The sequence below is a fragment of the Gobio gobio genome, assembly GCF_949357685.1.
Source record: "Gobio gobio genome assembly, chromosome: 1".
NCBI classification, from domain to species: Eukaryota; Metazoa; Chordata; class Actinopteri; order Cypriniformes; family Gobionidae; genus Gobio; species Gobio gobio.
The window spans coordinates 22,304,734-22,376,822 of NC_137097.1; the positions used below are offsets into that span (position 1 = coordinate 22,304,734).

At 38.8% G+C, this 72,089-nt stretch overlaps 3 protein-coding genes across 3 annotated transcripts in view; all 3 read left to right on the forward strand.

Annotated features, from left to right (window-relative positions):
• Positions 1–33,414: 33,414 nt before the first annotated feature.
• On the forward strand, positions 33,415–37,413 carry LOC307135523 (uncharacterized protein). Its single transcript, XM_079832046.1, has 2 exons — positions 33,415–33,622; positions 34,860–37,413. Exons 1-2 carry the CDS (start codon positions 33,463–33,465, stop codon positions 35,858–35,860), a joined length of 1,161 nt encoding a protein of 386 aa, XP_079688172.1. The 5' UTR covers positions 33,415–33,462; the 3' UTR covers positions 35,861–37,413.
• Positions 37,414–46,028: 8,615 nt separating this feature from the next.
• Positions 46,029–57,719, forward strand: LOC307138052 (uncharacterized protein). The gene is made up of 3 exons (XM_079836166.1): positions 46,029–46,104; positions 47,570–47,713; positions 56,422–57,719. The coding sequence occupies exons 2-3, from the start codon at positions 47,629–47,631 to the stop codon at positions 57,429–57,431; spliced, it is 1,095 nt and encodes a 364-aa protein (XP_079692292.1). The 5' UTR covers positions 46,029–46,104; positions 47,570–47,628; the 3' UTR covers positions 57,432–57,719.
• Positions 57,720–71,725: 14,006 nt separating this feature from the next.
• The window catches only part of LOC307126801 (paraneoplastic antigen Ma1 homolog), a 2,488-nt gene continuing 2,124 nt past the window's right edge, over positions 71,726–72,089 (forward strand). Inside the window, exon 1 of the mRNA XM_079817512.1 lies at positions 71,726–71,879. The gene's annotated coding sequence lies outside the window, so the exon portion shown is untranslated. The remainder of the gene's footprint in view (positions 71,880–72,089) is intronic.

Consider the following 72,089-nt stretch of genomic DNA (forward strand, 5'->3'; position numbering starts at 1 on the left):
ATTACATGTGTGATATACAAAATATGGTTTATCAATAATGTACAATTATCAATTCGACTCCCGTGCGTGTCAGTGACCTTTTTTGGGGTTACAGTATGCAGTGGAGGGATATATTCAAAATATAAAAATACGCAATGAAGGAGACACGACTAATATCGAGGCTAATGCTCACCGCTTCACCATCTTGCTTGGAGTCAGTAGGTGCGTTTACATGGAGCACTGTAATGGGTTTAAAATTACTGTGCTCCATATAAACACCTCAATCGGAATAAAAATGCCCAAACCGAATGAAATTGTAATCGGTTTGAGAGGGGTGGAATAAACCTTTTCATGAACTGATCAAATGAAAAATTCCACCATATAAACGACCTGATCCGATTACTGTGAGTGCACGTCTTTCTGTGACTGATATACAGCGCTCGCCTACACCACTGAAGAGTGTGTGCCGCGCTCACACCAGGCTAATGTTGACAAGAGAGGAAAGTTAATTTTTCTGAGGTATTAAACTTTTTATTATTATGAACATATGATGTTATGAACATATGATGTTGGAATAATGACACAGACATAGCCTGGCTACAGCATCTCATCTTGACAGCGTTTGTCCTAGGCTTCAATTTCTGGGGTGATTCTTACACTTTACAACAAATAATAAATAGCTTTTATAAAACTGTGTAAGTCCTGGTGTCCGTTGAGAGGTGCCATTGCAACAGGGAACATTCAAGCTGCTGGAGAGGACGTGTCGATATTTCTCTGTTTCTTGTAAGTTATATAGCCTAACATTATATATATATATAAAAAAAGTTCGACAACTGCTTCAAATTGGTTAAGTAACATTACCCACAGTCTTTAATTACTTCTGTTAATATTTATACATCTGTGATTATGGCATCTTTCCTTAATCATCTGAAATATGTATGCGCTTAGCAGGCACGTGCAGAGGGAGGGGGCTTTGGGTGCTCGAGCCCCTGCCCTTTTTCAAAATGAATCAAAAGTGCCCCTCTCAGACAAATATCAATGACAGGGCCGTGCAGAGAGTTCTTCAGGGGCAGGGGCTCAAATGTAAAAAAGGGGCAATAAGTAAATATATATATATATATATATATATATATATATATATATATATATATATATATATATATATATATATATATATATATATATATATATATATATCCTTATGCTCATCAAGGCTCATCAATGGTTTTGTGCAGGGATTTGTTTGTTAAAATCCATTTTGTCAGTGATGCAATTTATAAAATGAGACAAACCGCAGGAAATCGTTCCACAAACGTTAGTTCGTCTGTCCGTGTCATTTTCAACCGATTTCTGAATAAGAACAGAAAAGTACCGCTCCGCTTCACATCGCCCAATGGAATTTGAACTTGCTTTGCCAGATCACGATTGGTTGGTGTATATACATGACAAACGGGCATTGGTGAATTGTGTAATACTTTAAAATATATAGCTAATATATAGCTTTGTAATTAAATCAACACATTAGCTCTGATTATGGATGAAAAAAAAATATTGGTTTACTTTTTTCCCGTAAGGCCACACACTCTCTGAAAGGACCATATTTGGCTCGAGAGCCGCTTCCGAACAGTGGAAAATCAGCTGTCAATCAAAACGCACGCGACCCATAGCAACGCGTTACGGCAACGCCTCAACAGAAATTGTCCGACTTTTGAGCCGTTCGTTACCATTGTTTACATTGTCATGTTATAATAATTACATTTATTTCGTTTTATTGACCACGATATTATCATTGATATTTGTCTGAGAGGGGCACTTTTGATTCATTTTGAAAAAGGGCAGGGGCTCGAGCACCCAAAGCCCCTCTGCACGTGCCTGATCGATGATAATATCGTGGTCAATAAAACTAAATAAATGTGATTATTATAACATGAAAATCCATACAATAGTAACGGACGGCTCAAAAGTCGGACAATTTCTGTTGAGGCGTTGCCGTAGCGCGTTGCTATGGGTCGCGTGCGTTTTGATTGACAGCTGATTTTCCACTGTTCGGAAGCGGCTCTCGAGCCAAATATGGTCCTTTCAGAGAGTGTGTGGCCTCGCGGGAAAAAAGTAAACCAATATTTTTTTTTCATCCATAATCAGAGCTAATGTGTTGATTTAATTACAAAGCTATATATTAGCTATATATTTTAAAGTATTACACAATTCACCAATGCCCGTTTGTCATGTATATACACCAACCAATCGTGATCTGGCAAAGCAAGTTCAAATTCCATTGGGCGATGTGAAGCGGTAATTTTCTGTTCTTATTCATAAATCGGTTGAAAATTACATGGACAGACAAACTAACGTTTGTGGAACAATTTCCTGCGGTTTGGCTCATTTTATAAATTACATCACTGACAAAATGGATTTTAACAGACAACAAACAAATTCCTGCACAAAACCACAGCATCAAAAGTCGCATTAATGGTAAGTAGTGTTAATTTCACTTGTATTTATGTAGCCTATATTGATACATAATTTACTATTTCATGAAACTATCAAAGTTAACAAAACCCAAGTGCCACCGGCACCTACAGGCCTATTAGGCTATGTGAAGTGTAGACTGGCGAAATGGTTACGTGAAAGGACTTTATTATACTATTTTTGAATATTATGCAGCATTATGAAATAAGTCTCTTATGTTCATCAAGCCTGCATTTATTTGATAAAAAACTGCAATATTGCGAAATATATTAAAATAATGGTTTTCTATTTTAAAATAATTTAAAATATAATTTATTCCTGTGATCACAGCGGGATTTTCAGCATCATTACTCCACTCTTCAGTGTCACATGATCTTTCAGAAATCATTCTAATATGAGGATTTAATGTCAATGATGGACACTGTGATACTATTTTCAAGATTCTTTTATTAATAAAAAGTTAAAAAGAACACAATGTAATAATATTTCACAATATTAGGCTACTGGTTTTTTTTCTGTATTTTTGATTAAATAAATGTAGGCTTGATGAGCATAAGGATATATAAACATATATATATATATATATATATATATATATATATATATATATATATATATATATATATATATATATATATATATATATATATATATATATATATATATATATATATATATATATATATATGTTATGTATAAATATTATTATATATTATATATATATAAATATTTACATATTTATATATATATTTACATATATATATATATATACACTCTAAGAAATAAATCCGTAAAATAACAGAAAAAGTACTGGCAGCTCATTACCCGGACTTTGTCCCGTAATTAAAAAACTGAAATTTTCTGTTAATTCACGGTGTGCCCACAGTTAATAAAACAGAAATCTTCTGTCATTTAATGGTGTATCTATAGTAAAAAAAACAGAACATTTTCTGTCATTTAATGGTATATCTATAGTAAAAAACAGGACACTTTCTGTCATTTAATGGTGTATCTATAGTAAAAAAAAGGACACTTTCTGTCATTTAATGGTGTATCTATAGTAAAACAAAATGTTGTTCTCTAAGCTGAAATAAATGCTCTTACATAAAATGGTAAATATTAATTCATTTTTTTATTATTCATTCATATCCAATATTTTGTCAAACCACTGTTGTATTAAACAGTAAAGTAGTGTAGATAAAACAACAACATTGGGACATCTCTAAAAAAAAATATATTTTTTAATCATTGTTTTAGATAGTCACTAGTTTGGGTCAAAATGACCAATTTCATAGTTAAACATAACTGAAACGCACATAAACATTTTCTTTTAAGAATGACACTTGTTGTCCAGAATAGCAATGAAACAAACCCAACCCAGTTCATGAACAGAGTGTCAATTAAGTGAGAAAAAGTGATACATGCAGCTACCGTGTGAAAAACAATCAATATGCTGCCAAAAAACATGTTTGTACAATAACAGTTTGTTTTATCACAGTAAATGGAATTAACTATTAAGAACAAAACATTATTTAATAATTCCAACGTTTTGAGTGCCTAGTTGGTGATGTGAGTACAATAGCATGCCTGTTGAGACTGAGACACACAAACACACCACAATCCTTTCTCTCTGTTCCAGATGCTACTTCTATGGCTGTAAAACAAAAACAAAATATTAATTAGCAAATGGATCTTGCTGAGGTGCTTCAAATAGCATTGAACATGTATCCCAAGAAATTAACTTGGAACATAAATGGCATTTCCTATCCTCTTTATCTTTGACTTTAGTGAAATTAAGCCAAGCCTTCCACTGCATCGCACATTCAGCCATCCTAGCAAACAACCAACTGACCAAATGAGAAATGAAGCAAGCAAGGGTGTAGGACAGCCTGCATGATAGAAGGAAAATCTGCGATGTGAAATAACATTGATATATTGAGATGACAATATGACTTGCCATAAATAAACAGACACTAAGGTGAGCATATTAGCTCCGTGGTTGTTTTTAAATTCAGAATAGGACTAGAATTTCATATTTTAATTATAACTTGCTAAAGCAGCAACAATAAAGTTTACAACAGCAAAGTCACTATACAAACTCAATATCTGACATCACAATACTGGGCAACATTTGCAAAAGAATGAAGACCTCGGGCATCAGTCCTTCCTCCTCCTCTCTCTCTGCTCTTATTTCCTGCCTGCAGGTAACGTTACCTGGTAGAGAGAAGTGGCCGGTTTGTCTCAGCCAGCAGCTGAGTTTACAGAGCTGTGCCAAAAGTTTTAAACAGAATAAGACAGTGTGAGTAACAAAGGAGTTTGTGTAATGATGACCTTTAAATCTTCCAAGGATTCTAGAAGTCACTCAGGTCCGACAGGAATCTAAGCAGTTTTGGTGGAATGTTGTACTGTTTTGTGCCTTTTTTTCTGCTTTAGACCCACGTTCTGGATTGATACCCAGCAGGCTCCTGTGTCAACACAAAAAATGTATCATGTCACTTTGGCATGGCATTGCAAAACTAAGAATACTATATAAAATGGACAAATAACTTAGTCAAAACATAGGCCTACCTCTGGATAAATTCCAGAGTCAGGGCTGCTCCCTTGGGGTACATGATGTTCCGCACGTAGAAGAGGCTGAACACATAGCTGACAGCGACCAGAGAACAGCTGATGATGTGGTTTACTGTGACTTCATCCACTGATATTTTGTATCTTCCTTCATCTGCAAAACATGTAAATAACGACAATACATTTTTTTAATCAATGAAACAAATATACAACATTTTAAAATATTTAAGAGCAGACATGGATATCCTTACCCACAACTATGATGCCCGGGTTGCATGGCAGTTCTGCTAAGGCATCCTGTGAGAGGTGAAGACACAGACATACATTGATGTTTTTTTATTATATATATTTGTTTGATTGTTTTTATACAAATAAATGTTACATTTCTATAAAAATGTCATTTGGAACAAACAAATAAGACAATGAATAAAAAAATAAAACTAAACAACAAACATTTATCAAAACTTTTTACAATCTAAACTATTTACAATTTTCACCTATTTACAACTTTTTCCCCTCTTGTTAACAACTATTTACAATCAGAGCTAAACTACAAGTTATGGACACCATGCCAGTAATTGAAGCAGTCTCGTGCTAAACCTATTTTGTTTTGCAATGATGTTTACAGCATAGGGGTAGGTAGATTATCTATGTGTACAATATTATTTTCTAAATATTATTGGCTAAATACTAGAATAAATGTTTCTTTTATGAACTTTGAGCATGAAAATCAAAGTTTGAATGATTAAAAGTGTGTTTTTTGTTACAAAGGTGAAAACTCCTGTAATAATAGTTTTTTTGATGCGCACTCTTGTCATATATTAATCCATTACTCTTCCAACATATATTTTTCTGCAAAATCATCAACAAATGTATTCTTGAGTCCTTAACCTTAAGGGATAATGTGTTCGAATTTTAAAGACATGTCTCTATGAGTGTACACACCATTCGGCGTCCGTCCGCGGCGCTCAGCAACGGCTCAGGACAATGTTTAGAGTCCTGCCGCGCCACAGAGCGCCATGTACATAGTTTTATATTAAATGTACACTTATTTGTGTCAAATAAATCGTCTTTAATGTATACTGACTTCACCCTGTGCTGGAATATACATTTAGTTTTACATTCATTTGCAGAAATCAGCTGCTTTAATTAAAATTGCTAAAGTTATAGGATTTTCAGGTGATATTCCAATTCATTCAGTTAACGGACGCTCTGATAGAGATAAGTTAATGTGTTCGAATTTTAAAGACGTGGCGATTACAATACCAAGAAAGCACTAACGTAACGTTACTTCTATGACATTTCAAACTTACCTTTTACACGCAAAGTGGAGCTGGAAATTAAGCTTTTGCTCGTTCACAGCCAGCTTGTTCACATACAGAGGAGACGCTGTGTTTTTTTTTTGTTTTTTTTAAAAACCGCAGTCAAAATCTCCCGCTCCAAATAAAAATACTGACAATTGTTCCGTAAATTAACAGACCAACTGTCACAAAGAATGGAGAAGCGGGACATGACCAAATAAATGATGATAATTTGCTCTGACCTATTACAAAAACAACTCGCACAAACCTGGTCATCATCTGAGAAAAAACCGCTCTTTAATCTCCCTAACCAAGCACTGGTTAATAACAGCAGCTCACAAACGTTAATAAGTTAGCTAACGTGAAAGTTAGCAATAGCCAACGGAAATTCAAAACGGTAACGTTACACACCATGAACCCAGACAATAGAACATCTGAAACTACTGCAAATAAAACAGTCACTTGAATAACGTACATTTTTTTCCAAAAATAAATTACTTACTGCTGAAAAGGCAGACCGTTGTTGCAAATTCTTTTTTGACGTTCTGCTTAAAATGTCCGTCTCTGGCCGCAGCAGTTGGCAGTTGCAGCAATGAAAGATCCCATAATGCAATTCGAAACGTAAATAAACAGAAATACACCCGTAAATGACGTTCTATGGACAATTTCTGTAAAAATATACAGTAATACAACTGTTAATAAACAGATATTTCTTAGAGTGTATATATATATTTACATATATATATATATATATATATATATATATATATATATATATATATATATATATATATATATATATATTTACATATTGCCCCTTTTTTACATTTGAGCCCCTGCCCCTGACGAACTCTCTGCACGGCCCTGGCGCTTAGTATGTAGCCTAATGTTAGTAATGATGCTGAGCAATGTTTGTCCGATCTGCTCACATAGTAACGGTTGCTATGATGTGTGATTGGACAGTGGCCGTTTCCAGCAAAAGGCTAATTGGGAGAGAGAGCATCCATGCACGGCAGATGTACTTCCTGTGGTCCCTGCACAGGAACTGAATGCTGAGCTCTTCATCAATGACCATGAGTCATCCAGCCCGTGGCCTGCCTCCATTCTCATACAGAACAGCTCCGGATGCCAAGAAGCCCATTCTGAAATATGACTCCCCGAAGAACCTACCGTTCTGTACGATTTAATGAAACTACACTGATTGTTTCTGCAGCATGACTGGGTGAAATTACAGCCCTGGTCACGAAATGTTCTTGGATATTTAAGGTCAGTAAAGCTTAGACTTTAAGTTCATCCAGTGCAATATTAATCTTTGAGAGAACCCATTTGGGATAATGTCTTGCTATTGGACAGTCACTCTGGAACACCAGGTGGTTCAAATCCTAAAAGACTGTCTTTACATTTCTACAGGGGCATGTTATCCCATTTGTATTTATTATTATCGGGAATCCATTTTTTAATCTCACTCCTTTAGGATGCTCACTGGGGAGTGATTACAGTATGACCAAGTAAAACTACATTGATGACTTCGAGATCACGATGTGATTATGGTGCTCTTGGATCAACATCAATTGCAGTGCCAGTGTTTCCCCTACAATGTATTCACAGCGGCGCTTCACATGATCAGTACATCACGACATTCACTCAAAGAGAGAGAGATTGACGATGGCCAGAGAACTAAACAAAAATGTAGTCTGCTTACACTTTAGGGCTGTGATATTAATCTTATTTTCGCTTCCAAGGATTATAAAAATAAGATATGAGGTAAAACTATTATAAACTATGCTCACGCATCGTCTAGCACAACTTCCTTCCCTTCGTCCCAACTAACAATTTTTGGTTCCCAGAGCGTTCGTTTCTGGTTCCCAGAACGTTCCCAGAACAAAGATTCTAACGTTCCCTATTGGTTCTCCAGGAAAGTTTTCTTTACGTAAATAGAACGTTCCCTTTAGGTTAGGGGAACGTTCCCGCAACGTTCCGAGAACGTTCTTAGAAGGTTCCCATAATGTCAGAACATTCTCCTAACCTATCAAGATATTCCATAGCCTACACAAGTAACAGAGTCTACAAAAAATAGTCTATTTTGTTTATTGCTCAAAAATAAAAGAATCGTACAAATATATTATTACAATTGCTCAAAAATAAACAAATCATACACTGTAAAATCCAATAAGTAAACCTTACTTAAAAAAAGCATGCAAACCGATTGCCTTGAAAAAACCAAGTAAAGTGAAATAGGCACTTGTTAGTTCTACATACTATTCCTGTCTAGTTTTGTACACTCACAAGAGAGTTCCAGTAACTTAATAATTTACTTTAGATGTACTTGTCTTAGTATAGACTACTCAGAATTACTATTTTTAACAACTAAAAAATTCCAAGTAAAATACACTTTGTGAGTATTCCTAACTCATTAATGCAAGTTGTGCTAAGGTGATGTTTTCTGCATACAACTTGGAATTACCTAGTTTACTTTACTTTAAAGACAATCCAGTTTACTTGTTAAAACCATGCAAACCAATTGCCTTGAAAAAACCAAGTAAGCTTTACTCAAGTAACTTAAGTGCTAACAATCATCTATTCTAAATCATTGAGAATAGGTACACAATTTTTCAAAGATAACATTTACATATGGACAAATAAATTTAAGGCAATGATACAGTTCAAAGGTAAATTTATTGTATTTGTTTTCTTAACAACTGACACAAGGATGGTATACACACAAGTTTGCACTGGGGTAAAACATTTTTAAAACAAAAACCTTTTACAGCACAATTTGATTACATCCTAACTCAACAGGAGATTTGTAGTTTCAGAAATTTTTGGTGGCAGTTTGTTCTGTCCCAAACCAAGAATCACTTTCTGAATGAAGTTAAAAGTGTTAATCATGCCTTTTGGGTATTTCAAATTTAAAGCATAAGACAGACCAAACAAGGCGCAAATTGCCTGAGGCAGATTCTGCATATTATCCAGTACTATACCTCCCTCCACAATGATTGGGTCAAGGTACAGTTTATTTGGCATGAGAGGTTTTTCTTCATCAATAACAGTCATCACCCCAACGGACACTTGTGGCCAGCCATCAACATCACATGCCTGAATAAAACCAAACAATACAAATATTACAACAGGGGAATGTGAAAATCCAGTTGTACCTCACATATTTTAGTGTGGTATTAAAAAGCAACTATTATGAAGCACATGTCCATTTATAGTGCAAATTTAAGATGTCTACATGAGTTCTGGGTAGGTCTACCATTATTGGGTAGTTTGGTCATGTGACCACATACATTTATTTCATTGTACTGCCATCTTAAAAGAACTTTGACGTCATTGTGTTAAGTTAATTTGCAAAAATCTATCTATCTATCTATCTATCTGTCTGTCTGTCTGTCTGTCTATCTATCTATCTATCTATCTATCTATCTATCTATCTATCTATCTGTCTATCTATCTGTCTGTCCATCTATCCATGTGTCTGTCTATCATATATCTATCTGTCTGTCTATCTCTCTGTCTGTCTGTCTGTCTGTCTGTCTGTCTGTCTGTCTGTCTGTCTGTCTGTCTGTCTGTCTGTCTATCTCTCTCTCTCTCTGTCTGTCTGTCTGTCTGTCCTTATGTATTTATTTACGTTTATTATGAAATTTATAATAATTACCTTCCATTTTCTTATAATTTATCATTTTGTTATAATTTTATTTAATTATTTGTGCTGTACTGCTGCATATAAATGCTATTTTGTCCTTTTTGAAACTGAGCCAGACAATGTTTACTTAATGGAATAAAACATTAACCACGCATTTTCGGCATTTAACACAAGCTGCGTCCCAATTCGTATTCTATCCGTACTAAATAGTATTTGAAAATAGAATTAGTATGTCCCAAATAGTAGTATGTTGAAAAGAGTAATCCAAAGATACCCGGATGGTCTACTATTTCTGCACACTCTAAAGGCTGATATTTCCCACAACCCATTGCAAGTTGGACGAGGTTTCGATTAGAACTACAAACGAGGATAAAAAGTGTTAAAAAACTACAAACATGACAGATGTGCGAGTCCAACGGTTAAGTAGAGAGGTTTAGATAAAGGGGTTTGAGTGATCAATTATCAGTATTTAACCTGACAAAGATATTTATTCAATGTTATCCACATTATATTTCACTTGCAGCAGCATTTAGAACTTCTGTACTGATATGTTTGGCCATTAACTCTTAAATGCATCATTATATTTAAACTGCAAACACAACTGGCAGATCAACGTGCAACTACATTTATCTCTGATACGGTAGGAAATTAAACTGAGTGTGGAGGATTTGAACTGTGACGATGATTGACAGGGCAGTTTAAACGGTGATGGGATGCACGTTACCAAGCGACAGAGTCCGTTAAAGATGATGAAGTAGTATGTCCCAAAACTGGCATACTCATTTTCTAAACACTAAAAAAAAGTACGGTATGTACTTTTTCCACACAAAAAGAGTACATACTTTTAGGTCGTAGTATAGTAGGTGAATTGGGACGCAGCAACAGTCTTTAAACTAATTGCTGGAGGTTTGTAATTTTGTAAATGCATTAACACCATAGACCTAGACTCCCTGTGTTCTACTACTGGTCACAATTGTGACCAGACATAAGACCCATTTTTTCATGGATTTTTCAATATTTTTCTTACTTAATTGACGTCGATTGTTTAATATCTTTACAATTACAATTCAAATTCATACATGTCATCTCTGGGATGAAATCGGTTAATTGTCAGTTATCTGCCCTGCATACACTGCCTTTTATCCATGTCCCATTAAGTATTTATCTTTTTTTATTTTTTTATCCCGACTCGTATACAAGGTATATTCATTAAATAGTATAATATCTGAACGGAACATCACAGTTTTCTCCAGAGCTGCTTTATAGCCAAATAAACCGTTTTCACAATTGATGATCTTTACGATTAAGTAATGAAGTCAACACTGAACAGATGAGTTGTAAAATTACATTATTTTCTTTGGAGAAAAGTTTACATCACTGAATAACTTTCAGTGGAGCACAGAAGTGCAATTGATGACAATTTACATTTTTTGGGAGACGTAACCCTTATATATTTTTTTTTACAATGAGAACTTACGTTGCAGGTGTTGTATACGTTACTGGCGTCATCACTAAGCAGGATAGGTAAGCCCCGGAGCGCAAGAGTGTGCATTGCTGTCACATCTGCTTGTTTCTGGAAGTAGATGGGGGAAAAAAAAGAGATCAAGTTCAAGATCATGAAACATTTAAGCTACAGTAAAAATAAGTTTGGTTATTTCAATTCTGTCACTAATTATATTAATTCTGTCACAGAATAATAAACAAAATTAAGGCTGCAGTAAACTCACCCCTGCTGCATAAGCGCATCCAATTTCTCTCCAACTCTTCCTTTCTTGGACTTGAACATTGTGACAAAGCGTGGTGTGTAGCGATCCACAGCACCACAAAACTTACTCTGCAGATCTGTGGTGACTATCCTGTTAAACCCCGCAAACACCTACAACACATGCAAAAAAAACAAAAACAACTTGGGACAGTGTGGACATTTGTTAATGCATGGTAAGGCTTACAGGCCAATTCTAAAGCCAAACCTAAACAGAATGCGGTTTCTCGTGGTGGAAAAAGGAATAAGTACTTACTTGTCTCTCTGTAAAAGTCCATCAATGTTTTCACTGGAGTTTCTGCATCCACAATCTCATGTCTTCACATTGAAAAGGTCTGGTCCATCTTTAATGCAATGAGTGCTCCACTAGGGTTCACTTTCCTCATTTCTTCAACCAGAAGCTGTCTCACAAAAATAATAGTATAATGCTACAGTGAAATCACAAATATTTTCAAAAATAATCACAAACTTAATCTCTATAAGCTGCAGGTTACATATAACTTTAAATGTGCGCCATTTCAACAGATGTGTAATGTTAATCATTTATAAACCAATGCCAACAGAGGAGAATGCATCAGGGAAAAAGGGTCAAATAGAAAACCATAATTTATATTATATTTGGGATAGTTAAAATAAGTTTTCAGACAATACAGGAACCGTTGTGACACCTGATAGTTTTATGTGCAAAAAATAGGTCAAACCATTTATGAATAATATCAAAATTATTTGATACACATTAAGAATATCAGCAAAAATTAGCGACAGACCGTAAAAAAAACATTCACACAAAAGTTGCACGCTTGATTACTTACCTTATTGTTAATCTTCTTCCAAAAACGCAACAAAGCTCTGGATAAAAACGTAGGCAGCCTGTCAACGTCTTTCCACATCTGCAAAATTCAAATTGGCGCAGAGATGGCCGAGATACGTACAGATTCTATTGCGCATGCTCTTACAAGTGCCACTTCTTCTTCTTCGTTTTTTCTGCACATTAGACACGCTTTAATGCACTGCTGCCCCTCACTGGTATAGTAACGTCATTGCATCCTTTGTTGGTACTTGCTTGTTTCAAGTAAGCGTCACTCAAACAATTGAGTAAACTGTTATTTTCTCCCTGCAATTGACTGTAACTCAACAAAAACTAGTAAGAAGTATGTATTCTATATTACTGAGTAAAGTTTACTAAGTATATGTGAGTCAGGAAAGCTATTAGATTTTACAGTGTACAAATATATTATTAAAATTGCTCAAAAATAAACAAATCATACAAATATATTATTACAATAAATTTAATTTACAGAAACAATCTATAAATAAGCCATATACATATTTTTTTAAACAACACATATTACATAATTCCATTGAAAACACATTAATAACCATGAACATGAAAAATCTAAAACTTTAAGAGATTTAATTTAATTAATGTAAACAGGTCATATATATCATTGCTAATTATTATCAAATATATCACGAGAAACTATAGTCATCACGTATTGTTCAGAAAACATAAGAATTGTAAATATGAATAGTAATATTATTAAAAGAAATATAACTTGTATTTACATAAACAATCTCTATAATCCATTTACATAAACCATGAACATATTTTAAACAACAAATACAAAATTTAACGTAATAATCATGAACATGAAAATTCTAAAACTTAGAGTTATAATAATTTAATAAATGTATGCTATATTATCGTATACTAATTATTATCAAATACATCATGGTAAACTAGCCACATGTTAATTTAAACAACATATTTACACATCATATAATGAAATATGAAAAAAATATTTCACTACACATCTTCAATTCCCCACCATCTGCAATTCAAAAACAAATAAACGACAAGGACATGAGTCAAATTATAAACATTTCATTGTGCTGTTGAGAAATGTGTCATTGCAGTTTTGCCGATGTCTTGTGGATGTTATGCGCTGATATTATGATATGCATTGCAAAAATACATCATTCAGGTAGTACTGATATACGATCATTTTACTACATAGGTAGGCTATTTTATTTTCCCTCACTCTACAACAAATCTTTAAAACATAATGTAGCATTCAGAACAGAACAAGAATGAAAAATCTAATATATCAACGTCAAGCCAAAATTAATTAATTAAAAAACAAAAGTAATTTTGGCCGTCTCCTTTTCCTTTGAGCTTCCAAAAATTAACCGAGATATAGTCTATTACTTGTCGTAGCTTTTTTCATTCAATTTTTTAATCTGTTAATCTTACTTGTTTAAGATTTATTATGTATGCGAATATTTAGAAATAGTCTAGTTTTTAGGTCATAAATCTACTCGATAGAATTGATGAGTCATGCCATAATATAAATTAAATGTCACATTCAGCCTACTGAGTAATAAAAAAAAGCCTATTAATGACAAAACAGGCTACCACCAATTCTTAGTCTTGACATAGCATTGATAATTGTTAATCTCAAAACAAAATTAGCATTATTGCTTACCATTTTAAATGCCTGTGTGGGGCAAATTTTAGCACCATTGAAATAAGGTCTTCCACGTCAGTTGCCTTTAAAGACTTAAAAAGCTTTTGCGTTGCTCCTAGAAGAAAGAATAACATAGAAGGTTGATTATGTGAAAATTGGTGTTAGATTTGAGATATGGTAGCTATCAGTACAATATTTATTTCATTTCAAAGTGCAAAATACAAAACAATGATTGATAGCAGTTGTGGGGAAAAACTTGCCTATAATTATAGTCAAGTCAACTTTATTTATATAGCGCTTTTAACAATGCAGATTGTTTCAAAGCAGCTTTACAGTGTTAAACAGGAAAATAATGCAGCATAATTTTATTAAGCCGTATAGCCATTTTGGATGTCATCCAAAATCTGGATGTCATCCAGATTTATTTGGATATTTAGTTGAAAAATTTAGTGTCCCCAACTGAGCAAGCCAAGCCAGAGGCAACAAGGAAACCTAAACCCCATCAGGTGACCTAATGGAGAAAAATAAACCTTGGGATATATCACAGATAATTAAGCCTTTGAAGGCTAGTTTGCCTTTCTTCTCTTTTAAACTGTAGGCACTCAATACATTGTTTGATGCAACCTTGCGCAACATTTTGCGCACGGCTGCCCCTGAATTTGTTCCTCCAAGTGATCGAAGGTAGTTCATCTGTTAGATAACAAACAACAACAACAAAAATCATAATTAATGTTATTTAGAATTTTGCCCTTACAGTTGAAAGAATGTTTTGTTTGTTTGAATGGAAACTGTAGAATCCATGGCCGATGTGTTGAAAGTTTTTAAATGAGGAAGAGAAAGAGAGACAGAAGCGTGTTCATCTCCATTGTTAAGATTTATTTACTTCGCAATAACACCTGTTCAAATATATTTTATTTTTAAATCTCTTTATCGTAATTATAGTTTTTAATTAATTGCTTTTAAACTTAACAAATAACTTCTGTTTGGGGTTGTAACTAAACAAATATACACATTTCATTTTAAAGCTTTCGCGCAACTTGTTTCCGTCACAACAAGGTAGACATGCACAGGTTTACTAAGAGCAAAAATGTCAAATCAATAAGATAACTGAGGAATTAGTCATCAGATGCCATGTCTATTATTTGCAACAAAAATACAGCAAAAATCTGGCATTAATTTAATCTCAAACAGATTAATTCAAATAAGTTATTTCACCACCTGCATTAACGAACGTTTGCATTCGTAGGCTACAATGTTAGTTAAGCTGGAGATCAGGGCCCGTATTTATCAAAGCTTCTCAAAGTGCCATTTTAGTCTTAAGTGCTGAGAATTCATGAAATGTACTCCTACTTTCAAACTTGAGTATAAAAGCAAGTTATCAAATTTCTTAAAGAATCACTCTTACTCTCCAAGTTAAAGCTACACTGTGTAACTTTTTTAGTCTATTCTTAGCTAAAAACACTTAGTTATTTCAAAATATATGTGCTCATTAATGTATATTTAGTTCTTTCAAGTAATAAAGTATTCTCGTAAGTTTATAATATGCCATTGAAAATACATAAGGTAATGGGATCTAACGGTCGTCGCCATGTTGCCCCTCCATCTTGAAAGTACATTAGCCAAAGAGGGACATACCCGTAAATTCAAGCTTCGCCTTTCGCGTTTTTAACCGGTTTTAACACTGTGCGCGTCAACTTGTTCAGACTTGTCTGGTGCATGCGCAGAGAGTTTTCATCTCAGCAGCTCCAGTAATAGAGTTATACGGAGTTTTCCTGGCTTGTTTATTCCTCAAAAGTCTGTTTTTCCTTGTGTGGTATTTCTGTGCGTTAATAACTCCGTAAGTAATAATAGTTATTGTCATTGTAGATGTGTTTCAGAGTGTGTCATCGCGTAATTCAGTTGATGTCACCTCAGAAGTATTTTTGTGTCAACATACAATAGCGTAATGCTCACCTATTTGAATAATCATTCAGTTATTAACAATGTTTATTCGTTTATAGAAAATATTTGCTTGTAATGTATGTTGATGGAAATATGTATCAGGTCTGATCGGCATATTAACACTTGTTATACAGAGCTAAACCTGCGCACACACTTTTGTAATCCGACACCGCTTGTTAGCAGCAGCAGCGGCAGCTCCAGCTCCTTTTAATGCAGCTGCATTTAGCGCCTATATATGGTACAATAAGCTCTGGTTTACAGTTACATTATGCAAATGTAACTTATAAGTATAGTTATACAGTTCTTAACTGTGTATATTCTGTCATGTCATTATCATGTATATTTACCATCCTAATTTGTTCTCTCACAGAAACCACATTTATGTACATATCCATGCAAACCTGTTTATGCCTTGCAATTGGATGACTGAATAAACATTACTATCATCAAAGTTCACTCTGGATTAGCTGCAGTTCTTTCTAGCCGAATAATTAGGCCAGTTGAGTTATATAGAGAGTTATATACACAGAATATCCCACAGGCACCGTGTCGAATGTGGACGAGGTCGAACTGGAAGCCATATTAATCTTGGACTAAATCGGCCACCGTAGGAGTTAAAACGAAATCGGAATTGAACAGAACAGAAACTATAATTCACTGGATGGTCATATACAAGTTCACCACTAGATGGGGGAAAATATCACACAGTGTAGCTTTAAGACAGCTCGAGAGGTCTCTCAAGTGGTTAGGAGTTGCCAGTAGGGGTTTGTAATGGCACTGAGGAGACAGAGACGTGCGCAAATCTTTCAGGAGAGGAAGGAAAATGTTTTTGAAATATTTGACGACGAGCGGTAAATCAAACGGTATCTGAGTATTGGACTGAGCATCTTTTTCAGTGCTGGTTAATGTTGCCATTTATTTAGAAGAAAAAAAATCCGCTGTTTGAATAATTCGCCAAGCAGTAGCGCTTCTTCCTCCCACCAATTCTGTATTCTTTTGGATTATATCATAAAATCTAGCCTATATATAGGCAGGTCAGTTAACAGCACACCGGTTTAAAATGTGTAATTTGTAAGACATGGTGGAAAAGTGTTTTATCTTTCATTTCCAATGTGAATATCATAATGTAGCCTATTCTCTTGAAAATTCTTTATTGTGTGTTGAATGCAAACTCCCCTTAATTCTACCATGCAATGTGAATTTATCTGAGAATATTCTTAAATAAGGAAATCTATTCAGTGATTGGTCCATGCCTATGTCATTATCCAAAAATCCCATTTGTGGCACAGCAAAATGTCTTAAATCATCTCTAAGACTGACACTTAAGATTTAGTCCTACGCTTCACTTGAGATGCTTGATAACTTTTATGCACAGCTTTGAGCCAAGATTTTTTTTACACTTAAGTCAAATCTTGTTATTGGCCCTCATTTATCAATCTTGCGTAGAAATGGGCGTATATGTTGGCAGGGCCGGCCCTGACCAATTTGCTGCCCTAGGCAAGATTTTACTTGTATCAAGGTTTAGCACTACATGTTTTCAGTCTAAGTTGCGGAAACACTGGTACTGTTTTATTTTTTTAATGCATTGATGTTTTTAAATTTTTATTGTTTTATATGATGTCCAGTCCATTCTACCCCGTCATTATGTTCATGATATTATTATTTTTTTTTTTAAAAGGCTGATGATAGTTAAACTATACAAAAATAGCACCTACGCCACATTACAGCCTAAACACAAATAACAAGCAATTGCATCAGCATTCATGCACAAACTATTGAGAACTAGCAAAAGTGTTTGTTTTCCAGTAGATGGCAGCAAACTTCCACTAATATGCACATTCATGTTTTCACCATGAATTAAACTGAGAAATTTAGATATTTAATGTGAAATTTACATAAAATGTTGCTATTTTAAATAAACCTGTATATAAATATCATTACTAATGTCGGTAAATACATTTTAAAATGTCCATATGTCCCTTTAAAACTGCACAACTGTAGAGTAAAAACATTAGGCTATTAAAAAAGTGATATTACATGAAAAAACAGATATGATTCTTTTTGACAAAATCCACTGTCTGTGGCCACTGGAGAACCCAGAACAGCTGCTTGCATATAGTTTAAGGTAAAACTGGAATTAATTAGCATACATTAGTATTTTACTACCATGCAATTAAAGAAACTGTTCATTCATTACACCACTTTACCTGTCTTTACACTGCAAAAATGCTCTTCTTATTAAGTAATTTTATCTTGTGTCCAGTCCAAACATCAAAAAATTCTTAAATCAAGATGTATTTACTAGTAAAATGACATTAGATAATTTTTTCCTTGTTTTCTGGGGGGAAAATCAAAATGAAGTGAGTTTTATCTTAAAACTAGCACAATTATCTGCCAAATGGGGTGAGAAAAATGATCTTATTTCTGTTTGGGACAGAAACAAGAAACAAGATTTCAAATCAGAAACAAGATTATTTCTCACCCCATTGGCAGATAATTTAGCTTGTTTTAAGCATAAACTCACTTAAGAAAAAATATAATTTTACTTATCTAGTAAATGCATCTTGGTTTGAGAATTTTTAGATATTTAGACTAGAAACAAGACAAAAATACTAAATAAGGAAGAGCATTTGTTGCAGTGTTTCCCTTATCTTGCCTGCATCAGAGGGCTTCTGTTTTTTATGACACTACAATTCGGCCATCCGTCATAAATTATCAGGAAACTTTCACCGTGTCTACACCTGGAGCGAGCGGCCAAGCACCCTAAAAAATGAAAGCAATCCTGTCTATATTAGATGCAGCGAGAGGTGACGCGACACAAATTCCCAACGCTAAACTGATCACACGTTATATTTCTGACGCACTTCAAGTAGAGCGGCGGGGGAGATTGATGAGGCGGACCGGGAAGATGCAGGGTTTTTTTGCGCTTTATTTGGTAATATTTCAAAATAATATGAATAAAATAGTATCAGTAATACATTTTGGTGCCCCTATGGATGAGTGGCGCCCCTAGCATTTGCCTATTCCGCCTATGCCACGGGCCGGCCCTGCATTTGTTGTTGTTCATTTAAGGTTGTATATACACCACCAGTCAAAAGTTTGAGAACGGTAAGATGTAGTACACTTTACTATATATATATTCACACAGAAAACAGTTATTTTACATTTTAATAATATTTCACAATATTACAGCTTTTTTGGTATTTTAATACCATAAATGCAGCCTTGTTGAGCAGAAGAGACTTCTTTAAAAACATAAAAAAAATCTTACCGTTCTCAAACTTTTGACTGGTATTGTGTGTGTGTGTGTGTGTGTGTGTGTGTGTGTGTGTGTGTGTGTGTGTGTGTGTGTGTGTGTGTGTGTGTGTGTGTATATGTGTATATATATATATATATATATATATATATATATATATATATATATATATATATATATATACAATTTTTTTTTTCTCCTATTTGACTTACTTCCGACTCTTTGATAGCAGCAAGCCCCCAGTTCCTGTGATAAGCATTCCCGTTCTAATTTCTGTTGAGTAATATAAATCCATTGTTACTTTAAAACCAATATAAATGGGTTAAATCAGTGTTATTCAACAACTACACTTGACAATAGTTTACACCCAACTTACTATGTCCAAACTTCTTATATTGGTCAACATTTGAAAAATTATTAAAAGTAAATATATTTATTAATTCTACATACTATATTATATACAATATACTATACTATAAAATATTTATAGTAGTGTAAGATACCTCTGCAGGTTTTTCATCATTGATGGTCATTGCAGGGGAGATTTCTTCCACCAAGGGCTTGTCAGCAAGCTGTCAAGTCATGTAAATACATGCAAGCTGTAAAATAGGATACAAGTATTAGTTGTATAAGGCGACAAGGCACCTTGGAACAAGTTGCCCATAGCTACAATTTGAGAAGAAATTAAATGAAAAACAGAAACATACTTAACATTAACACCTTTGAAATAGTACATGTAGACATTATACTCAATATTACATTGAACAGACATTGGTGTGCATTGTAGTAATCCTACTGATTATGGTTGGGTACTACCATTCTCTCTCTGTCATATTGTCATAGAGTTCAACGGAGGAGAAACAGAGTGTGGGTGAAACTGGCATAGAGCGATCTAGCAAGATGACATTTCATCCATCCTTTCCGCCCTTTTGCCGTCCTCTTTCCATAATCTTGTCATTTAAAACGTTGTATTATTTAATGTAAAGAAACAAAAATGTGATATTTCATCTCTGTTTAATGATATTTTTTTCATGTGTACATCATTCAATTTACCATCTAATCCAATTATAGATGGTCAGAAATAGTATGATTAATAAATTACATGTCAGATGTACTTCTTAGGTGATTTAACAGTTCTCCAGTTATAAAAACAAACAGATTTAGAATTCAGAGGTTGGAATGTGTCAACAAATGGAGAATGTACTATATTACAAGCAAATACTTCAACTCTTACTTACAAACTAACTTCTGAAATGTTTTCCAAATGCCAATGGACGAAATTTACTATGGCATAATGTGGGGAGTAATGTTTTAAAGTAGGCAGGTCTAATAAGGAAGTGGCATGTTTTCCCCTCCCCAAATTCACATTACCTTAACTAAGAAATTACTGCAGTTCTATGTCATTCTTTTTTACAGTTTGGTAAATATCAAATTTTGGGCTACAAAGACAATTAATCGATAAGCAAAACATGTGAACATTGATAGGGATACATTTTTTTTAAAGTCTTGATTTTATTTGTCATAAACATTGTTTGTCATCCTTCACAGATCACGACTTAAGGGGAAAAAAACAGTCCACTTACCTCCTTCTCATTCATTATACTGTAATGTTGACAGTAATATTTTCTGAGCGCTCAATCAAATCCTTGATTTTTCCACAGATACATTCTGTTGGAGAGAATCTGTCCACTCTGTAGCTTTCTTTCCAAATCCTGTATTACATTTATATTTTACTTTAGATTTAACCAGGCTGAAGTGCATGTATAATTATCAAATGCCATTTAGGTAATAAAACTTTCTATATGTAATTTAATATTTTTTTTATATGTTACTTTTATCTCTCCATCTGTCAGAATGTCTTCTGCTTTTACACACTCCAGGACGTAATTTCTGTGTAAGACAAAAACAAACATTCTCTAAATTTAAACCACATCTTTACATTTCATGTTTCATTGTACAAAATAAACCGCTAATTACCAAATAATAGTACTGAATTGTATTGTATGTACTATACATATTTTAATATATGAATCTCTGTGTAACGATCACCAGCTGGAGTGCCCTTGAGAGCCACCAGAGGGCACTCCACACTTAAGACTCTTAGCACTCACAAACTACATTTCCCATAACTCACTGCCCGGACTCATCATCACTTATCACTGATCACATTCACCTGTACCTCATTCACTGATTGCATTCACCTGTGTCTCACCATCCTGTTGTCTCTGTCTATTTATACCTTGGGCTGCGTTCGAAACCGCATACTTCCCTACTATATAGTATGTAAAAAGCAGTAGGCGAGCGAATAGTATGTCCGAATCCTCAGTATTAATAACAGAGTAGGCGAGAATTTCCAGGCGGATGAACTAATTCTCGCGAGATTCGGACGCGCGTGTACTTAAATTGCGTCCGAATATGCCTACACACCTAATATATAGTAGGAGAAAACAGTACGTGAATGGAGTAGTATGTCCGAAACCTCAGTATTTATAAAACAGTATAGGCGAGAAATCCCCGGATGGCCTACTGCGTCCGCCCAGATTCTGAAGTGTGCAACCGATGGACACTTTAATATCCCATGAGGCCATGGGGAATAATCATTTTCGAACATGTCGGAGGACGGAGACGCAGCTGTTTTCAAGTGTAAGTAAAACAAACTGAACCGCTGTTAATTGTATTTAAATTTCACATATTTAACGACCGACGAGGAAACTGTTGGTGTTAAGACATTAATATATATTAAATATGGATATATTAAAGATATTAAATAGCTGTAAAACATTTCTTTTTCATATAGCTAACGCACCAGTCGTGCTTCATTAAGCACACATACTTCTGAAGATTTGCTAATCATCGTTTTCTTGAAAGCATTGCTTTAACTGTGTACAAGAACCTGATAAACGTTTGTTTAAAGAAAAGGTGTGAATGCACTCTTAACCATATGCAATATAGTTTCCTAAATGTGCGTTTAACATTTGACGGGACATTTTTACAGACGTGTCATTGATTTGGCCTAAGCTTTTGTCAGCACTTTGCATTACACACATATATGCTATTTTACTGATTTAAAGAAACAGATTAACACATCTGAAGATGCATTTTAGATTTCATTTGTCTATTGACCAATTTAGGATCGTTTGTGTTGGATGAAATACAAAATAACAAGTCCGCTATCAAAGTATACACATCAACCTTTTGATGTATATTTACTTTTTATCACATAAATGACAGATCTAACATTAAATCTTGTTTGGATGTTACAGGGACTGATAAACACACACGCAGCCTTATCCAGTGAGTGGCTAATGAAGCCCTCTTCACTGGAAAGAGAAATGCTGCACTAAAAGGCTTCGAGTAAGTATACCATAGAAAATAATTTAATTTATTACAGCAGTTGAGTTATTACAGCACTTTTTGATTCTTGATCTCTCATCACTTGTTGCAGAGCTTTTGTGGTGGAGCAGGGCCTGAAGGGCAAAGTAGTGGCCACATTTGTAAAAAAAAAATGGGAAAACCTAAAACAGAAATATAAAGTATAATGTTTTTGTTACTACTAATGCAACAGTTAATGACTATTTAAATTGTGTAATTAAAATTAGTGACTTTGTATTGTTTGAACATTTCTGCAGGATCTGAAATGTCCACAGACAGGGGTGAGCACTGAGGATGGGGAGCCCACAGCAGCTCCTGGAAGTGCTACAGTGCCATGGATGAGGCAATTGGGGGCAGACCCTCCATCACTCCTCCTGCCCTAATTGCCTCATCTGGCCCGGATGTTGCTGTGGCCTCTTCATCCTTGGTGAGCCCTGAGCCAGTGAGGGGGGTAAAGAGAAAAAGTTTTGAGGAGCTAATCCGGGAGATGGAGGAGAGGGAGTCTGCGCGAGGGAGGAAAGACGATGGCGGGAAATGGAGGAGAAGGAGGATCGCAGAGAGCAAGAAAGACAAGAGCGAGAGGACCGACGGGAGCGAGAAGCCAGAGAAACTGAAGAAAGGAGGCATCGGGAAGCAGTTGAGAGAGAGGAAAGGAGAGAGAGACCAGGGAAAGGGATAAACAATATCTTGCCCTTCTTGATTTAATTGCAAAAAAATAAATGGTGTCTTTTGAATAAAAACATTTTTTTTATGGAAAGCATCCTCAATTCAATCGCACACATATCTGTAGAAAACAAGCATTCATACTCCAAATAGTGTATAATGTATTTATACTTTTTTTTATAGTCAACATATAATTATAATTAAATATATTTCAGAACAAAACATATTTTATTTGTATGCATTCACAGTAAATTCAAGACATTTGATATATTTGCTGATATTTTCTTGAGGTTGATAGAAGTTAATATAATTCATTATCTGATCATGACTGTTGTAAGACACCAAACACTTCAAACATAAGCATAGCATTATTATTTTTCTATTATGTCACTACTAAATGTATATAGAATGCAAACACAGCTCAGGGATACCCAAGTCTGATCCTTAAATAACTTGATGACATGTTCAGGTGTGTTTGATTAGGACAGGTGCAGGCAATCGTCTCTCTTCCCTCTCTGTTGCTTCTTGCTCTCTCTCAGCCTCCCTCTCCTCCATCTCCAGGATTAGGTCCTTCAGCTTTCTCAGACGCAATGCTGATGTTTTCCAGCTGCTGTTTGAGAGCTGCCGGTTTAACACTGTCATACACGACCTGGAACAACAGTTGCAAAACGCCTACTCTCATCATGAGTTCATAACCGATTCCAAACCGTTTTCACACTTGAAATGTTACAAGGATCGTTCACCCAAAAATGAAAATCCTTTTTTATTTACCATAATTGATCCACCTTCAAGTCATCTTAAGTGTATATTACATTCTTCTTTCAACCAAACCCAATCAGAGTTATATGAAAAAAAAATATCCTGGCTCTTCCAAGCTTTAGAATTGGAGTGAATGGTGAACCTGATTTTGAAGGCCAATAAAGTGCATCTATCCATCATAAAAGTCATCAATATGGCTCCGGGGGGTTAATAAAGGCCCCTGGCTCAGAAACGATAATAAAAGAAAATGCATGCATATATAGAGGAAAGAATATTTATTGACACTTTCCACCTTATAAAAAAAAAAAAACACAACAAAGCTATAATAAAATAATATAACACAATGCTTTGGGTAAAAGTATTAACCTGTTAAATGTTTTACAGGTAGTCATGCTCATGGAGAGCTGGAACACAAATGTTAGGAGCAGATACAGCAGCAGCCAGATTGTCCCGCACATGTTCTCCTGATCTTGTTCTGGGCTTCCGGGGGGGCATCATCATTATTCTCCCCAACCTCTGGCTCAACGATGTCCCCATTTTGAAGAGCGATATTGTGGAGAACAGCACAGCATGCAATGACCTCTGGCACGAAGGTAGGGCTCACTTCCATGGCCTTAAAGAAAACTGAGCGCCAGCGCGTTTTCATCATCCCAAAAGCTCTCTCGACGATACTCTGGCCACGGGAGTGCTTGTTGTTAAAGCGAGCCTGTACAGGGTTCTGCACAGGCTCTCTGTACGGGGTGATGAGGCAGATGGTGCACTCAGGCAAGGATAGCCACCATCCCCAAGGATGGATAAAGGATGCAAGTGTAGACTGGGCTGGCATCGTGCACAGACCCAGGATATCCCACAAAGACGTCGATAAATTTCCCCTGATGGTCAGTGATGGCCTGGAGCTGGATGGAGTAAAACAGCTTCCTGTTCAGGTAACATTGTGCGGTAATTGCCTGTGGTTTAACACGGATATGACAGCCGTCAATTGCCCCAACTGCTGAGCTGAAAGCTGGTGACCCAAAACCTGGGCAAAACCTTCTCCTACCGCCACCAGGTCATCTCCGGTTGGGAATGCAATCACCCTCCTCAAAATTCTGATGATTGCTTTGCTCACTCTGTGCACAATGTCATGCACAGAGGACTTGGGGATATCAAAGGTCCGAGACACCACCCTGAAGGATGCTGCATGACCAAGCCAGAAGAGGAACACCAGCAATGTCCCTTTCCCACCCATGGTCGGAATCCAGCCTAATTGCAGCAGTTAGGAACATGATGGACTGGCGAGAAAGACGGAGGTCATTACGGAGGTCAACTGCCTCATTGAAATACAGCTGCAGGATTGGCACAGCTCGGTTCAGGTGGCAGTAAGATGATGTGGGGGTCGCCATCTGTTGATGTGTACATAGTTTGTTAGAACAGTACATTTGTGCAGTGTAAGTTGATTCATGTTATGTTTAATAAATACTTGTATATAAATGTATTTATTCACTGGAATGTTTTCTTTTATTATTATTTTCATTTTATTCATATTTTTTGTCAGCAAAACAAGTCATCTTTATTCATCTTTTCTAGAAAACATTATTATTTAACTTATACATTTACTCACATTCCCTATAGTTGAATATTATGAATTCAATAAATTACCATGATGACATATCTGTCTATATATATATATATATATATATATATATATAGCTCTGGAAAAAATTAAGAGACCACTTAACATTGAGAAATCAATGTGAAGTAGTCTCTTAATTTTTTCCAGAGCTGTATATATATATAGACAGACAGACAGACAGACAGACAGACAGACAGATAGACAGATAGATAGATAGATAGATAGATAGATAGATAGATAGATAGATAGATAGATAGATAGATAGATCTTTTTTACTTACATTTTCTGAATATAAAATCAACAAACGTCTCCAAAGGCGTGCTTTTCGAGCAGCAGCTCTAAGCCTCCTTTGTTCTGACATTTGGAATGATAGATGAAACATGATAGATGAAAATGCGGTGATCAAATCAGCAGGTAAGTCTCTCATGTAATTGATGCAGGTGTTTGCGCGAATCTAGCTCGGCCTCTTTAAATCTTTGCGCTTGTGATAACGTCGTAGGTCACATGATTACGTCAACATGGCGCATAAAGTGCGGATCACATTCATTCTTAACGAGATCAGGCAATATAGTACCTACTCTTTTAGAGCTTGTTAAGTAAGTAGGTTTGGATCAAAACTCATCATTGCATCAATGTTACCATGCTGTCTGGGATTATTATTCTTGCCCCACTGGCAGATCATTTTACTTGTTTTTATTAAGTAAAATGCGCTTATTTCAGATTTTACATTTACATGTAGATTTTTTTTTTTTAGAGATTTGTGACAAAAAAACAGACATCCCAAGTCTCCCGGAAGTTCAAATTGATAGCGGCTCCCTGATGCCCGCAAATTAGTTAAAATCTCCAGGAATTTTATTAAGTCAACCAATAAATTGTCAGTGTGGGCGGGCTTTTATCTCTTCTCCCGAACAGAATGAATCAGTTCAGTGTATCTAGATCTGGGTTTGGGACTTTTTGCAGGTTGGGATGTCTGAAAATACTCTGCCTGCTTTTATGACATCTCAGCTTGGATGAAGGGCTTCATGTCAAACTCAACCTTGTGAAGATGGAGATCCTTGTAATTCCTGCAAAACCTCTACTGGTCAGTTGAACAGCATCACTGTTCCAGTGACTGGGTGTATAGACTGATTAGACTAGTCGTAAAAGTTACATCTAATTTGGTTTACACCCGTCCTGATCTCACTCCACTGGCTCCCAGTTGCCGCCAGAATTAAATTTGAGGTTTAGCCTTTGGCTTTCATGACTGCCACTGGAACATCACATCCGTACCTCATTTCACTCCTAAAAGTATGTGCCCCCTCCCACCAGCTATGGCCACGGGAATGCGTGACAACTCGGCTCTGAACTCTATTGGATAAAAGTTTTACTAAATGAATAATGAATCATCGCTGTGCGCACTAGAGATACGCGGATCAGCTCTAACATCACCTGAATCCGCTGCTAAAACCATCCATCCGCTCCTGAATCTAAATCAGATTTTCCCTGATTTGGGTATCCACACCCGATCGCCACACAAATATTCAAATCTGTGATGATATGATAACATATAACTCTGAAGTAGGCTGCTTTTAATGAACATTTATTTAAATCAAAAGTTCCTTTTCTTCAAAATTTCAGTTCATTGGCGAAATTACATTTCTTTAATAGCACATGATGGATTAAATTAATCCAATCACAGTCAATAGCCCTATTCAGACGGTAATTGTTTCTCATGGGGACGTCTGTAAAAATAAATGTGCATGCCACCTCAGAGATAAAACTTGTGTATTCGGATGGTGATTTAGCAGGCAAACCCGGCATTGCGATGTCCATCACAGCATCGAATAATATCCAGTAAGCTACATCCATAAAAATGTATTATGAATTTGATGCAAGTAGATAAAAACAATGGGCAGTAACATGCATACTGTATGCCTATCTGAGTGTGGTATAATCATACTTATTAGCCAATAATCAGAATAATGAAAAAAATAATTGAATAAACCAAAATTGAAACTAATATTAATAATTTTATTGTTTTAAATTTATTTTTTGTATAATTGTATTTTATTATTATCAAACTTTTTCGTTAGTAATTAGTAGTGAGAAGACACAAAAAAATTAAGTAACTGCATTGTTATTGCTTAAATATTTTTTTTTAACTCTCAATGAACTGTATTATTAACTTACCATTGTGTTATTAAATGTATTACAATAATACATTCAACTCTGAATTTGGCCATCTTTTGTAATAGATTATTTCCTAGGTAAATTTCTATGCATGTCTGTGATTTTAGACAACAGTTTATGATCGGGACTTTTATTTTGGCATATACATGTGACGTCATAAGGCTGCGCCGCGCTCCTGCATCTGTTGTAATTCGGCTGAAGAAAGGTTTGTGTTTTAAGCGTTTAAAGTAAAATAATGAATGTTGTATTACTAAGTGTAACACTGCATTGCTTTATCTTACATTTGTCAGCGTTGTGTGAGTAAAGTAACGTAATGAACCTCATGAGTAACAGAAGGAGCGGCTCATTTCGCTTTTATCGTGAATCAGTTCAAACATGAATATGTGCTGCGTCCCAATTCGCCTACTTATACTACGACCTAAAAGTATGTGAAGAAAAGAGTATGCAAGCTTTGGGACATCCAGTACTTCTTCATCTTTAACGGACTCTACACGAGTCTCTGGCGAGCGACGAGAGAACCGGAGCTTTAGACTCTCTCGGTTCACATCAAATGATTCAGTGATTCAAAACGCTCAGTTTCCAAATCTATCTCGATTTCTACAAATCATTAAATAGCTAAACTAATATACTATGGGTCTGAATAATTTTATAATTTTAATAATTTTATTAATTTGTTGTGTTAGTTTTGAGTGTTTTTGTCTAATCAGGTTATTTAGGTCCATTAAAGGGATAGTTCGCCCAAAAATGACAATTCTGTCGTCATTTACTCACCCTCAAGTTGTTTCAAACCTGTATTTCTTTGTTGAGTTTCTTTGTTCTGCTGAACACAAAAGAAGATATTTTTAAGAGTGTTTGTAATAAAGCAGAGAGAGCAACCAAATGACCAGTAAAAGACGACAGAGTGTTCATTTTTGGGTAAACTGTCCCTTTAACCCATTTGTGCCCAGTTTTCCCCCCTGAATGGTTTCAAGCATATAGTCATGTTAAAGTGTCCTATGGGAACATGTTCTGCATTTACTTTCCCCAGCCTTTTTTCCCCTTTAAAAATCGTATTTGAATGTGCAGCAACTATAGTTGCCGGTGGGCTAATATGTTTTATGCACCCCTTCAATGTTAAATTTGAATAGGGAGAGAACATTTGGCATCTAAATAACTGCTCTCAACAGATCAATCTTTATTCATAAGCAAATGTATTATGTATAAAAGTCGAAGAACATTTGATGCAAACAAAAAACAAAGCTGCCTCTATGATCTATCTTATAATCTTTTGAATATGAAAACACAACAAATACATTTGTCTTAAAGTGTTGGACCATAGTGCAGAACTACAGCCATTAAGTTGCCCCAACTCGGCATTGTGTTTCAAAAAGTTAAATGAAAATAAATTAATAGACGAAAGACAAAAAAATTACATCTATATATATATATATATATATATATATATATATATATATATATATATATATATATATATATATATATATATATATATATATATATATAAAACAATTAACAAAATAGTCCCATAGTATTCAATGGCTGACTGTAGAAGGTGATTTCATATTATAATGTAAATGTAAACTCATTGCTTGTCTGAATTTCCACATTATAAAGGACTCATAAGCTACTAGTCATAAGAAGAATGAGGATCCTTCACCGATTAGAATGAAACGCACCCAAACTGGATGAACGGTCCTCAATATCTTGGCCCTAACAATACATAATATCATAAAATATTATATTTTGTCCTAATGAATTAAGATCTACTGTAGAGAAGAAATGTCAGTTAAAGGGTTAAGTTTTAAGTGGGATATTATGAAAGCAAAAAGCACAAATCAAGACCAAAAATCTTCATTTATTATTAACCTATTAACACAGTATACCCCATTTCCCCATTATATGGACTTAGAAGTCATTTGCCCACCGGCAACTATAGTGAACTATAGTATACAAAACACTACAGATCTTCTGTAAGATTTTGTTTGGATAATTCTACAGATCTTCATGATTATGCAGGGCCGTATGCGGACCGTGGGACAGTTTGATCCGGCCCACGAGTAAACCCCAACCAAAAAAAAGAACCTCAGAATTACAACAAAAAAAATATGTACAAAAAAAGTAAACAGCATTACTGTCAATATAATTGTTATTTTATATTACACGGCTCTGTGGAATACTTGATTCTGATTGGTCAATCGCCCATCCGAGTACTAAGAGTTATCTTGACCGGTACTATATGCTTAACGTGTCACTCCGCTGTCAAAAACACTACCACGGGTTACAATGGAAGACTGCAAGGGATAGTTCACCCAAAAATGTAAGCCCATGATTTACTCATCCTCAAGTCACCCTAGGTGTGTATGACATTCTTCTTTCAGACGAATATAATCTGAGTTATATTAAAAAAGTCCTGGCTAATCCAAGCATTATAAATCCATAAAAATGCATCTGTCCATCAAATAACGTGCTCCGTGCGGCTCCAGGGGTTAATAAAGGCCTTCTGAAGTCAATCCACGCATTTGCATGAGAAAAATATCCATATTTAAAACTTAATTAAGTTCCGGCTGATGGCCTTCCGTGGAAAAGTGTTGAAAGTGCCTTCAAGATACTCACGCTACATCTGACGACCGGGACTTTGAACTGCTGAGGCACTTTCAACACTTTTCCCATAAACTGAATACGGAAGGCGATTGGCCGAAGCTCTACTTCATAGAGTTTCGCGTCGGGTCCTGATCTCACTGTCTGGGTTTATTCTGCGATAACAACCGGCTGGATGTACATTATCCCTTACTTATTATATATTATATTTAGGGCTGAAACGACTTATCGAGTTACTCGATTACAAAAATTCCACGAGGCAAAAACTCTGCCTCGATGCCTTGTTAAATACCGGAAGCACACCATAGCGCGTGATACATTTTGAATTTAGTTGGCGTGATGGCAGAGAGTAAAGATGTCCATAAACGGCAGAGAATGTCAAAAGTTTGGGATCATTACATTCTTAAAAAAGCAGAGAACAAGGTGCAATGTGTCTACTGCAAAGACATAGACTAAAAAAAGAACACACACACGCACCCTCGTCTCTCTCACGCCAGTCAGACCAATAGTGGCAATGCATCACATATGCAACTTTTATGTAGCCACGCAACAATAATTTCAGCATGCGTTCACTGTATACACCGGGACGTGATGTTGTGACGCGATTTTTCGAACGGATGCTTCACCTAAAATGCACCGCAATGCAAGTGATGCAAGCCAAATGCAGCGTTCTATTGAAAATTAATGTATGTATTTCTGCCGGACCAAACTGCAATGAAGCAACTGGTCTGACTGCTTCCTCACACACACACACACACACACACACACACACACACACACACACACACACACACACACACACACACACACACACACACACACACACACACACACACACACACACACACAGGTTGCTAGGTTACCATAGCAAATAGGCTCACCCCAGAAATGATATATTATTTATTAGTAGCCTAATGGTAAATGCTGCAGGTGTAGAAATCTACATAACACAGATATTTACTTTGATGTCAGGGCTAGATTACAGCATGAAACCTGTTGTGCATATTAATAAATTCAATTGCTTTTTCTCCCTCTCAACACACAACATTTTTTATCCGATTAATCGATCGATTAAGTGCTAGATTAATCGATTACAAAAAGAATCGATAGCTGCAGCCCTAATTATATTAGATAATAAATATATAATATATGTCCGGGTCACAGTCAGGGTGACCGCAACAGGTACGTGTGTTTGTCATTGCTGACATGCATAATGGGGACAGTCAAGAAAAGAAAAGTAGATGCAGAATGTTGGGCTTTTCAAGAAAACGATAATTTTTTTGTCGAAGTGAAAGGCAAGCCAGTCTGCCTAGTTTGTGGGGATGCGCTAGCAGTGATGAAAAAGGCCAATCTCGAGCGTCATTACAGCTCGAAACATGCTAAACTGGATGAGTTGCAAGGACAAATAGGCTTGGATAAAGTTTGGGTGCCCAACAAGCAGTTTTCACAAGAATGCATTCTGACAGAGACAGTGCTACTCCTGCAAGTTTTGTGGTGAGCGAGCTAATAGCGAAGAAGCTGAAACCTCATTCAGAAGGAGAGTTTGTGAAAGAGTGTGTTGTTGGCGCTGCGGAGCTGCTAGCACCAGACAAAGTAAAACTGTTCCAAAGTGTCAGTTTATCTCAAAGAACCATCGCAGAACGAATTACTGATATAGCAAAGACATTGAAACAACACTGAAAGACAGAAAAAAAATCCAGTTTTTCTCTCTGGCCTGCGATGAAACAACGGACATAACAAATACCGCCGAACTGTATCATACATCGAGAGTCTGTGTGCGCATTCCCTGAAGCTCCACAGTGTAATGACAACTGCCGTTTCCACCATTAATTTCATCAAAAGCAGAGGGCTAAACAGTCGCCCGTTCAAAGAGTTACTGAGTGGTCTTGAGTCTGAGTCTGGAGATCTGGTTTACCATTGTGAGGTGCGATGGCTGAGTCGCACAGATATGCTCGCACCTTTTTATAAACTGAGGGAAGAAGTTAAACAGTTCACGGAGATTAAGGGAAAACCTGTTTTGGAATTCCGTGATGGCAAGTGGCTGTGTGATTTGGCCTTTGTGATGGACATAACCAAGTACCTGTCAGATACCCCTTTTCCACCAGAATGAACCGGGTGCTAGTTCAGAGCCAGTGCTAGTGCCAGTTCTGAGTTGGTTCGACTGACGAGTCTTCTAAGAGCCGGTTTGCCTTTCCACGGGCTAGAGAGCCACCACAGAGCCAGTTCTTACGTCACTGTATACGTCTCTAGCGAGGCAGCGGGAAACACAAACACACCTGGCTTGTCCATTAGAGAGGTTAGTGATGAGCAAAAGGCGTGGAATGTATACGCCACTTGGCGTAAACTAATTTTGCCGTTTACATTCCACGACATTGGACACTCGTACTATTGATACGCATTCTCATGTGATCATGTTGTTAGTGATACATGTTCAATAATTTAGTATGGCCCTTAAAGGAAGTTACAAAAAAGTAAATGGCCCTTGATAGGAAAAAGGTTCCCCACCCCTGATGTAGGTGTATATATGTCAACAAACAATACTTATTAGTAACATGAAAATGACCTTTCTTTGGGAGGGTTTGCCTTCGCCTTGCTTCCTAGACGTAGGGGTAGGAAGTTCGCAGCCTCATGTGACTGGAAGGAAGTGAATACCTTTTTTTTCTCTTTGAAATCCTTTATTTGGTTGTTTGCTTGCATGTCATTGAGACATAAATCATGGATAATATCTAGAAAAATACTTATAAAAGGAAAATGACAACTATACACTGCGGCAACTATTGTATTGAGACACTGATAATTAATGTGGATTTATTTCTGTTAGCCTAATTATTCTCATCTTAAACAGGACAAACACAGAAAAACTCCTGGTGAAGTGACTGAGATCCACAGCAACATAAAGATGGTGCTTATTAAAGAGGAGAGTGAAGACGTGAAGATTGAAGAAACATTCAGAGTGAAAGATGAAGAAACTGAGGAACACACAGAGAAAGAGGAGAGAGAAGACGTGAAGATTGAAGAAACATTGAGAGTGAAAGATGAAGAAACTGAGGAACACACAGGTTGGTTTCATTCTCAAAACTGAACTCAGTCATTTGATCATTATTAAAATCTCCAGCTCTACAGAATTTATATATATATATATATATATATATATATATATATATATATATATATATATATATATATATATATATATATATATATATATATATATATATATATATATATATATATATATATATATATATATATATATATTAAACCTGTGATACTTTTTTCAGGATTCTTGGATGAATAAATGAAGAATGGCTGATGAAAATTCAGCTTTGCATCACAGAAATAAATTATATTTTATATAGAAAAATAGAAAACCTTTATTTTAAATGGATTTTTTGTTGTATTTTTGGTCAAATAAATACTTGATGAGCATAAGAGACTTCTATGTAAGTGAAAGTGCACGTCAGTTCTATTCATTCACACTTGCAGAATATACAGGATTCATATTTAAACAGTCTTTTTGCGGTTTAATATTCGCAGACGCAAGTCTATATCACAATTAGAAGAACAGAGAATAAATGTAACTGTCACAATCCTCGGCTGGATCCGTTGTTCCTCGAAATGAAACCAACTTTTCTTCTGAGGTAAATTATCCCAGGATTATTCCTCACCACATCTCAAAGCGATGTAAATTCATCTCACTACACTTGATGTGTTTTACCGAGTTGTTGTGGGTTTTAACTTGTTTGCATAGATCTCCTCAGAATTAGCCTTTGAATAGAGCGCACGATCCGTGGGCGTGGCCCATTAGCAGATGAGGCAGCATGTGAACGACTGACATCTCTCTTTTTAAATGGATCACATAAACAGAATATTTGAGTTCAAGTTAACGTTCATAATTTAAAAACCTGACATTTCTTTAGACATATGTCTCATATGTTGTGTGACGAGTATTAACTAAGTTGCAGTTCATTTTCTGCAGAGTATCAGAATGGACTTCATTGAGAGAAAGCCGGCAGATCGCACATCATGTTTGTTTTCTTTGTTTTGCAAATAGCACAGCATTTAGTTTTTTTATTGTGAGTGCACAAAAACAGAAGTAGAAACTCAACAGATTTGAATGATGTATAGCACTTGTCTGTATGACTAAAATCAATGGAGTATTTTGAGTCTCTTTCGCACTAAGATAAAAGCGAGTTGGTCATGCTGGACCTCTAGGGGTTAATGCTTTACAAATGTTTTGATGGCTGTTGTGGTGTGATATTAAACTGGGGTTAACTTTTGTCTTTTTTGCCTTAGACCTGATGCCGTTGAAAGAGGAGTGTGAAGTACTAAAGGAAATGGAAGAAAAAGATCAATATGAGAATGATCATGATTTCATAACTGAAGAAACATATTTTAGTTGCTCACAGACTGAAAAGACTTCAAAAACAAGCAGAGAAAAAACTGAAAATAAAGAAACAAGTTACTTCACCCGCTTTCAGGGTAGAAAGAGTTTGAATCAACAAAGAAATCTTACAGACCACATGAGAACGCACACTGGAGAGAAGCCTTACACCTGCCAAAGTTGTGGCAAGAGTTTTGATCAACATGAAAACCTTAAAGTCCACATGAGAGTTCACACTGGAGAGAAACCCTACACGTGCCCTCAGTGTGGAAAGACTTTCAAACATAAAGGACACTTTAAAGGCCACTTAAGGATTCACACTGGAGAGAAGCCTTACACCTGCCAACAGTGTGGAAAAAATTTCAACCGAAAAGGAAACCTTAATCACCACATGAGACTTCACACTGGAGAGAAGCTTTACACCTGCCGACGGTGTGGAAAGAGTTTTGATCAACATAAAAACCTTAAAGTCCACATGATAATTCACACTGAAGAGAAACCCTTCACCTGCCCTCAGTGTGGAAAAAGTTTCAAACCGAAAGGACAATTTCAAGAACACTTAAGGATTCACACTGGAGAGAAGCCTTACACCTGCCCTCAGTGTGGAAAAAGTTTTAACAGAAAAGGAATCCTTAACATACACATGAGATCTCACACTGGAGAGAAGCCTTACACCTGCCCTCAGTGTGGAAAGAGTTTCAACAAAAAAGGAATCCTTGACACACACATGAGAGTTCACACTGGAGAGAAGCCGTTCGCCTGCCAACAGTGTGGAAAAGATTTCAGCCATAAAGGAAGTCTTGATTCCCACATGAGAATTCACACTGGAGAGAAGCCATTCATTTGTGATCTCTGTGGAGAGAGTTTCAGATATAAAGAAACCTTTAAGCACCACATGAGGATTCACTTATGAGAGAACGATTTTACATCATCATTCTGGAATGAGTTTCAGACAGAAAAACCTTAAAGTCCCTGTAAAGGCAATTCTGAGATTTGTTTCTAAACACATTATAAATGTAAGAAATGTATTGCTGTTACACGTTACTGTGAACTGTGTAGTACTGGATTGTGGAATTAGACCGTTAAACTGTTTTTCACCATTACTGTGTTCAGGATTTTTTGGGCGGGGCTAAAACGGTGGCTCGATGACGCACTGGAGCCACTGTGCATATAGCCCCTCCCCCAACACTATAATAACTGTTGATGACACACTGGAGCCACTGTGCATATAGCCCCTCCCCCAACACTATAATAACTGTTGATGACGCACTGGAGCCACTGTGCATATAACCCCTCCCCCAACACTATAATAACTGTTGATGACGCACTGGAGCCACTGTGCATATAGCCCCTCCCCCAACACTATAATAACTGTTGATGACGCACTGGAGCCACTGTGCATATAACCCCTCCCCCAACACTATAATAACTGTTGATGACACACTGGAGCCACTGTGCATATAGCCCCTCCCCCAACACTATAATAACTGTTGATGACACACTGGAGCCACTGTGCATATAGCCCCTCCCCCAACACTATAATAACTGTTGATGACGCACTGGAGCCACTGTGCATATAGCCCCTCCCCCAACACTATAATAACTGTTGATGACGCACTGGAGCCACTGTGCATATAGCCCCTCCCCCAACACTATAATAACTGTTGATGACACACTGGAGCCACTGTGCATATAGCACCTCCCCCAACACTATAATAACTGTTGATGACACACTGGAGCCACTGTGCCATATTAGGGGTGTAACGATATTCAAACCGAACCGAAAAACCGCGATACACCACCCACGGTTCGAACCGCAATCTTCTCATGTCGAACCAAACATGCCCCGCCCCTGCTGCCCGAGCTCAGCTCTCGCTTCACCTTATGCCACAAAATATTTTTTCTTCCTTGACATTAGATTAAATAGTAACTTTTAACAACTAATAAGAGCTGTATTTTTACTAAATATTATTATAATAATTATTTTTACTAAATATTATTATAATAATAATATTTACTAAGTATACACTAACTTTTGTCTTCCAAGTGCATGTCACGTCACTTTGGGTGATCGCTCAAGTTGCTGCATGGTGGAAGGACAAAAAGAGCCAGTTTCCCCATTTAGGCGGGTAGGCAAAATGCTACCTGGAGTCCCAGCAACACTGTCATTTTCGTAGCTTGTTAAAAAATAAAAAAACCTCTCTCACCTCAGAAACCCACTTTCCTGTCCTGTAAGTTATACTGAACTCGTAGCGCACTTTAGTTACACGCACACACACGGTGGTGCACGCCTTATATTAAGAGCACAATAGAAACTACGAGCATGCAACGTTACAATATCAATATGTAAGTCATGAAATAAAAGTAAAGTACCAATAAATCACATAACAGGTTCGACGTGTGTTAGCCTGGAAGGATTTGCATGCAGTTGTGATGTGTGTTCTGTTTATCAGGAGCAGTTTTCATCTTTCATTAAAGGTCCCATGGCATGAATTTTTTATTTTATTTTATAATGTATTCTGAGGTGTACTTATATTGTTAGTATGATTTTTACATAATAAAATGTTATAATTTAGAAATAAAAGGCATATTTGCCCTGTGGCTGAATGCCCTGTTTCAAGGGGCGTGTCTGCTGTGAGACTTCAGTAAAAAAAACGCCCACTGTTGTGATTGGCTGACATCTTTGCATTTGAAATGAGCAGAGGGAGCGTCGTTTAACGAGATCTACCAGGCACATCAGAGAGATGGATGGACCTGAGTTCACTTCTCATCAGTTCTCTCAGCACGTCTCAGTTCAGTGAACTGTTGTAGTTACTAGCATATACTTCAGGTTATTCGTTTATTTCTAGTCGGAGGGGCTGTCACTCATGTCAGAAAGTTAGTAACTTTAGTAAATTATGGATCAGCGCTGACTCGAGACGCGAACCGTTAAAACGATTCAGTCCAATTTGGTGAACTGGTTCGACCGGTTCACTAAAAAGAATCACTAATGTACCAGAGACGGAGCGATTGCTAACAAGTAATGAGTTACGAGTAAGTGTTGATTATAGCATTATATTTATATATTTTCCTATCATATGAAAAGCTTCAGTGACGCACATTAAGATTTCAGCATCAGCCTGAGTGAGAGAAGATAGGAGACGTGCAATATTACGAAGAAGGCAGTGGCGGATCTAGAAAATTTTACATGGGGGGGCAAAGGGGTGGCAAGAGGTCTTGGCAGGGTGGCAGGGGTAGACGGTATGGAAATCCCTATATGTGAATTGCTTTAACAAAACAAACACAAAACCACTTTTAAACTACAGTACTTATTGTTTAATCATGCCCTTACACTCTACAAAGGTTTTTAATTCACAACAGGAATAAGCCCAGTGTTCAAACAAAACAAAACAGTAAACTGTATACTTCAGCTACTTTCTTCAACTACTCTTGCCTGCAAAAGTCAATATGTGAAAACCTCTGGTTATCCTTGTTTTACATTACACTGTAGAGCCATGTAGCTAATAAGTAGCCTATATAACAAACATAAAATCAGAAAGATTTATCACATGCACACACCAGTTATGTTTAGACTACTTAATCCAATTGTATTTAATAATAATAATAATTTGTTACATTTATATAGCGCTTTTCTATTTGTTATTTCCCCAGTTGTAAACTGGTTTCATTGCTGTGATATCTGAGAGGAATTGGATTTAATAGGACTGCTTAGCTAAATCAAATGTAAAAAAATAAATAATTGCATCACAATAAGTGTATTGTGATTGTCACTAACATTTTAGTAACAACTGAATTTTATTAGGTTTAGTGACAACATGTTACAGTGTTTACATGGTACAATTTCTGGTAAGCTATACGCTTTTTTTGTTATTTCAATTAAATTAAATTATTGTGATTTGATTTAATATTGACTAATTTGGATAAATATTAGGCACACAAGATGCACCTAATCTCAAGAAAAAACAACTCACCTAATGCTGTACAAACATACACAGAGCCCTATCAGCTGGCAGTGTTATTTAAGGTTAAAAATAACTCAAATTACATATAATGCGTTTTTTATTATAATAACAACTTTATTTAATGATATAAATAAAAATATAATAAATATGTAATATAGTACACCACACATATTTAGCAAAATACTCTCTAGCTCTTTTTTCTAGCCAACTAATGTGCTATAGCATATTATGGTCATTAAATGGCTTTCCTGAGGTAAATGTTATGTGACAATAGTTCTCCAGTTGTTTTATTGACCCTTTTGTTAGATTGATTGATCGATATTATGTCTGAGGAATATACATTTAGGTAAGTTAAGGCTACTGTTTCTTTCAACATTGTTCATTCGTGTATTAGCTAGAGATGATCGGTCGTGCAGCTAGGGATCTGTCACGTAACATTTACAAGCGCCAAAACGGCATTTATTGTTTGAATTTCGTAATAAAAGTGACAGAATCTGAGAGCTGAGATTTTTTTTCTATCATAAGTAACCTGCTCTGTCTGGTCTGTCGGTGTCCTCTTTGCTTCGCGATTTTTCTGTGCATGGGAAAATGTATGTCTGGCGTGAGAGCGTGAAAAGTGTCAATTGCGTGTGTCTCACGGTGAATGCGTGAGATTTGGCAGTTATGAATCCAATATTTTTATATTTTTATTGAGCTGTTCTTGTCTTTACTAAAAATCTAAATTAGGCTAATCAAAGGGAAGAGTGCTCTTGCGAATCACAACCGCTGATTTTGGCTAACGTAATAGACTTGCTGTTTTTGCTGATGCTGAATCGTCTTTAGCATACAATACATTAATTACAAATGTAATTTTAAGTTAAGCGTGTGTTTAAACTACACCTGGAGAAACTCACTTCACCTTCAGGGGCTCTGGGGCAGCTCAGTCTCTCCAGTGGGTTTGTAGGGCCACCGCACCGCAGCAGACTCGCTGTCGCTGTGTGAGAGCCAGACTGAGCGAACGCCGCTCTGCACGTTTGAATCAGGGACGTAGCTAGTATTAGAGGGCGGGGGGAGGGGTATTTTATGTATTTTAATTTTAATACATTTAAAATAAAAAATTAAATGGTTTACTTTTGGTAAATGTATTGGACATACTGGTGGGTTGTTTTTACAAGTACAGTTTTTGGATCATCAAAGTTAGGGGGGCAGCTGGGGGGGCAAGGCTCTAGAGTGGGGGGGCACCTGCCCCCCCTTGCCCCCCTGTAGATCCGCCCATGGAAGAAGGAAAAAAGAGTTTTTAACAACAGAAGAAATGTGGGATGCAAAATATAGAGATGAGTCAAATAAGACACCAAGATTACGGACAGATGAGGAAGGCCTAACATAATCCCCATCAATTTCAAAGGACAGGTCTATCCTTTTTACTGAGGTTGCAGAGCCAATAATCAGTATTTCAGTTTTGTTATTATATAGTTTAAGGAAATTCAAGGACATCCAATGCTTGATATCCCTGATACATGCAGTGAGTGAGTCAGGCAAGGATGGCCTATCAGAGCTGGTGGTGAGGTAAATTTAAATGTCATCAGCATAGCAATGAAACTGAAGTCCATGCCTGCGTATAATGTTACCAAGTGGATGTATATAAATGATAAACAGAAGTGGACCAAGAACTGAGCCCTGAGGAACACCCTGTGAAAGTGGAGCAGTGGCAGATTCATAGCCTTGTATGGTGATACAATATTTTCTGTCGCTGATGTAGGAGATGAGCCAGGAAAGAGCTGAACCAGTGATACCGATATCAGAAAGGCAAGAAATTAGTATGTCATGGCAAACTGTGTCGAAAGCAGAGCTAAGACTCCAAAGAATCAAGATGTTTATTAACCCTGAATCCATAGACAGAAGAATATCATTAGCCACACGAAGAAGAGCAGTTTCAGTGCTATGTGACGAGCAAAATCCTGACTGAAAAGGTTCAAATAGGCCATTAGCATTTAAGTATGATCTCAATTGTGAAGCCACAACTTTTTCAAAAATTTTACTTAGGAATGGTAAATTTGAGATTGGCCTATAATTATTCATGTTTAGATGGTCGAGACTAGGTTTCTTAAGAATGGGGGTCATGGCAGCCAGTTTTAATTTTGCTGGAACAATAGCAGATGTTAAACTAGAATTTATAAAATGTGTTATGAAAGGTTCAAGTTCACAAACACACCTCTTAAGCAAGACCGTAAGAGTAGGGTCAAGCTGGCAGGATGTAGAGTTGGACTTCACAACTAGATCACTTATGGCAGCAGAAGTAGTGAGAGCAAAAGCAGAGAGAGAGTTTGTGGAATGAGCCGAGTCAGCTGACATCAAGTGAACATTTGAGTCAGTTGTATGAGAGGTGTCTTTGGAAATGGATGTAGTGATTGACTTCCATTTGTCTGAAAAGTAATGTGAAAAATTATTCACAAGCACCTCAGAGCCAGAAATAACATGTTGAGGAGGATTAATGAGATTGTTGACCATAGCAAACAGAGATTTTGGCCTGCACATGGAATTGTTAATAGTAGATGAGAAATATGAGGATCTTGCAGCATTGAGGGCTGTACGGTAGTTGAGCAAGTGTTTCTTCATAGCCAAAGAGTGCACAATGAGTCCTGTAAAGTCTTTCCAAGCGACGACCCATAGCTTTCATAGCTCTGAGTTCAGGAGTGAACCAGGGTGAAACACGTGCAGAAGGAACCAGTCTAGTTTTAACAGGAGCATGTATCTCAAGTATTTGGGAAATGGTATTATTATAAATGCTGCAGATTTCTGAAGGACATTTGGATAGTAAACAATCTGACAAGGCAGAAGCCCTTAGTGAATTAGAGAAAGCGGATGGGTCCACAGAACAAATTTTTCGATAAGTGAGCATTTTTTTACAGGCGATATTGATGCTGGGAAACTGAAACTGAAGTTTATGAGTTTGTGCTCTGAAAAAGCAAAATCAGTTCCACTAACTAGAATATTATATAAGCCAGATGTACATATAAGGTCCAGTGTATGACCCTTAGAGTGAGTAGCAAATTTACATGTTGCGCTAAGTTGAAACAGTCCAGAACAGACATCAATTCATTGTATTGCAGAGTTTTCATGCATGTTGAAATCACCAAGAAAAATTACAGATAATTAGCACAGACAAGAGTAAGTAACTCACTTATCTCAGAGAAAAAAATCGGAATTCATTTTTGGAGGTCGATAAATTAGGATTACAGCCATTGATGTGTTGCCAGTCATTTTCAACGCAAGGTATTCAAAAGATGCAACGCCATGGAACTCAAGTTTTGATATTGTGATACTCTCATGACAAACTACAGCTAACCCTCCACCTCTACGATGGAGACGAGGTTGAGAGAAATATATGTACCCAGGTGCTGTTAAGAGGTTTAAATGTAAAAAGTCATTGGGCACCTGCCAGGTTTCTGTCAAAAGTCCAGGTTTGTATTAATGATAATGTCATTGATACAAAGAAGACACACGGAAGCACGGGTGTTAGTGCAGATAACCGGAATACTATTCGAAGACGAATAGTGATACGTCTGAAGTTTCTTCCGCGAACGGTATATGTAGCGGGGTCTGCGTAGAATCCCAAGTTGTTCACACCATGTATAGGTGTCCGGAGCTAAGCGGAGAGATAGGAGAAAGTTGAGCCGAAGAAAATTGCAGAGCCATCTCGGGAGAGGTCACTTTATTAACATCAACCAAAAATAGTACAAAAAGACCAACGAACAAAACCGGCAAGTGGTTTCGCGTCAACATGACAAAACCAATGGGACCCACACAACAATTATCGGTTTAACTACGTTAGCCAGAACCGTACTAAATCCACAGAAGGGAGGGCTACCCAACCATACAAAGGATTGACACCACAAAAATGATAAAGAGAGTGGAGACTCACTGTATCAGATGTCGCGAAGGATATGGATTGGATGGAGAGGGCTCGCAGCCGATCAGTGCGACAGGATAATAAAGAAGGCCAGGTTAGTCATCCAAAGTTAACTGAGTAAAGAGAGAGTAGTCCAGAAAAATAATCCATGTAATCACGGTGTGTCAAGTCCAGCCGAAAACATATCCAAAAACGAATCAACAAACAAACAGACAGACAGGTACCAGCGTGAAGCAGCAGCACAAACGCACCAGCGTTTTCACACCAGAAGTGACGAAGCCAGTCCAGGAGGCTGATTATGTTCCTTACCTGCTTTGTAAGTCAGAGGGCCATCAGCCCCATCAGCACCTTGCTGATTTTGGCTAGTTGTAGCGTTCCTTCGGGCAACCGATAAAATTTCCGATGGACTCGTATATCGTGTCTGAAAAAATAGGCCAGCTGGTCCATCTCATTTCATCCAGTACGCCACATTTTTGACGGTTGTTTACAAGTAGCTCCATGGAGTCCATCATACTGGGGGTCAGGAGTATTGGGACCTTTCTGTCTCGCTTGCCTCTAATTTTGATGTGCTGGAAGTGCTGACAGAGCTTCGGCTCAACTTCAGATAAAGCATCAGCGACATCGGAAAGTAAAACAGATGTGTTCCGGAGAAGATATGAATCCAACCTCATTTTCGAAACTTCTCCTGCGATCAAACAGATTTACTTCACACAGAGTTATTTGGGCAAGATTTGACCAGTTCTTCTGACTGTTTTCAAGTTTGAGCTTTTCTTGGTACAGTTTAGTTTGATTGCTGAGATGCATGTGCATTTTTTTAACACCCTCAGTAAAAGGGAGAAGTTCTGGAGAGTCCCATATCGCTTCATTAAGCGTCTTCAAGGCTGAGGCAGACACACATTAATTCCATTTTGGGGTATGCATTTGCTTTAATATTTTTACATTATTTACCAACCTGTGTGTTCCTCAATTTCTTCATGTTTCACTCTCAATGTTTCTTCAATCTTCACGTCTTCACTCTCCTCTTTCTCTGTTTGTTCCTCAGTTTCTTCATCTTTCACTCTCAATGTTTCTTCAATCTTCAGGTCTTCTCTCTCCTCTTTCTCTGTTTGTTCCTCAGTTTCTTCATGTTTCACTCTCATTGTTTCCTCAATCTTCACGTCTTCACTCTCCTCTTTCTCTGTTTGTTCTTCAGTTTCTTCATGTTTCACTCTCATTGTTTCCTTAATCTTCACATGTTCACTCTCCTCTTTAATAAACTCCATCTTTATGTAGACGTGGATCTCAGTCGCTTCACCAGGAGTTTTTCTGTGTTTGAAAACTCTATCCTGTTTAAGATGAGAATAATTAACAGAAACAAATCCACACAAAATCTCTGAGATTCTCAATCAGCTCTAGTTCAGTAGTTCAGTTAATGGACTTAAATCACCTGATGAGACAAAACACTCAAAACTAACAACAAATTAATAAAAGAATGCAAATTATAAAATTAGACAGACCCTTAATGTGTTAGTTTAGCTATTTAATGATTTGTAGAAATAGAGATAGAAATAGAGCACTTCAAATTGTGCTTCACTTGTTCAAATTTAAGACAATAAAAAGTCATAAATAGTATAACAAACACAAATTATCATTTTAACTGGCCTTGAATTTGTGTCTGTAAAAACAGAGGCGCTGTGGTCTGGATATAAGCAGATATCTGTAGTTTGAGAGTGTAGAGCGACTGAGCAGGATAGATTCAACACTCAAACAACTTTTTTGTCTACTTTATCATATTCATCATCATTTATTAGTTTATGGCTTTAAAATGGGAAAAGTGATACAAATAAAGTCAATAACTTTTGAAAGTTTGTGAAGATTTCATGTAAAATAAATGGACTAATTCATACAAATGAATGGTAATGTAGATATTTGTGCAAACAGATAAGTTAGCTCAATGATAATGAGCAGCAGCAGAATACATTCCTAAGAAAGTAATATCTCATAACAAGAAATGAGTTCCATGGTGGAGCGATGAATGCTCTATGTCAATTAAAGAAAGAAATCAAGCATTCAAAAAATGTCAGGAATAATAGAATATGGATAATTTAGTAGAATACATTATATAGTGGCTATAGTGAGAAGAACTATTAAATCGACAAAAAGAAATGGAGAAACTACTGTTCAAATATTGGTAGAGAAACTGACCTTGGAGAGGTATTGAATATGGTTAAGAAAATGTGTGGGAAAAGAGTTTATAAGTCAATTCCAGTACTTTAGAAAGGGGATGAAATAGCTGTTACCGAAAAGGAAAAAGCTGATTTACTAGGTAAGGTATTTTCAGGAATACATAGTGGTAGTCATACTGACTATCAAAAGGAAAAGAAAGAAGAAATGTTAAGAGGAAATAGGCAGCTAATTATTGAAAAGAAAGATGAGAATATCCCTTTAGATTTGGAATTTAATTTGATGGAGCTAAAAAAGAGCCATTATAGGATCTAAAAATTCAGCCCCAGGACAAGATCAGCTGTGTTATATCATGTTTCATCATCTGCCAGAAGAAGCATTAAATTATTATAAATTAAATATGATAAAGCATTCTGGAATTATTTAATACAATTTGGCGAGAATGTGAAGTTCCTGGACTGTGGAAAAGAACAATTATATAAAAAAGGGATTATTAATAGTCATCAATGTGGTTTTAGAAAAGGTAGGTCAACTACAGATACTATGATTAAAATAAGCAATGAAATGAAAAGGAAGAGAATATTACAGAATTCAAAAATCTATTAAAATTAGATAATTTAATAATAGAAACAGAAGAGAGGAAATAATTTTCACAAGACTAAGGTTAGGACATACTAGACTTAATAATACGTTATTTCTTATGAGTAAAATAAACACTGATAAATGTAAGGTATGTGATTTGCAAAGAAAATGTAAAACATGTTTTAATAAAATGTAAAACATTTTATGAAGAAAGAGAAAACTTTAAAGAATGTGTTATCAAATTAGGGAGGGAATGGGATATTAAAGGTATTCTAGGTATAGAACATTCCCAAAGTGAAGTTGTTGAAGTTTTAATGAAGTTTATGCATGAAACTGGAGTAGTTTTTAAAATTTAAGAAGTTATAAATAAAGCCATGCTTTTACATACTCCAATATAGTAGGTGGCGGTATGCACATTTACCGCTGTTTTGTAACCCGCCTTAAAACTAAAAGAAGAAGTAGATGCAGCAGAGTCTGAACAGGACTTTTATTTTGGCTTTTATTATGACGTCATAAGGCTGCGCCGCGCTCCTGCATCTGTTGTGATTCTGCTGAAGAAAGGTTTGTGTTTTAAGCTTTTAAAGTAATAGAAACAGAAGTCACACAGCATGAATGATGTATTATTAAACGTAACACTGCATTGCTTTATCTAACATTTATCAGCGTTGTGTGAGTAAAGTAACAGAATAAACTCATGAGTAACAGAAGGAGCGGTTCATTTCGCTCTTTATGGTGAATCAGTTCAAACATGAGTTCAGTCTCTGAGTGACGAGAGAACCGGAGCTTTAGACTCTCCGAGTCAATTGAACCGCTTGATTCAAAACAAATGATTCAGTGAATCGAAGCGCGCTGTTTCTATTTCTATCTCGATTTTTTTTTTTTTACAAATCATTAAATAGCTAAACTAATATATTAAGGGTCTTTATAATTTGCATTATTATATTAATCTATAGTGTTAGCTTTTAGTGTTTTGTGGTCATTTAGGTCCATCACTCTGACTAATGAATAGCGATATAATTTTGGCAGAAACAGACTTCATGATAATACAATATTCTTTCAAAGAAATATGACACTTACATTTAAGACATACTCAAAAGCTGACCATCAGAATTCAACAACTGACCAACTAATAATATATTAGACTCAAACCAATGTCTTGAAAATATTTTTGTTGTTGGTGTGTGATATACTTATTATTCCAAATAAAAAAGGAGTGAGAGAAAAACCAAACACGGCATCAAAAGGACCTGTTAAAATTAGATCAATTAGAGGTGTTTTGTTAATATCAAAACTGCATCTAAGAAAAAAGTTGATTAAATAAATGGTTATTCAGCAATTATTTTTAATAATTAAAAGTCTCAAAAATTTTGTTTTTAGATAAACTTGATTTAATTAATGATGAATGCAGTGATTCCTTCTCTTTTTGTTTAAATCTCTTCTCCTCCATCTAAATTAGTTTAGGTTAATATGTTTCTCTCATTTGAGTGGGAATATTTTTGGGGATTTCTCAGTGGGTATTGTGTAACAAATAAAACCAAAGAAGTGTCATTTAACATTGTTCACAGAATATATCCTGAGAAACACACATTAGATGCGAGATGTCTCAATTTATAAGAGTTAAAATGAACTGCAATCTAGTCTTAATTTGGTCATTTTTAACTTTATTCAAATGAATGACTTTTCAAAAAGAAATGTATATTATTGATTTGTTTTTGTTATTAGGAAAACGTTATATTCATCAAACTAAATGGAATAACTCCAAACCCAAGTTTGCTCATTTTCAAAAAAAAAAGTCTGAAATGAATTTAACATGTTTGTGATGCCCTTTCATTTTGAGTTCAACTTTTTTTGTTTCTTTTTATTTGAATCTATACTTACAAAATGTGAAAATGTGTCAAGAAACTTGCTGTTGAATTCTGTAATTTTGAAAGTTCAATTAAAATAAAACAAACTATCACTGGCCAGTGGGCCAAACTACTGAACTAGGAGAGCTTTTCTTTCTGTTAATTATTCTCATCTTAAACAGGACAAACACAGAAAAACTCCTGGAGAAGCGACTGAGATCCACATGACACTGTTATAAAGATGGAGTTTATTAAAGAGGAGAGGGAAGACCTGAAGATTGAAGAAACATTCAGAGTGAAGCATGAAGAAACTGAGGAACAAACAGGTTGGTTTCATTCTCAAAGCTGAATTATGAGCTAGTATTGTGTTGGTCCCCCTTTTGCTGCCAAAACCGCCCTGACCCGTCGAGGCATGGACTCCACTAGACCCCTGAATATGTTAGCAGCAGATCCTTTAAGTCCTGTAAGTTGTGAGGCTGGGCCCAGAGTCCTGCACGGGTCCGATTTCGTAAACCCGCACCCGCCCGTACCCGCAGTGCTCAAAACCGCATCCGACCCGTTTTCCGACAACAGCACTAAATAAAATCCGCACCCGACCCGCACCCGCAATAAAATCAGTTTAGCATATCACATTATAGACACACTTACAAAAATGTTATTGCCAGCATACAGAAGTTATTACACAACCATTAACACAAGGACAACTTCTGCCGGGACATTCTAAAACGCATGTAGGTAAGACACTGTTAAACTCAGTAAACATAATACTAATAACGTATACTATGTACAAAAAAATCAGATGATCCTAGAATATGAACGAAACGCGTTTAATTACACGTTAAGCGTTTTCCTCCCATAGAAAACCATTATAAGAAAACTCTTAACGTGGCTTAATGTAGGCTACTAGACAGTGTTATTAAGAGACCAAACTCAGGAAACATGACAAAAATACTTATGGATTGAACTGCGTGTGCTTGGTTTGTTACCACAGTTATCTGCGTGCTTCCTCAGCGATGAACTTCCACATTTGTGGCTATCTTTAACTCCTCAGGATCCATCTTGACGACTGCAGTGCAGGCAGGCCACAAATAAACTGATATTTTATCAGTAAGAAGAAACTAAATTATTTTATCAACTTGAAATACAGGCAAGGCAAATATTTGTATAATGCATATTTTTAGGAACACATCTACAATATACATATACTTTTATATAAGGCCTATATTCGTTTGCAGGTGACTGTTTAAATCCCATGTTTAGACCCGTGTTCTCCCTTGTCAGACCAGACCCGCACCCGTATCTGACAGAGTTAGGATGTTTTTCACCCGTTTCAGCAATATTCGTGGGTCACCCGTCGGGTACAAAGTAACGGCAGGACCCAAGGTTTCCCAGCAGAACATTGCCCAAAGCATCACTGCCTCCGCCGGCTTGCCTTCTTCCCATAGTGCACCTGGTGCCATGTGTTCCCCAGGTAACCCACGCCTTCTTCCCATAGTGCACCTGGTGCCATGTGTTCCCCAGGTAACCCACGCCTTCTTCCCATAGTGTACCTGGTGCCATGTGTTCCCCAGGTAAGCAACACACACACCCGGCCATCCACGTGATGTAGAAGAACACGTGATCATCAGACCAGTCCATCTTCTTCCTTTGCTCCGTGGTCCAGTTCTGATGCTCACGTGCCACTGTTGGTGCTTTGGGCGGGGTCAGAGGTCAGCATGGGCACCCTGACTGGTCTGCGGCTACGCAGCCCCATACACAACAAACTGTGATGCACTGACACCTTTCTATCAGAACCAGCATTACTTTGTCACAGAGAAGACAGAGATTGACAGAGAAGCATGATTGGTCATTCCAGAGAACACGTCTCCACTGCTCTAGAATCCAGTGGTGGCGCGCTTTACCCCACTGCATCCCACACTTTGCATTGCACTTGGTGATGTAAGGCATGGATGAGCTGCTCGGCCATGGAAACCCTGAAGCTCTACTAGGTGCGTTGACATGGAGCACTGTAATCGGTTTAACCCATTCCATGAAGCTCTACATACTGTTCTTGAGCTCATCTGAAGGCCACATGAAGGTTGGAGGTCTGTAGCTACTGACTCTGTAGAAAGTTGGCAACTTCTGCACACTGTGACCCTTAGCATGCGCTGACCCCGCTCTGTGATTTTACGTGGCCTAAGACTTCGTGGCTGAGTTGCTGTTGTTCTCAATTGCTTCCACTTTGTTATAATCCCACTAACAGTTGGGCGTGGAATATTTAGTAGTGAGGAAATTTCACTAATGGACTTATTGCACAGGTGGCCACCGATAACGGTACCACTCTTGAGTTCACTGAGCTCCTGAGAGAGACCCATTCTTTCACAAATTATTGTAGAAACGTCTGCATGCTTAGGTGCTTGATTTATACAGTTGTGGTCATGAAGTGATTGAAACACCTGAATTCAATGATTTGCAATATAGTCTATATATTTTGCATTTCACACATCGCTGATCTGTATTAAATTGTTTTTTTAGTTTTTTTTGCAACAGGATGTTTTCAATGCTACAATATATGTACAAAGTATAAGTTATTTTAACACGTTTGAAAATATTGCAACGTCTTTGAGTTGGCCAAAAGATTGTTGTTGCAATGCAAATTGGCTGGGAAAGCTTTAGAGGTTTATTCAACCCCTGTCTTTAGAGACAGCCTTAAGTACAGTGTGGTTAAGCTAGCTGTACTCAAGGGTTATGAGTTAGTCCCAGAGGTCTACAGGCAGCAGTTTTGTAAGAAAAACGCCAGTCAAACATACTTTGAATTCACCCGAGACAAGGGAATTATTTTTGATAGATGGTGTACTTCTAGCAAAGTGGAGAGTTTTACATCACTTTTTGTTACTTTAAGATTTAAAGTGTCTTCCAGAGAGGATGATACTGTATTTAAATGAACAAAAATTAACGACATTGTTTCAGACAGCGGTGTTAGCAGACAAATTTGGGCTCATGCACTGAAATGTTTTTCATTCAGCAAGTGTCAAAAAGAGTTATTTGACGGCGCCGAACTGAGTTGTGAAAAGCCCAAAGAAATGCGAGAATGTTTTTACTGCTGTAAGCAGGGTTCCCACACTTCTTGAAAGTACTTGAAAGTTCTTGAATTTCAGACACATGGATTCAAGGCCTGGAAAGTACTTGAAAACAAACACAGGTCCTTGAAAGTGCTTGAATTAAGCATGAACTGCATTTTGTTAGAGTAGCATTGTGCTATTACAAACATTGGCCTTCATGCGCTGCCAAAGCCAGAACAAAACAGCGCTACGAATCCACATCTCTGAGTTTTCAGGAATATATCACTTCAAAATTCTCTATTTATATCCTTTTTGACCACTGCAGGGCACCGTACGGTTGCGCGTCGCTGTAATTTGGATGCATTTTAAAGATCTAGCCTAGTATTTACAAGTATTTTCATCACCGCTCAAAAAATAAAAAGAAGAAAAGCACGTCAACATTTGAAATGCGGCATTATTATGGCAGCAATTATATATGTTAAATATTATATATGTGCAGGTCTTAAAAGCCTTCAAATTGATGTTTAAAAAGGTACATGTACAGGTGATTTAACCTCTTATCTATGCACCGGTTTGTGGGCGGGGCAGTTCTTTTATTTACTTTTGCTTTATACAAAATATTCAATCAACTATCACAAACTATGCATCATTTGAAAGCTAAAACACTCAAGATGTTCATGTTCTGAACTTGTTTTTGCAATAAATACACCAGAGAGGAAAGGGTTAAATGAAATGCTAAAGGAACGGCCATAATAGCATAATATTAGCGGTCCTAATTTCAACTCCTCTTTCATCTCCTGTCGTTCAGATCAGATCGGACGAATCCAATAAACACCCGCATACATCTCCGTGTAAGGGTCCACTCTTCAAAATGCATCCCACTTTTTAATCCAAAACAACGAAAAAATAGGAAAAAAACAAAAAATCCTCTGTTGTTTGCAAGAGAGTTTTGAGTTAGCGTAATCAATCATGTCCATTTTCAATGAAAAATCGATTCTTCTAATCCGTTTCTGGCAAACTCCCCCTGCAAGAATAGTCTCTTCCACGTAAAATGAATATAGAATATAGACCATAGGGTTTAAGAGCTGCAGACATTTTCATTTTGGTATGTCGTTTTCAAAAAATTCTCAAAAATAGGGGTGCAGATTAAGAGGTTAAAATAAATAATTGTACATATTTTTAATGCCTAACAATTAACTTGTCCATATCTTTTCATTTAATTAGAAAATTCATGTATACAATATTATCTCTATATTTCGATGTGTTAATTAAGTAATGATTTATAAAAAAGAAAACTAAAACTAGTGTGAAATAAATGTTAAAAGCAGGAATAAGAGAGCTGCAAACCGCATCTCTCGTTAAAACTCGCTTGCTCTTGTACACCAGCCTCTTTCCTCATTGGATTAAAAAAAAGTCACATGCCCCTAAAATTGTATTTTAGTTGTCAGTATATGCCTTAGCGTTACTGCATTAATTATAGACACAGGTACAGTAGGTATTTGATATACTGTCCAGATTGTCAGTAACACACCCACCTTTATCGTATTTATTGTGCTTGATTTAAAACAAAAGGTGCTTTAAAAAGTCCTTCAAAGTCCTTGAATCTGGTGTTCATGAAAGAGTGGGAACCCTGTGTAAGAAAGGACATGTTATAGCAGAGTGTTTGTCCCTGAAGCAGCAGCAGGCTCAAACAAAAGAGATTGCTTTTGTTAATGTGGTTAATCAGTGTGCATTTTGAAATGACTAAAGATGAAGTCGACAGTCTCTACCTTTTGTGTCTTTTTAAAGACACAAACAAAACAACAACTATCAGTAATCAGTTCTCACCCACGCGCACTGTGGATTTTAGATCAGCCACATCCACAACCAAACATCCTCTCTCTTAATTTTCTACACTCACTGAGACAGAAGTATCTAAACTTCTACTCTCCAGCCATCCTACCACCTGTCCTCTTGATCCCATTCCCTCACACCTCCTTCAAGCCATCTCTCCTACACTCCTACCAGCACTCACACACATCATCAACACATCTCTCTGCACCGGCATTTTCCCTACCACATTCAAGCAGGCTTGGGTAACTCCACTGCTTAAGAAACCCACATTAAACTTATCACTCATAGATAACTACAGACCTGTCTCTCTCCTACCATTCATAGCAAAAACTCTTGAACGAGTTGTTTTCAACCAGGTTTCTTCCTTCCTCCCACAGAATAATCAGTTGGACGTCAACCAATCAGGTTTCAAAAGGGGCCACTCCACAGAGACCGCATTACAGTCCGCATTACAGTCGGTCATGCTGTATCTCTGAGGATCTGACCTGGACTACACACATCCAGACACAGGTGAAAAAAGCCAGGCAAAGACTGTACCACCTGCGCCAGCTGAGGAAATTCAGGGTTTCACCAGCCATCCTGAAAACTTTCTATCGAGGGGCGATAGAAAGTGTCCTGACTCAGTGCATCACAGCGTGGTACGGGAACAGCACCAGTCACGACTGCAAAGCCCTGCAAAGAGTGGTGCGCTTATCCGAGCGCATCTCAGGCTCAGCTCTCCCGTCTCTGCAGGACATCTACACCAAACGCTGCAGAGGTAGAGCTACTAAAATCATCAGAGACATTAATCACCCTGCAAACTCTCACTTCACCCTGCTGCCATCTGGTAAGCGCTTCCGTAGCCTGATGGCAAAGACTGAAAGACTCAGGAGGAGTTTCTTCCCCCAGGCCATCAGACTCCTGAACTCAGTCACGTGACTTCACTTCACCCCCGCACACACATAAACATACAGTTTTTTAACATTAACATCCACATACTGCAATTGCACTGCACTTTACGTTCCTATTGTTACTGCGTAACAACCTGTAATAAACCTTGCACATTATACTTCTTTATATATACATATTATATATTTTATGTTAACCACTTATTTTTAAGTCTACAGTTTATCTCACTTATCATATCCACATATTTTTTATATATATATTTTTTTTTTTTCTTTTTTTTTTTTTTCTTTCCTATTTTTATCTTTTACTTGATTTATTTATAATTCTACTTATGTTAATACTTTTTATTCTAATTTTATTCTATTTCTATTTAATTTCTTGTAACTGTTATTTGCACTGTCCATGGAGCGGACCTGTTTACATTTCACTGCCAGTTGTATATTGTGTATATAACGGTGTATGTGACAAATAAAACTCTTGAATCTTGAATCTTGAATCTTGTCACTGAAGCCCTGCGGATAGCTAAAGCTGAGTCCAAATCATCAGTCCTCGTCCAGCTCAATCTATCTGCTGCCTTTGACATGGTCAATCATCAGATTCTTCTGTCCACCCTCTCATCTCTGGGCATCACAGGGACTCCGCTCCTTTGGTTTGAGTCTTATCTCACAGGTATGTCTTTCAAAGTTGCCTGGAGAGGAGAGGAATCCGAAGCACATCAACTGACCACGGGGATTCCTCAGGGCTCAGTGCTTGGACCTCTCCTCTTCTCCATCTACACTACTTCATTGGGACCCATCATTCAGGCACATGGCTTCTCTTACCACTATTATGCTGATGACACTCAGCTCTACCTTTCTTTTCAACCAGACGACCCCACAGTAGCTGCAAGAATCTCCAGCTGTCTGGCTGACATCTCTGCATGGATGAGTAAAAATCACCTACAGCTCAACCTGGCAAAGACTGAGTTCCTCATCTTTCCCGCCAGTCCCACTATGCAACATGACTTCACCATCCAGTTAGGTACATCCTTGATTTCCCCGTCAAAGTCAGTCAGAAATCTTGGAGTAACATTTGATGACCAGTTGTCCTTCAAAGACCACATTTCTAAGACAGCTCGCTCATGCAGGTTTGCGCTCTACAACATCAGGAAGATCAGACCATTCCTACAGAGCACGCAACACAGCTTCTTGTCCAGGCCCTGGTTATTTCTAGACTTGACTACTGCAATGCACTTCTGGCTGGACTCCCCTCTTGTGCGATCGAAACACTTTGAATGATCCAGAATGCAGCAGCACGTCTTTTCTTCAATGAGCCCAAAATGACCCACGTCACACCACTCTTCATCTCTCTGCACTGGCTACCACTCGCTACTCGCATCAAGTTTAAGGCGCTGACTCTTGCCTACAGATCCACCACGCGCTTAGCTCCTGCATACTTTGACTCGATTCTACGACTCCACACCCCCACCAGAAGCCTTCGTTACGCTAAGGAGCGACGGCTTGTGGTACCATCACAGAGAGGCAAAAAATCCCTTTCCAGAACATTTTAATTCAACGTTCCCAGCTGGTGGAACGATCTTCCCACCGTCATCCGAAACGCAGAATCATTGACAACATTCAAAAGTCAACTAAAACTCAGCTCTTCGGTGACACTTAACCTCATTAAAAAAAACAACCACAAAAAAAACTTTCTTTTCCTCTTTCTTCCCCTTTTTTCCCCTCCCTACTCTAGCCTGTGCATTGAGCAATGTACACAGTCTCAGTATTTTAGGCACTTGTTGCCCTTACTTGACTCTTCATGACCAATCGCTTCGTGTACTCCCAAGTTGTAAGGCGCTTTGGATAAAAGCATCTGCTAAATGCGTAAATGTAAAGGGTGTGTATCGCTTTTAGGTAAGGAGGAAGATCAGGTAGAAGTGTGGGTGTTAAGGGACATGGACGCTGCTCAGTCTTTTGTGTGTGCAGATGTTTTGTCCTTTTCAGATCCAACATCAGTTGGATCCTGTAGACTTGTACAGAGTTTCAGCATGGAGGTCATGAGAGTCCCAGTTTACTGTATTCATCTACAGACAGACGTCTTGTCTGGTTTTGTGGAGGTAGAATTTTGCCCTGTTTTACTGGTGAAAGGTGTAGCCGTCATTTTAGGTAACGATTTGGCTGAAAGGGAAAGTAATACCTCCATTAGAAGTAGTTGACTCCCTGTCGACAGAGCATAGCTCTGATTAATTGTTTCAGAAATATCCAAATGCGTTTACTGTTTGTGTGATCACATGCTCAAGGAAAGATAGTTATGCATCTTTATTTGACTCTTTCTTATGTGCAGATCAGATTGATGGTAACTCTTGAAAAACTTGTTGAAGCTCAAAACAATGACGTTTCACTTGTAAAATGCTTTAAATTGGCTGACAAACCTGCACTTAACAAAGTCTCATTTTTGATGAAAGATAGACTACTGATGCGGAAGTGGCATAAAAATAATACTATCGAGGATGAGTGGAATGTTTTTATCAGGTATGTCCAGCAGGTACTGTCATTGGCACACAATCATTCACTGTCGGGACACGTAGGGGTGATAAACATACAACCATGTTTTACAGCATTTTTTTTTTTTTGGTACGGTGTGAAGTGTGATGTGCTACAGTGTTCCAAGAAGTGTCATGTTTGCCAGTATGCTGGGAACCTAAACCAGGTGATTCCACCAGCCCCTTTAATCCCAGTTCCTGTCATAGGCTAACCTTTTGAGCATGTGATAGTGGGACTGTGTTGGTCCTTTATTTGCATTGGCATTTTGTTTTGTTTTTAACTTTATTTTTATACATCAAAACAAATCACAAACAATGAACTAACCATTCCTTGACAACAGCATTGACTAAAGTAAAAAAAAAAAAAAAGAGTGGCAAGAAAACATATAGTCAATCTGTGAAACGGTGCAGGAGTCTCTCAAGTTCAGCCCATCAGAGCTGGTCTTTGGCCATACTGTGAGAGGACCACTGAAAGAGAGAATGTTCAGCATTGAGGACTCTAAGAAAACAAATTCCAATTTGCTTCAGAAAACGTGTGTGCTAGCTCATGAGACATTGGCTAAAGCACAGGTGGAAGATTAAAATGTGGGCCCTCTGCACTCTGTCCCCTTTTCCCTCCCGGTGTGATGCCCATGGGAATAGAATCTAGTTGTGTGCTGGTTTTGATACTTTACATGTCTAACTGTTTTGTTGTCTGTTGCTTTGTGCCATTAAACTGCTGTTCATTTGCATTTGTCTCTTTTCGCCTTAGACCCGATGGTGCTGAAAGAGGAGAGTGAAGTACTGAATCAAATGGAAGAGAAAGATTCACGAAAAAAGGCTAAAAATAAGAGAACTAGAAGTAATTTCACCTGCCAACAGTGTGGAAACGGATTCCCTCTAAAAAGAAACCTTGAACGACACATGAGAATTCACACTGGAGAGAAGCCTTACACCTGCCAACAGTGTGGAAAGTGTTTCAAACGAAAAGGAAACCTTAACATGCACATTAAAATTCACACTGGAGAGAAACCCTACACATGCCCTAAGTGTGGAAAGAGTTTCGAACATAAAGGAAACCTTGACAGTCACATGAGAGTTCACACTGAAGAGATACCCTATATATGCCCTCAGTGTGGAAGGAGTTTCAGTAAAAAACAACACTTTGAAAACCACATAAGGATTCACACTGGAGAGAAACCTTTCACCTGCCAACAGTGTAGAAAAAGTTTCAACCGAAAAGGAAGCCTTGACAGGCACATGAGAGTTCACACTGGAGAGAAGCCTTACACCTGCCAACAGTGTGGAAAAAGTTTCAACCGAAAAGGAAGCCTTGACAGTCACATGAGAATCCACACTGGAGAGAACCCTTTCACCTGCCAACAGTGTGGAAAGAGTTTCAAAAGAAAAGGAAGCCTTAACATGCACATTATACTTCACACTGGAGAGAAACCCTACACATGCCCTCAGTGCGGAAAGAGTTTCAAACATAAAGAATACCTTTACAGTCACATGAGACTTCACTCTGGGGAGCAATGCTACACATGCCCTCAGTGTGGACAGAGTTTTACTAAAAAACAACACTTTGAAATCCACATAAGAATTCACACTGGAGAGAAGCCGTTCACCTGCCAACAGTGTGGAAAAAGTTTCAACCGAACAGCATGCCTTAAACGGCACATGAGAATTCACACTGGAGAGAAGCCATTTACATGTGGTCACTGTGGAGAAAGTTTTAGGTATGACATAAACCTCAAGTACCACATGAGTATTCATGAATGAGAGAACTGGTTTTATATGTCGTCTGTGTGGAATGAATTTCTCAGACAGGAAACGCCTCATGTTTGAGAGACTGTATAATATGCAGATTATTGTTACAATATTAAATCACATTAGAGGCTTGAATTCCCGAATTATGTCCAGTGTCTGTGAGAGGAGGAAAGAAACCAGAATCAGAATTAGACTCTGTATTGATTAGCCAAATGAAGAATGAACTAGTTACAATTTTACATGTCAACAGAAGTATAAATCTGAATCAAATGAAATGCATAAAACTGTGTAGGCCTCCACAAAATAATAAACCAAAATATAATATAACAAACAGGCTTTTTGATTCAAAAGATACAGAGACGTGGAGATATGGGAATAGCCGTTTATCCACAGTCGGACCAGTGCGAGCCAGGGCGACCCAGGGCTTTGAATGGGCCGAGCTGGGCTAATAGCCCCTGTCCTGTAGCGCTGAGCTCAAAATCATGCTGTGTTTCCAGTGCTTTACTAAACCCTCCCTTAACTCTTCTCTGTGAAACAACATCACACAACCCCATCAAAACACTGGGAAGTGTTATCAGACTGGAAACTAGAACAATTGCAAAATGAACATGATAAATGTTTGCCTTTTTGTTTTTTACTTAGTTTAAAACCCAAGCATCAGTTTTACCACAGTTTTAAAATTAAAGTGATACATTGATAATAATTTATTAATTTGTGTCAGGATTGCACAGTAATCATACAGAAATAAAGTGGTTTTACCAATATTTCACAAAAGAGGAAGGACACGTACTTATTGAGTCACGTCTGTTTCTGTTTATTTGTAGTCACAGGACAGCACAAAACTCTGGGGCTTTAGTCCAAAAGCATGCACATTAAAACATTCTCATATGTTTACTTCACATTTCCTTAGTAAGAATGATCTGAGAACTGAGAACTATCTGAGGAGCACAAAAGATTCAAAAAAGGAAACTAAAGTCCAAATAAACAAATAAAATGTTTAGGCCTATAACTGAGGTCAACAGAACATTAGAATAAAAATAAATGCATAGCTTAAGTCAATAAAGAAACAAAGCAAGCAAACAAGAAATTAGCATAAGAAATCAAGATCCAAACCTTATATTCCCCCCACAGTCAATCTGCTGATTGGTAGCGGCAGGCTGAACCAAAACGGCAGTCCGTGCCATAGACATCATCATATAGGTAGACGCCCTATCAAACGCCCCTGCCTATTGGCACGGTCGAGCCGTGGAGCCGCCATCTTGGATCGGTCACCAGCTCCACTCAGTGTAACTTGTTTGCCAGGTGCAATGAGCTGTCAGCGCATTTAATTAATCATATCTCACTGAATACCTAACTGATTTTGACGCGGGGTTTTTTGCTGCAAAGGTCATTCATGTAGTTATGATACAGTACACGTGGTTCAGCGTATTATAATATTCATAGTAGGCTTAACAGTTATATAATATTCTGATATAAGATATAAAGTGACCAGACGTCCAAAATCAAAATATGTGATGTAGGATATAAGGTAATTTATAAATCACACACTATAAATATGATAAAGAAGCAGAAACAGATAGTTGCAGTAAAATAAGATAAGTTGAAGAAACAATTCATGATGATTTGTGATAGGTTTTTATATACATCTCAGCATTAATCCTTTAGTTAATCACCCACATTATCCTCATTATTTTAATCCACTTCGTATGAATATAAGTGTGGCCTTTTTCTTTGTCTTTGTCTTTGTCTTTGCTTTCTCTCTCTCTCTCTCTCTCTCTCTCTCTCTCTCTCTCTCTCTCTCTCTCTCTCTCTCTCTCTCTCTCTCTCTCTCTCTCTCTCTCTCTCTCTCTCATTGGATGCATTTAAAACAAAGGAGAGATCTTTGTTGGCTGTTCCAAATGGGTGAAACAATTAGTCGGCCCGCAAGGGGGGAAACCCTTAAAGACTTTATGAACCGTAATAATAAAGTGTTTTACACAGAACCCTATCTTTCAAACCTTGCGGGTTGGTCTGAAGGGAAAACACAATTAGATCCGTTTCCACGCGATGGTTCGTTTAAGGATGAACATTTTCGTTTGGCAAAAGACAGTGTTGTGCCAGTTCACAGCTTTTCTGAACTAGTTCAAGTTCAGTTCATAAATGCTCAAAGTGAACAGTTCACGTTCAAAGTTCACAATTTTAATTCTGAACTAGTTCAAAGTTCAGTTCATTTTACTTTTTTCGTGAGATATTCAAATAAATACTTTTTTTCACACTACGAGCTAGAAATCACTATACGTTCTTTGAAGCTGCTCATTGTAGACATTTGCTCATGACACTGCATTTGTCGGTGTCCGTCTCCGTGCCATCACTTCCACTAGCCATTTTTTTTTTAAATTGCAGCGCTTTCTCTCACTCTCGTCTTTGGTCTGTCTCTCTCTCTCTCTCTCTCGCTCCTCTAGCCCTCCGCGCTCTCGTCGTTGCCTGCTACGCGGCGTTGCTATGCCTACCCCGCTCTGCTGCAATTCATCACGGGTAACGTTGTGCGGAAGCCAGTATGCTATTCAACTATTCTCAGCCGGACACTACGTTGCCCGCAATGCATTGCGCACACAATGTCAAAACCATTTCTGTCTGGTGATACATGATTTAAGCGGCACCAGCGAGAATACAGGAGGGAGGAACTTTCTCTCGTTGCGTTTCAAAAGAGAAAACAGATGTCACTCAGTTTTCAATGGAAAACAAATTCCAACGTTCATTTACAGTGATGTCTGCCGTTCATGACACATAATGTGAACTAATTCACGTTCAAGTTCTTTATTAAAAAATGTGTTGCGTTCAGTTCAACGTTCACGAAAAAATGAGCGTGTTCAATGAACGCGTTCTTTTGAACTCGTTCACGCACAACACTGGCAAAAGATATGATTTTTTTCTGGCTGGGGTGACCCATTATGGGATGAAAATTATATGAAGGATTCTTTTAAAACTTGGAAACGCATGAAAATTTTTTGGAATAAGGGGCCAAATAAAAATAGCTCTGTTTCTGTAAATGCAGCTGCTTTTCCAATGAAGTTGAAATCGGACATGCCAGAGCAGTTTGGGGAGGGCCATGCGGCCCCTGCTTCTCCTCCACAGGAAAAAAGTCTGGCACTGCTGGAATCAGACTGTTCTAAGTCTTTTTCCCATGCACATCAGAAATCATAAATTTCTTTGCCATCCTACGATGCAATTGTTGCGGCAGCCCCACAGCCTGCAATTAATCGCTTATACCCGCAATTACCAAACACAGAGACGTTCCCTTTCATACAGGTCCCTGATGGATTTAAAATTACTCCCCTGAGTGCAACGGAGGCAATAGCAATTTGCAAAGACTTGCCAGACCTGTCAAAATTTCCGCATAAATTCGTAACAATGATGAAGCGGCTAATGGCATATAGTCAATTGACAGGGCGAGATTATCGCCTTATTTTGACTAAAACATTGCCTGCAGAAATTACGGAGGATGAAATGATCGGAGAAATTGAGTACTTAAACCCAATCTATGATACACCACCGGTTCGGCGACTTCTTAAACCCGCAGATTCGAAGCCATTTGATCTGTCTAAACAATCAAAAGCACTTCTATTTGCTGATTCTGATGATGACAATGTTGATGATACTGAATGGGTGTGGGCAAGTGCAGATAAACTCAACGTTTTTTTCAAGCAATTGACGGCATTTTTGCTCAAAGTGTCTTCTGCAAAACAAGATTTGTCTTTTATTGCAAACACGATGCAAAACGTGGGCGAAAGCCCTGTCGCATTTTTTATCGTTTTAGGCATGCATGGGTTGAAGAATCTGCGATCCCTGTTGATCAAAATTGCCCGTTGTTCTTGAATACGTTCCTGAATAACATGAACAAAGACACTGCGCAGCTAATAAGGATAACGACTCCAAATATTACCACAATTTCGGTTGATGAATTGGGACGACGCTTGCGTGAGCTCTCTTCAGCTGGAGCATTTGAAAACTCCAGGGGGAACCCTGCAATACTTCAAATGAATACTGCAATTAAACCGAAAGCTTACCAAGCTGGTGAAAACAAATGTTGTTTTTATTGTGGCAAACCTGGATATTTTGAGCGACAATGTAGGAAAAAAGTCTATGACTTACAGAAATCAGGAAAGCAGAGGAGGAGCTTTGGTGGCTCCACACAAAGACCGATGGCGCCCTTTTCTGCTAAAACTGGCAAACAGAATCCAGCATACCCTACCTCTTGGAAAAATAAATGACTAAATCATAGTGCAGTTACATCAGCTTGTGATAATTTTTCACAGATTTCCTTGCATTATCCAAATGTATCAACTGTTTTGCCCTTTTTTTCGAGTTAAATGTTGACCATAAATCTTATGCCTTTCTCCTTGATACAGGCGCGACAATCTCATCGCTTTCCTCACTTGTTTATGAAGGCCCGATTACAGGAAAACATGTAAATTCTGTGGGAATAACTGGTACGGCTGTGAAGTGTGAAATGACGCCAAGTCTTCCGGTTACTTCTAATGATGTTCCATCATTGTTTAAAATGCATGCTTTTGCAATAATACCCGATTCCCCATTTTGCCTTCTGGGAAGAGATTTGATGCATAAATTAGGTATTCAGCTCCACTTTCACACTGATTCTCTGCAACTTATGTTTCCTGCAGCTTACTCTCTCACTGTTGATACAGGAAGTGCTCTCCTCGAAGACCAGTCTGCAACTGAGCTCAAACAGGAAATTGAGGGAGACAAACCTAAGCTGTGGGCGGAGCATAAGAAGGAAGCAGGATTCATTGATGTCCAGCCCTATTTTGCTAAGCTAAACACACACAGGCCTGTGTATCAAAAACAGTATCCCCTTTCCAAAGAAAAGGTGGATGGTATTCTTCCTGTTACTGATAAATTATTGGCTCAAGGCATTTTGGTCCGAACTCATTCACCTTATAATACTCCAATTAATCCAATTAACAAAGCAAATGGTTCTTGGAGTTTAACTCAAGATTTGAGAAAAATTCATCAGTTAGTAACACAATTAGCTCCAATTGTACCTGATGTGCAAACTATTATTAATTATATTCCTTCTGAGCACTCATTTTTTACTGTTGTGGATCTTTGCAGTGCCTTCTTCAGCATTCCTGTTGATCGCCGAACGCAGCCACTGTTCGCCTTTACCTTGGAGGGTTCGCAGCTGACGTGGACACGGCTCCCTCAAGGGTTCAGTGATTCTCCGGCTGTTTTCTCTGCTGTGGTGCACTCAACGCTAAAAGATGCCAAACTTCCTCCAGACACCCGTTTGCTTCAATATGCGGACGATATCCTCATTACTGGGGCATCAAAAGACGTGTGCTGCTGCTGCTTCCAAGATTGTCTGCAACATTTTAGCGGAAGCTGGTTTCAAGGCATCTAGAGAGAAACTGCAATGGGTTCAGAGGAGGGTCAATTACCTCGGCCATGAACTGTTGCAGGGCCAGGTGCAACTGTCTGCGGACAGAGTAAAAGCTATTGCAACCTTCAAGCACCCAAAGACACGGAAGCAAATGCAAAGCTTCCTAGGGCTTGTTAATTACTGCCGCGCGTGGGTGCCTAACTGCTCCCTCCACGACAAGGTCCTACGAACTGCTACTCTGGGAGACTCAGAGAACATTACATGGACATGTGGCGAGACAGCCGCTGCAATCCTCACCCAGGAACAGGCCAAAAGTGTTCTGCGTACGATTGCCTACCTTGCCAAAACTCTCGATCCCGTCGCCAGGGGACTCCCGGCTTGTTTGCGTGCGGTGGCTGCCACGGCGATCATGGTACAGGATGCTGAACGAATTGTGCTGTCACACAAATTAATTGTGCATACTTCACATCAGGTAGGAGCTATTATGAGTAACATTTCTACACAACATATGACTGCCCAGCGTCGCTCGGGCTATGAGGCTATATTATTAGCTACTGCTAATTTGATTTTCAAACCCACTTCTGTTATTCATGGTCCTACTGTACATTTGCACAGGTTGCTGACTCAAGGTGAATTTGAGAGTGACGACCACGAGTGCCTGGCCAGAATTCAGACATCAACATCCTGCAGGCCAGATGTTTCTACATCTGTCCTGGAGGAGGGGCTACATTGGTATATTGACGGGTCCTGCTTCAAACCAAATGACAATACATACTTAACTGGCTATGCTATTGTTGAATTACCTGATCGTGTAATTGAAGCATACTCTTTGCCATACATATCAGCACAAGTAGCAGAATTAATTGCATTAACAAGAGCTTGTCAACTAGCAAAAGATCAGAGTGTTAATACATACACTGATTCTAAATATGCATATGGCATAGTCCATGATTTTGCTAAATTGTGGGAAGAAAGAGTGTGGCGGAGGGGGCGTGGTTTCGCGAGGTCTGCAGCGGGAGAGAGAGGGCGGAGCCAAGCGGTGAGTAAGTAGGTCAAGTGCAGATCACAAACACCTGTGTCTCATTGCAGTAATTGGCGTGGAGAGACCGCATAAAAGCCGCTGCGGGAAGAGGGAAAGGGAGAGAGAGACACCTGGAGACTGGGACTCGAGAGAGAACGTTATATGCAGAGAGGACCTGCCCAAACTGCCGATTGATCCAGAGAAAGAGTTTATGTGAACGTTTATGTTGTGCAATGTGCACACCCTTTTGAGTATTGAGCAAAACGAAATAGAAGAGAACTCACGAGTCCCAGTATGCCGACCCCGTCTTCTTCCTTCCCACACCCACACAAACCTCACTACACTGGTGCCGAAACCCGGGAGGGTAGAAGATCGCCGCCGCCATGCAGACCCCGCCAAAGACGCCACTTGCGGACCTCGTCAACTCGCTCGCCGGTCTTCACCAGGAGCAACATCAGGACCTGCTGGCCGTGAGGGAGGAGCAACGAAAGCACTTTGAAGCCCTCCTTCGCGCCCAGCACGAAGACCGGGAGCTGTTCCGGAGCTGGTTTAGCCAGGGGATTCCAGCCATCCCCCAACCCACCAGCGACTCGGCACCCACCCTGCACCTCTCGAAGTTGGGCCCGGAGGACGATCCGGAGGCGTTCATCGACCTCTTCGAGAGGTCCGCCGAGTCCCGGGGATGGCCCAAAGCGGACTGGCCGATGCGGCTCCTGCCGCTACTGTCTGGGGAGGCGCAGGTAGCCGCCCACCAACTGCCAGTCCAGAATCTCCTGGCTTATGATGACCTCAAGCGCGCAATTCTACAGCGGGTCGGCCGGAGCCCCGAACAGCATCGGCAGAGGTTCCGCACACTGTCCCTGGACGAATCCGGCCGACCCTTCGCCTTTGCGCACCAGCTCCGGGACTCCTGCCGCAAGTGGCTGATGGCCGACGGAAGCGACGTCGAGGTTATCATCGATCGTGTGGTACTGGAGCAGTTCGTCGCGCGGCTTCCCAGAAAGACCGCGCAGTGGGTCCAGTGCCACCGCCCGACGTCGCTGACCCAGGCCATCCAGTTGGCGGAGGATCAGATGGTGGCGTGCCACGGGGTCGGCGAACCCCTTCCTTCTGCCTCTCTCTCTCTCTTCTTCTCTCCCCACCCCCTCTGTCTCCAAGCCTGTTCCCTTTCCTAGGTCCCGCGGCGGCTCAGCACCCCGGCCAGCCCCGCGGTGGAGGATGGGCGGAGCCAGTGACTCACCGGCACCTCCCCGGCCGGCGCCGAGAGGAGGCGCTACACCGCCGGAACCCTACCCTTCTTCCTCCGCCCCATCGTTCTCTCCACGCCAAACTGCCGACCTACTTCCGGCCACTAAGGCAGCGGGAAGGTCTGGGCCGGCTTGTTGGCGCTGCGGGGATCTGGGCCATTTTATTGATCGCTGTCCGGTGATGGAGGTCGGGACGCTGGTTCGGGTTCCCGACGCTCCGCAAGCCGCCCCTGATCAAGCTGGATTGTACCTAATACCCGTGAGTATCAAGGGGGGTACGTATCAGGCCTTGGTGGATTCCGGTTGCAACCAGACCTCTATCCACCAAAGCCTGATTCAGCCTAAGGCATTGGGTAACAGCCGTGTGGTTACGGTGCGGTGTGTGCACGGGGAAGTGGTGAATTATCCGTTAGTGCCCGTCACTATTCAGTTTAGGGGACAAACGCATAGTGTCGAGGTTGCAGTTAACCCGCACCTCTGGCATCCGCTAATTCTGGGAACCAATTGGCCAGCTTTTAACAAATTATTGGGGCATTTGTGCGCGGATGCTTCTTGGGGAAAACGCTCGGAAGGGAAGATGGCGGTTGCTCAGTTGGGGGAGGCGGAACCGGGACCTCTGGCGGCGGTTTCAGGGGTAACGAGCGAGCTGGAGACACTGGTGCTCACAGACCGCGATGACTTTCCCCTGGAACAGTCCCAGGATGACACGCTTAAAAATGCGTTTATCGATGGCCATCTCCTCCATCCTGATCAACCACTCTCCTTTCCCTATTTTGCGGTTATAAAAGATAGGTTGTATCGGGTGACCCAAGACGCCCTGTCAAAGCAGGATACAACCCAGTTGTTAATTCCTAAAAGCCGCCGGGAAATGCTTTTCCAGGCGGCTCATTCTAACCCGATGGCCGGGCATTTAGGGCACACAGCTACGTTAAACCGTCTCATGGCCCGGTTCTTCTGGCCGGGCATTCACGAGAATGTACACAAGTGGTGTGCGTCGTGTCGTGAATGTCAGTTGGTAAATCCACCGGCCACCCCAAAAGCACCATTGTGCCCACTTCCTCTGATGCAGGTCCCCTTCGAGCTAATTGGTATGGACCTCATCGGGCCATTAGAGCGGTCAGCACGGGGGCATCGCTTTGCATTAGTCCTGGTGGATTATGCAACGCGATACCCGGAAGCAGTTCCGCTCCGCACTATTTCGGTGAAAATTGTCGCGAGCGCGCTGTTTTCATTAATCTCCCGGGTGGGAATCCCGAAAGAGATTCTCACTGATCAAGGCACGGTGTTCATGTCACGGACAATCCGCGAACTTTACGAGTTATTGGGCGTTAAATCCGTTCGCACCAGCGTCTATCACCCACAAACAGACGGTCTGGTGCAACGCTTTAATCGCACGTTGAAAACCATGATTCGGAAGTTCGTTCACGAGGACGCCAAAAATTGGGATAAATGGCTAGAACCTCTCTTGTTTGCTGTTCGCGAGGTCCCGCAAGCCTCCACGGGGTTTTCCCCATTCGAGCTTCTCCTTCGAGCTTCTCTATGGGCGTCAGCCTCTAAGGCTGGATGTCCTTAGAGAGACTTGGGAGGACAGACCGTCCGCGAGTAAAAACGAAATTCAGTATGTCCTGGACCTGAGAACAAAACTCCACACTTTGGGACGGCTATCAATGGAGAATTTGTTACAGGCCCAGGACAGACAAAAACAGTTATACAACAGAGGGGCTAGGTTACGTCAATTTGCACAGGGAGATAAAGTGCTTGTGTTACTCCCTACCTCTAGCTCTAAATTGCTCGCAAAGTGGCAAGGGCCCTTCGTGGTCGCACGGCGAATTGGGGACCTCAATTATGAGGTTGTGCGTACAGATAGGGACGGGGCACGTCAAATTTACCACCTCAACCTCTTAAAAAAGTGGTCGGAGGTGGAGTCAGTGATGTTGGCGACGGTGGTGAGCGGAGAAGAGGATCTCGGGCCAGAGGCGGTTCAAAAGTCCCAATCTCTCGCTCTGGCCCCGGGGGGGGGGGGGGGGGGGGTCACCTCTCGCCGTCCCAACTCACTGACGTAAAAACATTACAGGCCGAGTTTGCCGACGTATTTTCGCCCCTACCTGGCCGCACCGACCTCATTCAACACCACGTTGAGACCGAGCCGGGCGTGGTGGTTCGCAGTCGGCCATACCGTTTACCTGAACACAAAAAAAAGTAGTTCAGACTGAATTAGAGGCCATGCTAGAGATGGGAGTAATAGAAGAGTCCAGCAGTGACTGGGCCAGCCCGATAGTTTTGGTTCCAAAGCCTGACGGCTCGGTCCGGTTCTGTGTGGACTACCGTAAGGTAAACGCGGTGTCGAAATTTGATGCGTACCCAATGCCAAGGGTTGATGAACTGCTTGATCGGCTAGGGACCGCTCGATTTTATTTGACACTGGACTTAACTAAGGGTTATTGGCAGATTCCCTTGTCTCCAATGACCAAAGAAAAAACCGCCTTCACCACGCCGTTTGGATTACACCAATTTGTCACCCTTCCTTTCGGCTTGTTCGGAGCTCCCGCAACCTTCCAGCGTCTGATGGACAGAATTCTCCGGCCGCATGCTGCGTATGCCGCTGCCTATCTCAATGATATCATCATCTATAGCGCAGACTGGCAGCGGCATATGCAGCACCTGCGTGCTGTCCGTAAGTCGCTGAGAAGGGCGGGGCTCACGGCCAACCTGAAAAAGTGTGCGGTTGGGCGGGTGGAGGTAAGGTATCTGGGCTTCCACTTGGGTCATGGTCAGGTGCGTCCCCAAATTGATAAGACCGCGGCAGTTGCGACCTGTCCAAGACCTAAGACCAAAAAGGAGGTCAGACAGTTCCTGGGGCTAGCGGGATATTACAGAAGGTTTGTGCCTAATTATTCGGACCACGCTAGCCCGCTGACTGATCTGACTAAAAAGGAGGTACCAGATACGGTACAGTGGACGGAGCGGTGCCAGCAGGCCTTCACCCAGATAAAGGCTGCTCTGTGTGGTGGGCCGCTCCTTCAGGCTCCTAACTTTTCTCTCCCTTTTTCTCTGCAGACTGACGTCTCGGACAGAGGGTTGGGCGCAGTCCTGTCCCAGGAGGTGGAGGGTGAAGAGCGGCCGGTGCTGTACATCAGTCGTAAGCTCTCTAAGAGAGAGACGATGCACAGCACCATAGAGAAGGAGTGTTTGGCCATCAGGTGGGCCGTTCGGGGGGGAGACTCCAATTGGCGTGGAGAGACCGCATAAAAGCCGCTGCGGGACGAGGGAAAGGGGGAGACTGGGACTCGAGAGAGAACGTTATATGCAGAGAGGACCTGCCCAAACCGCCGATTGATCCAGAGAAAGAGTTTATGTGAACGTTTGTTGTGCAATGTGCACACCCTTTTGAGTATTGAGCAAAACAAAATAAAAGAGAACTCACGAGTCCCAGTACGCCGACCCCGTCTTCTTCCTTCCCACACCCACACGAACCTCACTACAAAGAGATTTTAAGCCTTCAGATGGAAAGCCAATAGCTCATCATAGCATTGTAGCTGAGCTCATTCGTGCAGCACAACAGCCATCAAAACTCGCTGTTATCAAAGTAGCAGGGCATGCTGCAGGACAAACATATGAAGCCAAAGGAAACAGATTTGCAGATTAAATTTTGAAATGGGCTGCTAAAGAAGTAATATTAAGTCCACATGTAAGCGAAGGGGGCACAGAGGTGCCTATGATGAATTCATCATTGACTAATGATTTGGACATCAAAATATTGCAAGCTAATCCTACACAAGCTGATTTAACTCATTGGACAGACAATGAAGTAAAACCAGATCGAGCTGGAATATTGAGAGACAAACAGGGTAGACTTGCACTCCCTGCATCTGCAATTGTGATGCTATGTCGACACTATCATGGTGTATCACATGTATCAAAAAAGAAAGTGATACAAATGTTGAATCGATCTTACTGCATAGCAAATGCTCGAAGAAATACTCTGTTGATATTAGATGCTTGTTTGGTGTGTGCTCAAACCAACAGACACAAGCCAACTAAATATGACGCTTTACCACACCCTGAGTTATCATTCCAACATTTGCAAATTGATTTTACACATATGGCTCCTTGTGGAAATAATAAATCTTTGCTTGTGATTGTTGACAGGTTCTCCAAGTGGCCAGAAGCCTTTCCATGTGGAAGAGAAAATGCACAGACGGTAGTGAAAGCTTTGGCTAAAGAAATTATAACGCATTTTGGTATACCGTCGGTCATAGACAGTGACAATGGGACACCGTTTGTTTCCAAAGTTACGCAATTATTAGCCAAAGAACTTAATATTACCTGGAAATTCCACATACCGTGCACAAATCTCGAGCGGACAAGTCAGAACGTCTAAATAAAATTATCAAAGATTGAATTAATAAGGCGTGTATTGATACAGGGCAGAAATTGGGTTGACCTGCTGCCTGCCGTATTGACCGAAATTAGAATGTCACCATCAGCAACAACAAAGATATCCCCCTTTGAAATTCTTATGGGTAGACCTTTCCCGACCCCATGGGTCAAAGGTCGCGCTGGCAATCTCTTCACAGGTGACACATAGGTGATCGTCACTGATTATGTGGATTCCCTAGTCAAAACTTTGAATAGCATCAATGGTGATGTCTCTCTCTCTCTCCCTCTTCCTTCAGAAAACCCCACTCATCCTTTCGTCCCAGGACAACAGGTGTTGATAAGGAGCCTGAAGCCCACCAAACTGGGAGAGCCAAGGTATCTGGGGCCTGCCGTGGTGATAGCTGTGACGAGAACAGGTGTTCTGACTGACTTCCAGCCGCAGTGGATCCATGCAAGTCGACTGAAAGCAGCTCCAGCCCAAGGAAACGTCCTGGTCGATGTCGTGGAGGTGGGAGACAGTGAGCCAAGGAAAGAGCCGACGGAAGGGGAACCAAGAACTTATAAGAGGAGACGACGAAAGAAAATCGCAAAAGAGCTATAATCCTGAAAATTATGCCGATGGTCATTTAATCGCAGAAGGCTTAAGAAATATGATTAGAATTGCTCAAGAATTGGAAAGACGAGAGGTTGATGACAATAAAAAATGGTTTCTTAGCATGGCTTACAGGATGGCAACAAATGCTTGTATCTGCCTTAATTCCTATAGGTGTAATCCTATTAATCCTTGCATTTATTATCTGTTGTATTATTCCATTTATCAGAGCATTGATTAATCGTGCTATGAATAACTTTGTATCCTCTCAATATGCTTTGATGAATAGAACTGTTAAGTGTCCTTAATTTCAAAAGAAGGTAAAGGAAATGTTTGTATTTTGTGTATAAGACAGATAATGCTGAGATTTGGGTGTGGCAATTTTATTGCCAGAGGAGAGATTGATAGGTTTTTATATACATCTCAGCATTAATCTTTTAGTTAATCAACCACATTATCCTCATTATTTTAATCCACTTCGTATGAATATAAGTGTGGCCCTTTTTCCTTTGTCTTCTCTCTCTTTCTCTCTCGCTCTCTCTCTCTCTCTCTCTCTCTCTCTCTCTCTCTCTCTCTCTCTCTCTCTCTCTCTTTAAGTGAAATATACCCTAGACATATGTTTTTCATATACGAAGGCTCTCTTTGCTCAAATGGAGAAGAGGGTCCCACAGTTTCTCTATTGAATGGAGTAGTGGGACCCTGGTGTTTGGCCGGTGGAAATAATGATTACCAGATGTGTTGTATACATTATCACGTGGCTCACGTTCCTAAAACATGAGATATATATGATGTAATTCTTTTCCATTGGATAAGTCTGTTCTCCACCTCTTTCTTTCTGTTATATCTATCTGGACAATCTATAATAAAGACTGAAGATTTTGCTTCCCTCGGATCCGAGAAGTCATTGTCTTTGAATCACCGATAAATGCTGAGAAGGGCACGAAAACGGGACAAATTAATTGGATTCTTCCACAGAGTAAGCTCTAAAATCAGAAAAACACTACTATATCATGAAGCCTTGATTGAAGACATAAGATCACAGTGAAGAAAACTATGGAGGAAACACAAGACAATCTTGTGGATTTATTCCACACTCTTCTTCATAAATTCAAAAGACAGACTTTCAACATAAATCAACAGTACTCCTACTGCAGAGAGTTGAAAAAGAACCTGTCAAAAGAGGAGGCAGTGATCCACATTGACTTCTCTGAAAATTACACATGTAAATACAGCTCAGAGATTCAAGCTGTCCACTTTGGCTCCTCGCACCAACAAGCTACTCTGCACACTGGTGTTTTGTACATAGGTGTGTAGCCCTGTACAAAATTCCTATAAGTTACAGAGTATAAAAGATCATTAACAGTGTAACACAAAATCAAAAGTTCATAAATAGAGTTCATGTTAGTTAAAATTAGTTAACAGGTGTGCTGGTTAGAAGTATAAATATAATATGTAGAGTTTAATAAACAAGACTATTTACAGTTAAAGATAAATTCATATAAAAGTCTTTAAGCTTCATCTGAGAGAAAAGTGGAGAAGAAGAAGCTGTGTTTATCTGTGTAACCTAACCTGCTACCTGTCACATGTCAATCATTTAATTCCTGTTTTGCTGTTGGTTGTGTGAATACTTGAGCAAATCAGAGTAACATCACTGTGTAAGGGGCGGGACTAGTGGGACAGGTTTGTGTGAGGAGTAGTGAGCATGCAGGAGAAGAGAGAACAGACGCGAATGATGAGAGAGTTAATGAAGGAGGCATCGTGGTGTGGGAAGCATTAATGTTTTGTTATGAAGGTCGACTACTCGTGGTCCTGACAAAAACTTTAGTGTGACCTGCAAGAGGTGAATATGATTGTGTATGCCTGTAATTTTGTGCTATATCGAACTGTTATAGTTAAGAGACTGGATGAAAAACGTGGTTAGCGACATGCTAGCTCGCGGTAGCCTTCTGTGCCAATGTACTCATATGTTGTAGTTTTAGCATTGTGATATCTCTAAAGTTAAAGCAAAGTTAACGCTAACGCTAATTCAATAAGAAATAGTGTTTGATAA

What these genes read in the sequence shown, in the direction of transcription:
- LOC307135523 (XM_079832046.1), top strand. Translation starts at nt 33,463, where the DNA reads ATGGTGCTTATTAAAGAGGAGAGTGAAGACGTGAAGATTGAAGAAACA. An exon ending in AGAAACTGAGGAACACACAG is followed by an intron (nt 33,623 to 34,859) that starts GTTGGTTTCATT and finishes TTTTTGCCTTAG; the next exon opens with ACCTGATGCCGTTGAAAGAG.
- LOC307138052 (XM_079836166.1), top strand. Translation starts at nt 47,629, where the DNA reads ATGGAGTTTATTAAAGAGGAGAGGGAAGACCTGAAGATTGAAGAAACA. An exon ending in AGAAACTGAGGAACAAACAG is followed by an intron (nt 47,714 to 56,421) that starts GTTGGTTTCATT and finishes TTTTCGCCTTAG; the next exon opens with ACCCGATGGTGCTGAAAGAG.